Source organism: Homarus americanus, unplaced genomic scaffold, assembly GCF_018991925.1.
Source record: "Homarus americanus isolate GMGI-L3 unplaced genomic scaffold, GMGI_Hamer_2.0 scaffold37556, whole genome shotgun sequence".
Lineage (NCBI taxonomy): Eukaryota > Metazoa > Arthropoda > Malacostraca > Decapoda > Nephropidae > Homarus > Homarus americanus.
The window spans coordinates 1-72,089 of NW_024724844.1; the positions used below are offsets into that span (position 1 = coordinate 1).

At 41.6% G+C, this 72,089-nt stretch overlaps 1 protein-coding gene and 1 pseudogene across 1 annotated transcript; one reads left to right on the forward strand and one right to left on the reverse strand.

The window, feature by feature from the left end:
* The first annotated feature begins 7,627 nt into the window (after positions 1-7,627).
* Positions 7,628-19,429, forward strand: LOC121864580 (annotated as a pseudogene).
* Positions 19,430-34,836: 15,407 nt separating this feature from the next.
* LOC121864581 lies at positions 34,837-38,849 on the reverse strand. Its single transcript, XM_042363648.1, has 5 exons — positions 38,782-38,849; positions 37,857-38,028; positions 37,269-37,424; positions 35,940-36,137; positions 34,837-35,691 (listed from the first exon to the last, which is right to left on the reverse strand). Exons 2-5 carry the CDS (start codon positions 38,017-38,019, stop codon positions 35,498-35,500), a joined length of 711 nt encoding a protein of 236 aa, XP_042219582.1. The 5' UTR covers positions 38,020-38,028; positions 38,782-38,849; the 3' UTR covers positions 34,837-35,497.
* Between the last annotated feature and the right edge of the window lie 33,240 nt (positions 38,850-72,089).

Consider the following 72,089-nt stretch of genomic DNA (forward strand, 5'->3'; position numbering starts at 1 on the left):
AGATCTGTTGTGATGCCAAGTGGTGGTAACGTGTGATGTCAAGAGATCTGTTGTGATGCCAGAGTGGTGGTAACGTGTGATGTCAAGAGATCTGTTGTGATGCCAGAGTGGTGGTAATGTGTGATGTCAAGAGATCTGTTGTGATGCCTCATGATATTACTTAGTCATGCTACACTGTTAGGTAATGTAATAAATCTATCACCCAATCATATTTTGTAGTCTAAATACAGTACACCTAATCTACACTAAACACTATACTGTACAATATCAAACTAACCTTTTTACTACTTCTTAAAAACCCTCATAGTTCAAGAATCAAAAGGTCCTCTTTCAGATACCTCGACAGCACTAACCCTACCTGAGAACCAATACATCTAACTACAATACAATCCTGACAAGAGATTCTCCTCCAGAACAACACTGAAGCGATGGCCCTTTCTTACATTATGTGCTCGAGCAATGTGAAACTCGAGAGGTTTACCATGGAATTATTATTATTATTGTCATTATTATCATCATCGTTTTCATTATTCTTGTGTGATCAGCCGTTATTACTTAATGGCTGCCATGGTTCTCAGGCAGCTTCTCTTGTCAGGTTCTTATTGCGGTGTTCATTTCTCACCTTTCATGTTGTTTACCTCCTCGGCTCTTCTTCTTCCCATATCAAATATATACTGTATCTCTTATTGATTGCCCCTCCCTCCTCCCCCTCTATTCTCACCACACACCTAAATCATCTCAGTCTATCTCTATGTAATACCTCATCATTAAAATCTTTGTTATGTGAGATACTGGAAGCAACCTATAAATAATTGCCACTGTTCTCCATTTTTTTGGGGGGGCTTATAGACCTACTCTTTCTCCCATAAGTTGTACTGAACTTTGAAGAATTGTGAATAAAATACCCAATACAACTTTTAATTTTTCTATTGCATCAGTTCCTCGACACACTGATCAATCTTCACGCATTTGTACAGACCACGAGTAAGTCTAATTGCATTGTTCTTCCCATAAGCTACAGTATACTGAACTTGAAAGAATCAGAAATAAAATATATATACTGTACTGCACTACAACCTCAATTTTTTTCTTTTCATCAGTTCCTCGACAAATATATTTTTATTACATGTTACAAGCTTTTACATTCTTCTTCTTGAGTAAATCACACAATGTTTCCCTCCAGATGATATATAACTGAGGTAAATCACTCGCCTATTGACTGGGGGTCCTACACCTACCTCCCACTACCAAGATGCCGGAGTCAGTTTACATCAAAGGGTCAGCTATTATCCTAGGCCTGATGTGTTAATTATATATGTACAGTACAGTGGTGGCAGACATACTTGGAAACCATCATATAACACAGTCAACACCCTCCCTTCTGGTGTCGACTTTAAACAAGAAAACTGTAATACTATACAGGTACAGTACTGTACTTTACTGGTAATTAATCAAACATCACGTCACCAAAAAAAATTATCATAATACAGTACTGTAAGTCCTTGTTTAAAGTTGCCCCCGACAACGTTGTTTTGTTATACTCGCTACTCTTTAGATACCCATGATTCTGATAAGTCCCGCCGATTCGTTATAACATCATCACGGACTACTTTGTATGGCGTGTCATCCTCTCTCATCTTGGCGCATTACGCTCTCCCACCGTCTGGCGTCAGTCTTTGTTAGGCTTCACAGCGTCAGTGAGTGCTTAGGTTTTTGTTATAAATACTGTACTGTAACCGTTCAAAATGGCTCCCAAGCGCTCATCTAGTGTTAATTGAAGCTAGTGTTGTGAAGAAGCAACACAAGACCATTAGCCTTGCTACGAAAATGGAGGTTTTAAACTCACCACACACTGATTTAGTTTATCTTATTGGATGTATAATACAGTATACATTTTTTTATAAAAATTCCATTGAATTTATGTATATGTAATGTATTTTATGGGGCAATGGGAGGCTCAGGAAAGTAACTAGTGTATTTTATCTATTTCTTATTGGTAAAATTAATTCTGTTAACGTTTTTCGTTAACTTTGTGTTTTTCAAGAATATAACCCAGCGTTAATGGGGTTTACTGTACGCTTGATACTTTCATTACCTAAGCTACTCTAAAATAATTATAAAAACACTGCTTTTTTTTCTAAATTTTCTGTATTTTAAAAAGTTTGTTGACAGACAGATATACTGTATAGATATTCAGTAAAATCATCAAAGAAGATCACACCGAGTCAGGATGTACAAAGAGCACATATACTGTACATTAACAAGACAGGTAAGGTAAATCAACAATGTACAGTCATATAAAAAGTATACAAATACAGTAGTACCCTGATTTACGCGGTCAATTGAACCCACAGGGTACCGCGGAAAGTGAAAACCGCGTAAAGTGAACAACAGAACATATGGGATTAATTCCAATAGAGACTGGCCCGACCCCCAAACTCCATTTTCTACACAATACTGATGTTGTAATAAAAATAACATCTAAATTTTATGATGGTATGCTCACACAATTAATATTTAGAAATACAGGCGCCAAGTTAATGTCCATTCAAATAATGGACTCAAATCTCCCACTCTTCCCAGCTCACTAGCTCCTACCTCTCTGAGAAATGATTGGGTGAAAACACTAGATTTTAATTTAGCAAATATACCTCAGACTAAGTTAGGATAATATAATTGACATTTCTGGATTCTTGCAGGTCAGGAATATTTGAATGTAAACTTCATATATTTTGCACTAAAGATAAAATATTTGCGTAAAACAAACCAAATTATTACATTAGATCTAAAATTTGTATGTCTAATGCAAAATCCATGATGTTTATATTCAAAATGATCATCATATGAAATTCAGCAATGTAAATTATATTCTGGCGGGTAATTTGTCTGAATTTTATGAGCTAAATAAAAAAATAAAATAAAATTATACTTCACGTGTATGAGTAGATGCACCATGAAAGTAAATCGGTTGTGGCAAGTACCATGTAACTGAGAAATCGCGGAAAGTGAAACCGTAATAAAGCGGGATAATACTGTAATGGTAAACAGTTTTATCAGCTTCTCCAACGATACCCTACAGAACACATCATTTGCTCACGGTATTACCACGTTCAGAAACATTTACCGTACATAATGGTTGTCACACACACACATATAAACTGTATTAACATTTACAATATTAAAAATATCCAAAAAGACGCAACTGACTCGGTCCCAATTACTTAGAATTTGGGTGGGAAATTTCATGGTAAATTCTTATTAAACCTTAAAGTATGCAGTGTCGCCCTCCCCAGACACGCACAAAAAGAATTTCTTAATTTGGTGTTATGTATTTGTAGGCAATAGTTTTTGAAGTGTGGAAATGCAAGATAAAGTCCTATATGGGTAACTAACGTGGCACCTTCTGGCAACCCCACAAATGAAAAAAAGTAAAATAAAGCAAAATTTAGGGTAATTTCTGGACTTACAGTACATAATACAGTACTGTAATTTCTTGAGTGTAAATATAATGGAAGTACCTGAACATGGCAGTAGTGAGCCTGTTCACTCCAGTACTGTACCATCCCAGTGATTAAAAAAAAAAAAAAGTGTACTGCAAAATGCTGGAGAATAAGCAAATGAAATGGAGAGTAGTGAGGAGGGGTCAAGGTAGAGAGGGAGAGATGAGCAGAGGTGGAGCAGCATCTACACAGCATCACAGTCAAGGAGTTGCGTCAGGAGGATGATGGGTAGGCCCACAGTTACCACAAATCATTTTTCCCCAATTTAGTAGCCCCAAGGTGCGGAATTTGAAAGCAAATCCAAGACCCCTCCCACATCGATCAATGAGGTAAGTACAACACCCTACTAGGAACACATCGATCAATGGGATAAGTACAACACCCTACTAGGAACACATCGATCAATGGGATAAGCATTAGGAACACATCGATCAATGAAGTACAACACCCTACTAGGAACACATCGATCAATGGATAAGTACAGTACCCTACTAGAACACATCGATCAATGGGATAAGTACAACACCCTACTAGGAACACATTGATCAATGGGATAAGTATACCCTACTAGGAACACATCGATGAATGGATAAGTACAGTACCCTACTAGGAACACATCGATGAATGGGATAAGTACAATCCTACTAGGAACACATCGATCAATGGGCTTTACCCCTTAAAACATTAAGTAGACTGTGGCCTCTGTTCTCTCAGTACTTTGGTCGACTGACAAACATTACTGATATGTTTTAGAGCAATTTTTCATGCCTGAACATGGAGGTGTAAGATAACTGTGAATAGTGCATTCCTTTTCAGACATTATTAAATAAAGTATCTATAAGTTGAACAATACAATAACCCCCATATTAATAATTATATAAAAATAAGGTTAAGGCAATGTAAAATTAGGTTGGAATTTGTCAAGTTAGGTTAACTTTTTGTCATGATATGTTAAGTTTTTGTCAGCTTAGGTTAGGTTTATGTGAACCTTTAAAATAAAACAAGTCATTATGTTTTTCTGGCGTATTTTTACCTTCATCTGAAATTGCCCCGTCTTTTTAGTTATCGGGTATTTTTGGGTGGGCGTTTTCCAACAAAAATCATGGCCAAGCAAATACAAAATACACCAAAAAACACTAGAAAAACATAAACCAAACCTAACCTAACCTTCACCATAAGATGGAATCACATATTTCTTACCCTATTGGCCTTGTTCATGCCAATTATGTTGGTCTTGACGATATTTACACTCGTTCTTACACTTAGGACACTTTACACCAGGCATTCTAAAAAATAATATAGCTTGTTCGTTTCTTTTTCCCAAAACGCACCATCAGCTCCATATAATTGAAGTGACACCCATCGCAGACTTCCTCGGTCGGAAATGAATTTGAATTTCGGAATATGAGAGACCCAAAATCACAATCGAATCTCATTGGTCAAAAAATACCACGAATTAAAGAATTATTGCCCCCCAAAAACCGCTTTTGATTGGCGCGGACATGTATGGAAACATGCTGAGTGGAGGCATTAGGTATAATGGCAGAAGATTAATGGAAGAAAATAAGAAATATTTGGCATGCAATATCCCTCTATTATGCTTCTGACAGTAATGTAATAGAAGAAAGTTATCTTAAAATTAGACGTTTTTTTCTAATATAATAATAGAATTGTGTGGACTAACTCAAAATACCCAATATCTCATGAAAAGTCATGACCTACATTTTGCAAACTCTATAACTTTTCCCTCACAACAATACCCCATATAAAAACCAATGGTATTTTATGCATTAACACCAGCACATTCCTACCACTAATCTATTATCATATTCAATAAGACGTCTAATTATAAGATAATTTTAATCTATTACATTACCATGAAATGTGTAATAACGAGAAAGCGATCCAAAATTGTCTCTATTTTTTTCCATTAATCTTGCGCCATTATTGCCTACCTCACCTCCCAGACTGCGCTGCTTCTTCATAAATCATCACGCGCATGAGTTCCGCACACGCCACGCCGCCAATCAAAAGGGTTTTTGTTTTGCAACCAATTAAAATGATTTTGGTTTAATTCAGGTATATTTGGCCCAATCAAATTTGAGTTTTATTTTGGGTCTCATATTTTGAAATTCAAGTTCAGTTCCGACCATGGAAGTCTATGTGGATGTCACTAAAGTATATGAGCTGATTATGAGTTTTGGAAAAAAACGAAACTATAGCATTTTTTCGATCGCGTGGTGTACTTCCAACCTCAGTAAAGTGTACTAAGAGCAAGACTGAATGTAAATATCGCAAAAGACCAACATGTGTGACGTTGGGTAAGAATCCCAGAATGCAACGACGAACAAGAACCAGGCCAATAAGGTAAGAAATAGGTCAGGTCAGGTTAGGTGTGGTTAGGTGTGGTTAGGTTAGGTTAGGTTTTTGTTTTTCTAGTGTTTTTTGGTGTATTTTGCCATGATTTTTTTGTTTTCGGAAAGCGTCCAATGAAAGAAATTCGATAAAAAACCCGGCAATTTTGACTTTCTATCACAGTGTGGTGTGACATTGCAAATTTACCGAACCTATACACGACACATAACAAACAATCTTAAATAAATAAATCTAAAATAAGTTATTAATTAAAGTAAATAATTAAAGATACATATGAACTCTTCAGGTGTTAATACTGTGACCCATCAGTAAAATAAACAAATCAGCATTTATAAACACCTCCACCTTCTCTAACCTCACCACCACATCTACAGTATAAATTAAATCATCAATAAATTAAGTAAGAATATAATCAAATAAAAGTAAGTAACAGATAAATACGCCCCTTCAGGTACCAGCATCATGTCCCACAGATAACACAAAACCATTCCCATTAACCACCTATATCTCCTCTCATAATCTACACCTCATATAACACTTACCTTTCCACCAATGATGACTAATAACCCCGTTAAATGGTCGTAATGGGAGAGGTCATTAAGTAGTTGGCTGGTCATTAACTGTCCTCCTCCAACATAAACAACACCTTCAGGCGTCTATAATAACAACTGACTATCGTTAACTACCAATATAAAATCACTTATTTCTATCATTAATATACACTTTATTTTAGTATTATATGTTTATAAATAATGTAAATTTTATATAAGAGTAGTTTTATTTAAGGTTTTTTTATTTTTAATGGGTATTTTTAGTAAATTAGAGTAAAATAAGGTGTGTGTGGCGCCCTCTATACCGCCATGGCCACTGTCTTCATCACCTTATACCACTATTTTGTTCGAATCCCTTAACCAAACTCAAATAAAAATAAACTCAATAATATCAATAAATATAACCCTTAGAGTCTTAAACTTAATTTTTATATATATTTTTACAAACGAGTAATTTTTAATAGGTGTTTTATACAGATAGATATATTTAAATAAGGTTAAATATCTCCTGGTTGGTGTTGACGATCCGAACACATTTAGTAAACATGTGAAAATGGCTACAGAGACCAATACTTGACACCAACTCTAAAACACCCAGTAGGTGGTCATTAACCCTCTTATATTACTACATTAGGGTAATAAACAGTCTAGTATGAACGAAAGGTTATATAGGCGGTGTAATAATGACTGTAATGGTGATGGAGGAGGAGTTATAGGAGGGTGATGTTTAGGCCTGGGATTTAACCATGATTATCAGCTGTTTTTTAATAATTACTTTTATATATGTGACTTTTATATTATATTTAGTTAATGAGTTTTAATTATAGCTTAGATCCTCTTAAGATGAACTTTTTAATGGTGATATCGAGGTTTAGAATGGAAGGAGAGTAAAGGGATACAACAGTTAACAGTTTTCTTATTTTATGTTTTAAGAAATGTCTAAAGAAATGATGTGTTTATAATAATATATAAAGTGAGGAATGTTTAACTTTGTGAAGTATATATTTTAATACATAATTTAACTATACGTTTAGTACATATTGTTCAAGTTTGTGTTTTGGAAGGGAAAGTAAGGATTAACCCAACCTGACTTAATCTAACCCCTGTAGATATCATAAAGAGGGTTTAATCTTCAGATGGTCCCTACAATTTGTGGCTTTGATGTACAATTATTAAGAATTTTTTTTTTTATATAAACAGGTGATGAGGTGGGGACAGAAGTACCACAACATCTCCTACCACAGTTACAACATACCATCACCACCACAGCCACTAGTACAGCATGGCAGATGGAGGTGCTTATGGAACGTCTACGAAACAAAGCTGGTGGATTTCGTTCACTTATTGAGTCGGCAAAAAACGTAAAGCAGGGCATAATGGTGAGCTGGAGTGATGTATTGTGGTTTTACCCAACTGATCACACACAAATAAAAGATGCTGCCTTTATTTTTGAAATGTGAAAATTATGTAAAAAATAATTTTACCCAAAGTTCCTTGTGGAAGATAATTGAAGATTCATGTCTTGTGTGATGTTTGAATTATAGTTTCAACCTTAAGTTACTTTTATGGGCAACTTGAGGTTAATACAGCAGCTGGTGATGTTAGTATCAGTTTATTAAGAATATTTTGCACTACAGAACAAGCACCACATGTTGGATCCAGGGGAACGGGCAGCTCTAGGCATGTGTCTCGACTCTCTCCAGAAAAATATCAAAGTCACCACTTTAAGCGCCATGGTCGAGAGATTAGAGGCTACTGCAAGACAGCTCGGGTGTGTATGATTGATATTTTTTCCACACCTGAGGCAGTTATAAGTGTTTAATGCATGTCAAGTGTTGGCTAAGTAACTTGCATTGTTTTTTCTTACTCTATGAACCCATATCTAGGTATTTAGCCTCTAATGCCACTGTGATGTTCACTCATGCTCTCACACTGTTGCTTCCTGGTTGTACATCACCTCTTCTGTAGCACCTCCTTCACTTCCATCCAAGACAACCAGGTTCCTTTCATTCTGTGTAATTTTAAGTCATTTTCATCACTGATTTGCACCCATGTGTATCAAATGACCCCAGCCTTCTCACATAAATACCAAGTTTAATTATTTGTTCCCATGGTAGTGATAGTGTCATTATTTTGTAATAGTATACAGTAGAATGTTGTCAATATATTACTCACCATCTGTTACTCCACCTCACACTATCAATAATATACTCCCTCAATCACACTAACAATCACCGATGTCTTTTTCTTGAGATCATGTTCCCCTCTAAGAGAAGATCTATCTGTGTACTATTATCTTCACTCTTCTTTCAGTTTTGGGAGAGTGATGCAAGACAAGTGTAGAATGAGACAGCAATGTTCCAAGACAGTGACTAGGAATACAATACTCCTCATGGATCAGACCAGAGTATATGCTTTATCAATTGGTGTTCCTATCAGTTAAAATTGGCAGATTAGTTAGTCTTGGTGAAGGTAATTAAATGGAAATTGGAATGTAATCTGTGGTATTTTGTCTGTTAGAAGGGTAAATAGTTGCTTTCCTAGCCATACTTGATCAAACTCTTCACCCTCTGGGAGCTTTGACCATCGTGTACCAGTGGCCTTGTCTCCAGATTCCACAGGGGTGCCTAATTTACCTCTCATTGATTGTAAGAAAAATAGTAAATAAGAAAAGTGTGTTAGAGTGTCTCATCGCCACACACAAATAGTATTTCTCTCGTAAGTGACATCACCTTGTTGTTGCAGGTTGAAGTTCACGGCAGGAACGTCCGGCTCAGAAGTATTTGTATCGCAAGCATAGTGTTTTACGTGGAAGTACTTCTCTCGATGGTCGAGTACGAGATGTCAAGGTGGAACTCTAGGACCAGAATGCTCATGAGGGATTGGTAAATATACATTAGTTCTGTGAAACCTCAATGATTTGAACTATGTTAGGGTATGGATGGATTAAATTACCAGTGTTATGACTCTTGGAATAATTTAATTGTGTTTACCAAACCTAATTACTCATCTGTGGTTGGTTTACGCTGGTTTCCTGTTATGTTGAATGTACTAAAGTAGGTCAACACAAAATTTACCAAGAGAAAAAATGTTTTTTTAGCCTTGCAAATCTGCCCATTACTAGTCTATATAAACAACTCTGTACTGTATTTAGAGGTCAAAAGAGATTCTCACTCATGTAATTAACAGTATAGTAATTCTTATGGTATGATTCTCTAAGCTACATAGGAGGCCAATACAGTATAAATTTTTGTGTTGCAGTCATCACCTGAGCTCATGGAATGCCTCAGCCGGGGAGATTTTGCCGACTTTACAGCTCATCTGGAGGGATTTACTTCCATATATCAATTAAATGCAGATAAGAAGCTAAAGAGTAAAGCCTTTCAAGCATTACAGGTAAATCAATCTAACAAAAAAAAATCTTAAGTTATTTAGGTGTAAATTTAAGTATCAAAGTGAATTAATATGAAGCATTATGGATTGTGTGGATGATAAGGATTCACTTTGTATACCAAGAACACAAGTTCAGGATATGAGCAAATATTTGTAGATATATCTGCTTGTTATTCTCGTCCTTTCCTGTTGCTCTTTGTACTGTACTTGTTGTTGTGTCTCTCTCTCCTAATTATTTCTCAACTTTTGTGGAGGCTTCTGTACCCCCTTGATCCACCCCACAGACAAGTGGGAGAGATAGAGATACTAGGGATAGCACTCAAGGTAAGCTTTAACATAGTTTTCTGGAGTTGTAAAACCATCACTGTTTGTAGCAAGAAACAGAAATACTGTTGATCAATATTTCAAGTCTGGTTTGAAGTTTTATCCAAAATTTAAACTTTCTAGTCACTTCTTTAATGTGTTTTGATGTAAATATATCATCTTTTGACATTAATATGAAGCTGACTGATTGAATAGATTCCAGTCCTAATTGGTCCCAAGTTAACCATATGTCACCATGATCCGGTATGGTCCATATTCCTAATGGTAAGTTTGGGACCTATCAGAGCTTGGACCCATTTGTCCTCCAACCAGTATGAGCATCATTATAAATGAATATATATTATAGTGTCTGAATTAAATTAAATGGCTTTATATATGAGGTTTGGGCAAGAACTAGTTAAGTGAGAAAACTATGAGAAAATCCCTGCCAGAAATTGCAGTTGAAATTCAGAAGGAAGTTTTAATTTTAATTGGTAAAATAAACACATCTTAATCTTTTGTCATTTGTCTTGTTCTCATTCAGAGCTCATCAAACAGTCCAGCTGATGAAATAACAATGAATTGTGGGTTTAATGGTAAAAGTAGGAGGCTTTATCTTGGTGTTAAGGCACCACACCTGACAGTCCCCAGAAGAACATCCACAAAGCTTCACTCTTATACCACAAGACCCACAGTGTTCCTATAAACCTGCTAACCTAATTGATAATATTGATGACATCTTTTTCAGGCCTTAGAAACTGACCTGACCAAACTATTCGAGCTTGCCCAAGAGACGATCACTGACCCGTATAAACTAGTTCTCAAATCACCAGTTGGTCTGTTACAACGGGGGAGGGGAGGTAGGGCTTGTGTGAGCGTTGTTTACTCTTCGAGAATCATATAATGTGATGAATTTATTCTGTGTTGCGGCTTCATTTGTTGTGTCAATGCTTCATCTTTAACACCAAACTTAGGAAATGTTATCAAGTATTGTACCTAAGTCCACATATATTACTGATCCAAACTCTTCCTTTTTCATCAAGTGGCACAACTCTCCTATGTTACCTTTCCAAACTCTTCTTATTATCAGTACAATTTCTCACACTCAGCCCATCAAACTTACATCTAAATGTGTATCACTTGTGCCTACGAGGCCTCTTAGTATGATGCATTATATCCAGAGACAAGAGCAACACAGACTACATTTGATGTCATAAATTTGCTCTATCTGCCTAGCTGGAGGTGTTCAACTATGGTGTTACTCAAATGTACTTTTAGGAAATTAGACCTCAACTTCATCCTCTATCCTTCTGGTTTATCCCCGTCGCTACACACAACTCGGCATCACCCAACAATAGGCTATTTTATTTTATGCATATGTTCAGCGAGTAGTTTTTGTATCTTTCTCCGTTTATTCAAGTTTCTTTAATAACTGGTTCTTTTTCAGGTCACGCCATGAGACTTGTGTACTTTGTGTCGCCGTACGAGTTGTTAGATGTCGCAGCTGGCCGTTCGGTTACTCTGACGGCCGAGACACCGGCGTCCCGCATGCCTCTCTCATTACGTCACTGTTAATATTGACGCGTCCAACTCTCATAAACTGCAGACGAACGCTAATGATAATCTCCCAAACAAGCTAACGGCAAAAAGTAAGTCCCAGACAACTTGTTTTTTCTTCTGTTTTATATTTTTATTCTTTATTGTATTATTTTGCCTTTAATAATTTAGGCAGTAGGCCAGTTAGTCTTGTTTAGTTAGGTTAGGTTAAGTTCCTTTAGACTTGGACAATAAGACAGTAAAGATATAGATTAATATACAGTACGGTCGGGATATATTTAAGATAGGGTCCAACGATTTCGCTATATACTAAATCACGATCTATAATTACATGTAATTAATGGGGAAAATAGGGTTAGGTTCTGGAGGCCAAAAAAAAGTGACTAAACTTGACTTAACGAGTTCATTTTCTTACTAACTATAGCACCAATGAACACTAGACTCGGGAACAACAGGTTACTTCAATATCAATATCAAGGAACACCAGACTCGGCAGCAGACGCCACACTGCCACCCTCACTTGACAATCCCACACCTACATAAACGAACACCAAAAATATTACTTACAGTATTAAATCTTTTCCATTAAGCTTTCCATTATCTTCACTTCGCTTTTCACTTCACCAGCAACCCATTTACACTCACCTTAGAAGTAGTAATCTGCAGCAGTCGCTGTTTCTCGCCACTACCAGAAAGACTGAGCGGTGAGCGTGAGTAGCAGCCATGGGGCCTGATGAGCAAATAATGCATTTGTTTGCCATGGATGTACATTTGAAATATTTCCTGCCCGATTTCTCATATAAATAAATATTTATATTGATATATATATATATATATATATATATATATATATATATATATATATATGAAAATTTAGATAATTTTGGGTAGCCACAATATAAATTTTTTTTATATAAAGTAACTATATATCCTACCCTACTGTACCTTATTTTGTTTGTGTACCTGTCAATCTACCCTTTATTCTCTGCCTAATTATTGAGTGCACTAAAACCCATCTTATAGCTTCTGTTATATTCTGCCCATTATATCCCCATTACAATCCCTGTACAGTACTCTACCATAGATAAGTCACATAAGGACCCCCGGTTTGGAATAGATTATTTTTACCGCTACTAATATAATATTGTATTTCCAGCAGGTTACCATCATTCTCAGGACTTACAAATGACAATAGCATGACTTTGCCCGCATGCTCTTCAAACTGCATCGCCCCATGCCAGTGTCCTCCTTGATCCAGCGCATCAATGAAGTCACCAGCCTGGACTGTGCTGACCCCTCTAACCAGCAGTCCCTCATCTCGCTCATTATACAGCAGGCTACCGATGGGCAGTCAGAGTGCAATAGCAACCGTGGCCTTTTGTGGTGTAAGTGTGTGTTCATTCATAAGTTTTTCACCATCATTAGTTGTATTTGAATTTGCTAAAGAGAGGTACAGTCACCCACAAAGTTCCTGTCACCTCACCTCTCCTCCTGAACCACAAACCCTGATATTCAAACTCGTGAATCCTAAGCATTTATGGACAGAATGATGCATCGGTGCCTGCTGCTTTGGGTTCATGAGTCTGAATATTCGGGGTTCGTGGAACAGCAAAGAGTACAAAAACTTGTTAGTTTGTATTTATGGAAAGAGGAGTAAGATTGACTAGAAGAAATAGTTTTATTATCTTTCCAACAAATTTGACCATAAAGATTTTTTAATAGAAAAATAAAACATAAGTATTTTTTAATTGATCATCAAGTAAAATTTGAAGTACAGTATTACAATAGCAATCATAGTTAAGTTAATATAGGGCCAGAGTGGCAAATACTTAGTTACAGCTTAAAGTTTAAAATTATTCCCATGTTCCAGACATTGCCAGATCAGCAACACTGTTACTTCATGACGAGTTCCGGAGAACTACCGGGCGAGTCAGTTCAGTGCCGTTCACACATCCCACCAACATAACGAGTATTCTCATGTGTCTTCGAAATTGCTGCCTTTAATGCCCTCATCGCGTCTTGTGTCCGGCCAGCCAGTAAACAAGGTAACTCCCTCATAGATTTATAATAACTTTTCCTGTTTGTAAATTTTTAGTTTAATTGATTTAAATAGAAATAATTAGTTAGGCTCCAGAGGCCAAAAAATACAGAGATTTTAAGAACGTGAATTAGTTTTCACGAATTATCACGATCCAACTGTATTATTTAGGACTGCATTATTTTTTCCATGTAGAATTAATGAATTTCACGAGACACGTAACATTTTCGTTTTCTAATATTCTTACATTTTAAACCAACTTAATGCACTAACATACTTTGTGTTTTTAACTTTCAGATCTCGATTCAGCGTACATGTTTGAAGTGACGGCAGCTAGCCACCAGTACATCTTCGTTACGTTCGAACACCCGCAGGAAGAGAGTACGGCAACAGCGGAGATTGACCTGACCGATCTATGCAATGCTCGGTGTCGCCTACACACACTCATCCCAGACCCTGGCTTCTGTTCGGAGGAATATGTTACAAAGGTCTTACAAAGGTAAATTTTATATATTGTTAACATTTTTTAAATAAACCAAACCCGTGATAAGTAAAGTACGGATCACCTGGATATTAGACACCCCAGCTTATTTCACCTGAAGATTACACATCCTCAGTACATAGTGACAGGAAAGGGTTCAATCATCAAGTAGAAATACCCACCTGTGCTTGTTAGTAAGTTACAACAACAGTTTTTATATTAGTTATGAATGATAAACCTCTATAATGATACCATAATTAAGGTGTGTTGTTATTTTCCAGATGTATGTCAATCCCAGTCACCATGCGAGCCGTGATGCGAAAAGTAGCAAAGGAGGAACGTAAAGACTCCGTTATGCTGATAAGGCGGTCATAATAGGTGGCAGTAAACTGAACTCGGACCTCAACCAGAATACTACCAAGTTCCTCCTCACCGAGTACGATAAGCTGGGTATGCCGTATCAACTGATGGCTCCACACATACCCAACCTCAATAACGTGGTGGCCAATACAGCTCCCGGTCATGGGTATTATAATGGTCCGTACCCAGCTAACCATCACACGAATAGTGGGGATGTTGGCACCAATCCCTTAGCTGCTCTTGGGAATGCTGTACAGGAGGCTGGTACCCCTCTTGGTTATGGAGCTTTAATAGGTGCAGTGAACCATAAACCTGCCCTCAATCAGCCTTTTTTAGGTGATGCTCGATCATCAAAAGTGCAGAAGAAAAAAATGGGGATAGACTTAGACAGAAAAAGCCCAAAGTAATGAGACGATGTCATCGATCTGGACGACCGGAGCTCGGACTCTTATTTAGGAGACAGCGTCGCAAGTCTTGTGGATATGAAAAGGAGAGATGTGAAAGTTGAGAAAATACCAAATATTTTAAACAAGAGAAGATCGTCTAATGATAACAATGCAACTGATATAGGAACCAGTGATCTTGCAGCTCTCAGGGAACAGGTATATGGTGCTGCCAATGCTGCTAACTATGCAAAAATTAACTCAGATACTCACAAGGAAAGCAAAGATATTAAAAAGGTTAAGAAGCCAAGGCCAGATGGCCACGACTCTCGTAAATCCCCCATTGTGCTCGACCTCACTGAAGCTGAAGGCTCGAGCAGCAAAAGTCTGGCAGCAGTAGTAGCAGCCACAGTTCCTCTGCGTCCCTGAGTGCTGCACTGTTAAAGAGGCCAGGTATAGAAATCATTCCTATTCCAGGTAGTAACACTCCCATCTCCATCCCCTCTTCTATTACCGTCCATGCCTGTCCTCAAGTCCGGAGATGACAAAAACAAGGACAGGAAAGAGCGTCGAGACAAGAAAGATCTGGATCGAAAAGCAAAAGAAAGCGTGATGATTCCCCCAGCAGCCATAACAGTTCCAGCAGCAGCAGCAAACCTTCCAAGGTACAGATCATCAGCAGCAGCCTTAAGCACTCGTCAATCTCCTCTCAGAGTGGCAGTAAGTTATCCGGCATCACGGTGAAACCCAGCACTCCGCCCTACCAGTCTCCCTCCAAGAAACCGTCATTATCGTCGAGCATTTCAAAGTCTTTGCTCCCTAGTAAGGTGTCTGTCAGCCCTACACACAAGCCCAACAAAGTCATATACAGCCCTACTCAGAGCAGCAGTCAGACTTCCTCCCCAAAAGGAAGGAGCAGCCCTAAACCATCTTCAGGCAGCCCAAAACACCCAAACATGTCCCCAAAACACACAAGTCTGGGGAAGCCGAGCATGACGCAGTTAAAGTCCGGCGCCCACATTCTCTAAGCCATCACTCTCCTAAGTTGAATAAAAATAAAGAAAAAGAGAGAAATTCTAGTTCAAGCCCATCACGCCCAGTAGGCTCATCTCCAGCCATGACCTCATCCTCCTCATCCTCCTCATCATCCACTTCATCCTCGAGCACGTCATCGTTGTCCAAACCAAAGGTGTCATCTAGTTCATCAATAGTGAGTGATAAATTAAAAAATAGTATAAGTGATGCTCTGACAATCACCAAAGTGTCTACTGGAGAATCCTCGTCCTCATCATCTTTAGCTACTTCATTCCTCGCCAATTCTCAGCCTCACACGGCTTCTTCGTCCCTCGATGATAAACCGACCATCTTCCCTGTTGATAAAGCGAAGACCTCCCCACCTAAAAATCGAAAGGGTAGTTTATCTGATATTGTTGACAATTTAAAAATGAGAGCTGGTGTCGGAGGCAGTACGGACTCTGTTACAATAATTGAGAAAAATGACAAAAGCCAAAAAGAGTCCTCAAAATCAGATACAGGTGAGACTAAGAAAGATGCAGATAAGAAACTGGAATTCACAATTAAACCTTCGACTGGCGGCCTGAAGCTAACAATAAACAAAGCCAAAATGAAAGACGGAAGCATTTCAAAGACTTCATCGCCTCGCCAGTTCGTCATCGCCCGGCTCTAAAGCGCCAGTAACAAAATCACCTTCTGGGCTGAAGCCCGGTGTGGTTAGCGGCCCGGCTTCCAAAAAGATGACGTCGGTGTCCAGTCTGCCCGACGATACCAAAACTGCCAGGGTCATCAGTATCCAATGTGACTGCCACGGCGGTTTCTCCTCTTGGCTTAACTCTGCCTGGCGTTCACTCGAGTCCGTTACAGTACCAGCGCGAGAGAAGTAAAGAGAAAGAGAAAGACCGATCTAGCTCTATTGAACGGATCAAACCAAAAGAAAGTTCACCGGCCAAGTCTTTCAGTACCACCTCCTCTGAAATTAAGAAAGAAAATGCCTCTTTAAAGACTCCTCTCCCCAAACAGCTATCTAAAGATGATCATACCCTCAGTCAAGGTCTGAGTCACAGAAAACTGGAATCATCAGACAGCATAGACAAAATCAGCAAGTCGATATTTCATTCTGATTCGAGGGCAGACAAACAGGAGAAGTCTGCTGGGCCCACCAAAGCAGAGGCAGATTCTACACTTGGTTCAGCTGCCGACTCCTCTTCCTCTAGTAAGAGTTCCGAAAGCTTTATTGATAAGGGAAGTAGTAGCCATCTCAATGACTCATCGGCATCAAATAAACTGTCTTCAGCAGCGTCCAGTATATCGGCAGCTGTTCCAGTTACTCCTTCGTCGACCAGCGACATGATTCGGCCACAGGAGACGTATCAACAATCACAGTACAAAGCCAATAAAGATATTAAAGAGGAGGTGAAGCCCAAGTCTGACCTGACCCTGCCTTCACCTCGCCCTCCCGTGACCTCCAGTAATAATGCGACTAATGTTACGTCGGTTGACCGCCTCCTGACTGACGCCACGCCGCCACCGCCACCTCCCACCTCGTCTACAACCAGTGTAAACTCCAGTGCAGTTACACCTATGCGTCCTTGCATCCACCCACCACAAAGTTATTGGAAAACAAAGACCTCAGTAACAGTGTTAATCTTGAACTTGGGGAGAAGTCAAAATTAGCAGAAAGTATTTCCTCCAGTATGGCAGGTCCCCAGACAACTAATTTGCCTATGAGTCAACCACCTCCAAAGCCTCCTACTCCTAATATGGGCTATCCTTCATCACCATCAGTGTCGATTAAGATCGTCAAGTCCCCAGCACCTGTGGCATCGCCCCTCAACATGATCTCTCCGCACTCTGTTGCCTCACAGCCGTCCCCCTGCATAATTGATGATGAACTGATGGATGAAGCTCTCATGGGGACACGCAAGTAGTAACTTAATTATTTCTTGTTATTGTTTTCGGAGATACAGGCAGTCCCTGGTTTATGATCTTACTGTGTTCCTGAAAATGTGTTTGTAAATCAGATCATCAAATGTGATTGAAACAATGATATGAATATTGATTGATACAGTATGAACAATTGATTGGTCCCGCAGAGTCAGGTGAAACCACGTTATTAAATATAAACAATAATAATACAGTGGAGTCTCGATAAATCACAATATACAATTCACTTTTTAAATACTCGGGCAACTCTATTATTACCTCTGTTTTTAAACTTTGTGTTCAAATATCCATAATTTATAGCCGAGCGCTGACTACCACCCTCATTAATACAACAAATGCATTTTCACCATAATTCCTATATTATTTAGGTTCATTTGGTACTGGGTTAAATTATTATTGTAACGTAATAAATTTTCTACCAAAAAAATTGCAAACTGAATGCCAAATGAGTTTTTGTGTGGTATTAAATTTCTGGTTCTTAGTTGACATAATGTGGTCACAGCCAGCCCAACACCTTCCTGTCTCCAGTATTAACATAACTCACAAGAGTATAAACAAAGGAGCTGTTTATATAATATGAATCTACTTTTGTACAATATCTTTGTTATTGTTTGTTTTTTAAATATTATGGAGATATTTAGTGTTTTTTAAAGCAGTTTTGGAACAGTTTATGGATACAGTATTTGTTAGCCTCTGGAATCAAACCAATTATTTCCATTTAAATCAGTTAAACTATATTTTGCCATTTGATAAGTCACGATGTCTTCAGATTCCTAACCTGCTAATTATCATGACTCCACTGTACACAGCTGTCAAAATGTCCTAAACCGGGTCACGAAATACAGTACTGTACAGTACCGGTATAATGTTACGAGCGGATATTTGTACAGTAGCCTGGATGTTTGACGAGGATTGCCTGTATACGGAGTGTCTTGCTCAGTACAGTATTTTATTTATTATGAGTGAGTGAGGTGGTGTTTGTACAAAAATGCAGCATAATGACTGTGCACAAATAAGGTGATGGCTGGAAACATTCAGAAACTGTATTGCCCGATCTATTGAGGAATATTTTTGTTCATTATGAAAGGATAATCAAGAATATTGTTATACTAAATACCCCTGAGCTTCATAAAACAGTAAAATAAAGCAACATAAAAGAGTAATATTAAAGCAAAAAAAGAGTATAATATAAAAACACATAAGAGTAATATAAAAGCACGTGTAATATTAAAGTGCAAATAAGAGTATAATATAAAAGCACAGAGGAGTAATATTGAAGTGCAAAGAGGACTTGTATAGGGACGCTACTCCAGAGATTATGTAATAGATAGATTTGACTTTCTTTTTCTTTATGTTTAATTGTGATGACTTTCCGTGTTGTCTTGATTCTCATTTTGTTTTTCCTTTCTTTTTTACCATTTTTTTTATGACGACATTCCCCGGCTAAATTTGTGTTTTCTATTGTACAGACATTCATCATGTGTGTAAATTAAGATGGACTCAATGTTATTAAATATTTAATATAATATTTTGTTTGTTTACACCTTAGACGTAAAAAAATATCATGATGTAGGTCTGATCTAACCTAACTGATAGCTTCAAAACAATGTGGGGGACCAGAAGCTTTTAAATCCCACTTGAGAGAAAGGAATAGCTACAGACAGTCTTGAATTCCATGAGGTTACAGGTATTGATAGCATCCAAGCCAGGTTTTTGATGGACGGAGCCACTATAATCAACACACTAGTACAGTAACACATCAAATTAATCTCTCCATCACAGGAATATAATCTACAGGAAAACACCAATCTATAAGAAAGGTGCCAGGTTCGATGTAGGTAATTTTGGGCCAGTTAGTTTGTATCCTGTTCACTGTTTCCAAAATTTCTAGAGAGCGGTGTATGTTCAGGTGAAAAGATATCTTTGTACAGCTACCAATCTGGTTTTAGGGTCTCTTACTCAACTGACACGTGTCCGATCCACCTCACTGACCTTAACATGACCCACGTAAGTCGAGGAAATTACACAGATATGGTAACGTTTGACCTACAAAAAGCCATCGACACAGTTGATGATGATATATTATTTAAAGAACTCTTGGCATTGGGTCTGTTAAATGCAAAAAATACTGTATATAGGCAGGAACTATTACCGAGGGTGTCAGACTGGCTGGGAACATATCCCATTGAACCCATGTTATAATGATCCCAATTTATAATATTTCAACATGTGATGAGTTATTGAGGAACATAACCCCATCGTAAATAAGGGGGTACCTGTCGATGCCTTGGAGTATGTTGCACTAAATATAAATGGAACTGATCTGACCGAGTCCTCAGCTGTTCGTTTACATCTGGGAAGAAGACCCACGTTCAACCTGTCAAATATATAAAAATAGTTCCCAAGATAAGTGCCAAGACTGTATGTGGGGAAAGTTTAATCGTTTTCCCAAAGATAAAAAAGGAAAGTTAGTACCCGGTATGTACAAAAACTGCTGGATTAATATCTCTTTTTAGCAACATGTCCTTAAAATTAAGATTTGAATCCCACAAAACACAGTGAAGTATACAGGAAAAACCAGCTGTCTTGACAAAGTTGAGGTCATATTCTAATTACCCAGTACTGTACTTAGGTAGGTATTCAAAACTACTCTCAGATTGTACTATAACTTAATCTAATCTAACCTAACTTTACATATCCTGAACAAACCTAACCTAACCAATATATACTAAGGTTCCTAACAATCCTGAAATCCATTTATTCTTATAAATTTACGAATAATCTGTAACAAAATTAATTTACTAAAAATTTACTAAATTTCCATTATTATTAACAACTGAATCTCGATAATTTTATCTTTATAATCAATAGTTCAGACAATTCTAAGACACTTTTCTTCTATGAGGTTTCCTTCACAAATGACCTGTAATATTACTATTATTATTGTTGTTATTGTTGGTCTCTTTAATACTAGACAACACCATTAAACTCAAAGTCATTTAACAACAGCATTTAATATCACTCAAAGTTATCTAAGTCACTCATTTAAATTACATATTTACATACATTTTCTGTGGTACGATAGAAGAAAATGGAACTTTTACACGGAGGACGTCTTCAAATTGTATTATTGTTGTACGATTTAGCAATTATTTTTTCTTAGAGTATAATTTATTTTATTTTATCATCTTCGCCACTGATCGGCCTGTTAGCTGCTTGGGAGGTCGCCACGTCTCTGTTAGGCACTGTTGGCACCGTGGGCATGTACTGGCTCTCTGTTAGGCACTGTTGGCACCGGGCATGTACTGGCTCTCTGTTAGGCACTGTTGGCGCCATGGGCATGTACTGGCTCTGTTAGCACTGTTGGCACCGTGGGCATGTACTGGCTCTCTGTTAGGCATTGTTGGCGCCGTGGGCATGTACTGGCTCTCTGTTAGGCACTGTTGGCGCCATGGGCATGTACTGGCTCCTGTTAGGCACTGTTGGCACCGTGGGCATGTACTGGCTCTCTGTTAGGCATTGTTGGCGCCGTGGGCATGTACTGGCTCTCTGTTAGGCACTGTTGGCGCCATGGGCATGTACTGGCTCCCTGTTAGGCACTGTTGGCACCGTGGGCATGTACTGGCTCCTGTTAGGCACTGTTGCACCGTGGGCATGTGCTGGCTCTCTGTTAGGCACTGTTGGCGCCGTGGGCATGTACTGGCTCTCTGTTAGGCACTGTTGGCGCCATGGGCATGTACTGGCTCCCTGTTAGGCACTGTTGGCACCGTGGGCATGTACTGGCTCTCTGTTAGGCATTGTTGGCACCGTGGGCATGTACTGGCTCTCTGTTAGCACTGTTGGCACCGTGGGCATGTACTGGCTCTGTTAGCACTGTTGGCACCGTGGGCATGTACTGGCTCTGTTAGGCACTGTTGGCACCGTGGGCATGTACTGGCTCTCTGTTAGGCACTGTTGGCGCCATGGGCATGTACTGCTCCCTGTTAGGCACTGTTGGCACCGTGGGCAGTACTGGCTCCCTGTTAGCACTGTTGGCACCGTGGGCATGTGCTGGCTCCCTGTTAGGCACTGTTGCGCTGCACGTGCTGGCTCCTGTTAGGCACTGTTGGCACCGTGGCATGTACTGGCTCTCTGTTAGGCACTGTTGGCGCCGTGGGCATGTACTGGCTCTGTTAGGCACTGTTGGCACCGTGGGCATGTACTGGCTCCTGTTAGGCACTGTTGGCACCGTGGGCATGTACTGGTCTCTGTTAGGCACTGTTGGCACCGTGGGCATGTACTGGCTTCTGTTAGGCACTGTTGGCGCTGTGGGCATGTGCTGGCTCCCTGTTACTTGCTTTTATCCTCTTCACCACTGATCAACTCGATACTTCACTCCTTTCCAGTCTCACCTTGTTACTACAGTATGCTGAAATTCCTTGTTAAATGACCCTCTTCCCCCTTTGTCATTATATATTATATTTGCTCCACATGTGACACTGGCATAATATTTGCGAATCAAGTGACCCATTCGCAATTATTTAACTTCAAGTCGGCGCCAATAATAATGTACTGACAACTGAGGTGACAAAAATTCACAAAATATTCCTAAACGGCTTGGATTCTGAAAGGTTCCTTATGGTGAATATTCCATAGCATCACACAGCGGCTGTCTTTTACTTTATCTTCGCCACTGATCGGCTCGTTAGCCGCTTCAGCGGTCGGTCACGTCTCTATTACGCATTGTTGGCAAGTACTGTCCATTGCACTGACTCCTCAATATATCTGCACCTGCTTCAGTGTTGGTCAAGTCTTGTCTTGAAAGAGCTCACACTCGGTGCCGTCACAACACTCTCTGGTAGATTGTTCCAAGAGTTTACAACCCTCACTCTGAAAAAGTTTGCCCTCACAGTTTTCTGGACTTGTGACTTCTTCAACCTTGAGCTGTGACCCCTTGAGGCAGACGTCCGCCAGCTCCATGAAGGTATGTACAATGAAAGACAAAAGTCGTGTCGTGAAATTTGGTGAAAACATATGCCGAAGAACTAAACTTTTGGTGCTCTCTGCCTTGTGGTAGGGGGCTCTCATAATGTTTCACGAGTTATATTTAATCTTCGGACAAAACCGCGACACGACTCTTGTCTTTGAGTGTACATTCGACCAAGTAGTGCCCGGAGATGTTTATAAAATTCAATAAAGTTGCCCCTCGCCCGTATGTAGTATAAGTGCAACACAGCCTCTAACAGCACCACACAGCCTCTAACAGCACCACACAGCCTCTAGCAGCACCACACAGCCTCTAGCAGCACCACACAGCCTAACAGCACCACACAGCCTCTAACAGCACAACACAGCCAACAGCACCACACAGCCTCTAACAGCACCACACAGCCTCTAACAGCACCACACAGCTTCTAACAGCACCACACAGCCTCTAACAGCACTAAAATCTCTCTGGGCTGCTTCAGTTCTGCCTGGATTATTTAAATACTGTGTAGAATGCTTGGTCTTCTTGAATTACCAAAATACAGCCAGGATTACCTAAGTACTGCCATGGATTACTTAACAAATGCCTAACTTGCTTAAATACTGTCTGCGTTACTTCAATTCTTCCTGGGTTATTAAGGTTAGGAATTGGATAATATGTAATAAACTAACATTTAACCTTGAAAATCCCAGTACATAATATCCTACATGAGGTAAAACTTAGGTATTATTTTCTTGTAGCTCCGTTCATTCCTACCACTAATCTATTATCATATTCGAATAAGACGTCTAATTATAAGATAATTTTCATCTATTACATTACCGGCGGAAATGTATGATAACTGAGATAGCTTTCCCAAATAAATATATATTTTCTTCCATTATTTCCCGCCATTGTCGTCTGCCTCAAACACTTTCTCGCGTCTCCTTCATAAATGACGCACATGCGTACCCGTACACGTCACGCGGCCAATCAAAAGCGTTTTTGCTAATTCAGAGTATATTTGGCCCAATCAAAATCGAGTTTTATTTTGGGTGTTCTTCCAACCTCAGTAAAGTGTACTAAGAGCAAGACTGAATGTAAATATGGCAAAAGACCAACATATGTGACGTTGTGTAAGAATCCCAGAATGGAACGACGAACAAGAACCAGGCCAATAAGGTAAGAAGTCAGGTCAGGTCAGGTCAGGTTAGCATAGGTCAGGTTAGTTTTGGTTATTGTTTCGTGTTTTATTGTGTATTTGTTAGTCAGGCACTTTTTTTTCTCAAAACGTCAAACGAAAAAAAATCGCAAAAACCCCCCCTGCTAATTTCCGCCAAAAAGGAAGGTCATATTCGGTCTCAGCACACACAAATACACTAGAAAAATATATTTTTAACTTGCTACAAGTGAACAAAGAAAAAATTTACACCTTTAATGTCATATACAACCTTGGGTCACTGCCGAGAAGAGAGTTGTGCGGATAACCTTTGAAAAAAAATGACCACAGAAACGAACATATTATTAAATTAGAGATTTTAAAATTTAAGGGTAACAACATTACTCACTTCAATGCTATATAGTACATGTTTCCCTCGTTTAGTGAGTAACCTTTAGGTAATTAAGGTGTGATCACTAGAATACAGGATGTGGTCAATGGTCATCAGCCACACAGTTGTCTATCACAAAACCTAACTACAGTATAAACTAAGTAAACTATCACTCACCTGTTGGTTCATTGCACAGTAAGTAATAAGTAAGCAAGCAATTAAGTAAGTCTTAATTATTTTAATTATATAAACATAATTCATTTCCTATATTTACGTTAGTTCATTAATTTAAATTAATTCACTTTAGTCGGGTATTTACATTAATATCGAATCCCCTCATTTAAAGTCACTTAATTACTATAAATACTACTATGTTTACTTTGACATTTAATTAACCCGTTTAAAGACAGCCATTTAATTACTACAAATACTAGTGTTTACTATGACATTTAATTCTATACTTAGATATATAAAGAATAAGCAGTTAAATTAATAGGTTTTACTCAAGGGGCCGCTACTCTTACACAGTTATAAAAGAAAACTAATTTACTGGTTAACTCAGCCATTATAGATAATAACCGACATGTTACTTTATATTAGACATAGTTACTTTATATTAGACATAGTTACTTTATATTAGACATCTTTACTTTATATTAGACATAGTTACTTTATATTAGACATCTTTACTTTATATTAGACATCTTTACAACCTGATTTGTTTACAGTAGTCCGCCCTTCCTGGACGATTTATGTTGAAAGTTTACAACGAACAACATCCTCTAATCTACAGCGTATTTATTTTATCAGTCGACACAAACCTAATGTATTATATAATCGAACTGAAATGAAATTATAGAATTTTTTTATTTTTTTGACGTTAGATGTTGTAACTTATGAGTCATATGTTTAAAAATACAAATAAACCAGTTAGGGGTGATGTTCGTGGTATATCCTAACATAAGCTATGGTGTGGGAGGCAGAGGTCCTCCTTGGCTTAGTGTTAACTTGGGTGATTTAAATACGATCAGAAGAACCATAATATAAACATATTGTGTAATACAGTTAAGAGATATCAAAGGTAATTATAAAAGTAAAAAGTTGACAAGTGTTATAAGAGTTCAATTATGTTGTTAGAATCAATCAGACACAAATGAAAGTTCCAATTATAGGGTAATGATTAGGCGTGTCATAATGTAGTGTAGAAGTGAGTATTTATTGCCTTACTGCACTGGATAATGTTCAGTAACCCTTTCGGTAATGATTAGGAAAGGTTAAACACGTTTTTGTCCGAAATTTTTATTTTTTTCTTTTTAATTTTACTTAACAATGCAGTTTTGATCACACACAACGGTAGGGCTTTAAATTAAGGGTCATTTCGGGGTAAAAACGCAAAGAAAAACACCAAGCAAAAGCTAACCTAACCTAAAATAAACTATTAAAAAACAACAACTTTGTGGTGTAATAATTAAGATCAAGTGTCTGGGTTTAAGAGCCTAATTGGGAAATTTTTCCATAGAAGAAAGTTCTTCAGTTTATCAAGAACATCCCAAAAATAGCAGAGGAAATAATTTTTTGCCAAACAAAACGATGAAGAACCTAACCTAACCTAACCGGAGGGACCAGACCTAACTTCTGCTCTCCCCCTCCTTGGAGCCCAATGTGTGTAAACCTAACCTAATTCAACAAGACAAAAGAAAAACGATAGTACCTAAAAACCAATCTTGAAATCAAAGTCAATAAAACTCAAAAAATATAAATTTCCAACGAAAACACTGAAAATAATTTTTTTTTTGCCCCTTTGACCTTTTCTGAATCCTAACCATCCTTTTTCTCATTAATTCTTCACTTTGTTTTCACTCACAGAAGCCGTGGAGCAGGTTTTGCAACGTACTGGCCATTGTTACAGTTAAACTTCATTTTTTCTTTCAAGGCAATATAATTCAACAAATTTATTTATATTAAGTCGATTTATTGTCATTGCAGTCACCTGAACCTTATATAAAGACTTAAAGGAAGTGATATTTTATACATTGTGTGGTAATACTTTAGCCATATAACTCAGAAGATGGAACCACTTATGGAAAAAATTTTAAGTAAAAGAAAACTTGTTTCTAACACCTGAGCATCCCAAGACAGGAAGAGGCATTGTAACTTTTGGCTCTCCTCTTTTTCTTTATTTAAATATGCCGCTTGGATGAGGATGCCATGTTTTCCTTCCTCCTGTTGACAATAAATATACTAAGAAAATACAACTCACATCACCAGCCAGTAAAAGGGTGAGATTTAACAAACTCTCAATAATACAAAAGGGTTAATGCAAGTACTTTTCTTACTATATATAAGAATTCTTGATTATTCCCCCATTGCTCTGGCTGACCATATTATATATTTTACTAACTCACGTGTTCCCTTTTATTTCAGGTTTACAAGATGTCTGGAGATAATGAAGTCCATGCAACAATCACTATACGCCTCATACGTTCGTTTCAACATCGTAATATAAGAAGCTTAGTCCTTCACAATATAAATACTGAGCAGCTAGTTGAGGACTTTATAGAATATATCTCAGAGAAGTTGACGTCAGCACCTAACCTTCCCCCCTTCCACAACCATGCCTTTGATACTCTGAAGATCGAGACACAGGCACATGGATACAAGACCAACGATCCTGTAATCAATCAACAAGACGACCTTAAATTGATCTTAAAACCTAAACATCGATTAATGGACTGTGGGGTGAAACATGAAACGGAGATCAATTTTTTCAAGATGGAAGACTATCTGAAATATAAAGAGAACCCGGAACTTGTGTGGTAAATCCTCTCAATACATGTAAACATTGTCATAAATTCCCTCAAAATATGTAAACATTATCATAAATTCCCTCAATATATGTAAACATTATCATAAATTCCCTCAAAATATGTAGACATTATTGTAAATTCTCTCAAAATGTGTAAACATTATCATAAATTCCCTCAATATATGTAAACATTATCATAAATTCTAATATATAACAATCTAACTCAATATAGTATTATCATAAATCTCAATATTAACATTATCATAAATTCCCTCAATATATAACTATCATAAATTCTCGAAATACTTATAAACAATATCATACTGTTAGGCTCAGTATATTAATAGAGTTACAGCTTTCATTAGGAAATAAGAGTAATAATATAGTAAATAAAAAGGGGTTTGTAGGACAAGTTGTGTTTTTGGTGAGCAAGGCAACACGACCATGAGTTAAAAGATCATTGGTTACCTTAATGTGCAATTCTTGATAACATTGAAGCAAGTACAGTGATGTAGTATTCTGGTAACCTGTTGTTGAGAATATGCAAACTTGTGTAGATGTTGAAGAGCTCTTAACCAAGTTGTCAGATGTAACATTACAAGTTGTGTGCTAGGAAGTACTCGAGCATGCTTTTTTTTTTGTATTTTCTTGATAACGTTTTGCCACAAGTAAAATTCAATATTGGCCTTTAACATGTCATGTACTAGTGGTCACATTTGTACACTAAGTACCTCATGTGTATCAGAAGTAACAGTTACCACACACTAATCAATTAAAAATAAAATACAGTATTGATGTATTTTTATAGGACAAGTTCAAGAGTTGTGTAAAATATGGAAACATTTGCTTTCTACATCACCATTATTTAGTTACATAAAGTGATATGTTTAAGGAAAGTGCTTATTATGTAGTGTTATATGAGAATCTATGTCAGGCAGCCTTGTTATATGCTTGGTCGGATTCATGAACGGCAAATTGGATTAAAATTAGAGTTTAAAAGTTTTGTTTATTTTAGAATTGTGTAAATGTTATAAGGATCAAGTAGAGATGCAGTGCACTGAGGAGTTGATGCCCCGCCTTACATCACAGAACCAATACATTGCCTTATCACCACACTACCACCACCACCACCACCCAACTACTACCAGCACCACCACCTCATCACGACCACCACACTACCACCTCATCATCATCATCACCACCAACACTTACCACTACCACACTACCACCACCACCAACCAAACACTTACCACTACACAATTACTTACCACCACACAACCACCATCGCCTTATCACCAAGCAGTATAATTGTAGAGGCAAGCACCACACAACACCTCTCTGACACAGCTACCAAGTACCATGATCGCACCACATACTACAGAGGTTGTGGCAGAGTACATTATGTAGTGTAGAATAATTTCTCTTATTATAAATCTAAATGTTTAAAAATCTCAACATGCAGAGAAAATTCATATTTTTGTAGCTTAACTAAATTTGAGTGTTTACTAATCTTGAAGTGAGTAGAATTTTTTTGAGTTGGTACTGTACTTATTTACACTGTCTAGGACCTGATTCCCTCTACTCCACCAGAAATTAAATTAGTTAATTGTTGAGATATTTTGGTTGTAAATCATGAACATTGGTATATACTGTATATTTATTGTGTGTATATACAGTACTATATTATATATATTCTACTCTTTATAGTTTTTTATTGTTTCATTCATTTTTTTTTCACTATGGACTGAACAAGGGGAGGCAACACCTGGGTGGGCTGTGACAGTATCAGTCTACACATACAGGCAGTTCTCATTATAAATGGTTAAGAGGGACCAGAAAGAAGCCACTGATAATGAAACTACTCATAAAAGGGAATTAATTCCAGTTAGAATTAATAGGAATACAGTCTAATTGGGACCATCACATTTTAAGTGACACTCAAAGTTTAATTTGGTATCTTTTGTCATTTATACTATACTGCTGCATATACCTTGGAAACATTTGTTAAGCATTTGATTAAACATTATTTTATGACATTCTTTAACTTTATAACTTATTTAAGGTACAGTACTTTAAGTTGTCTGGGGTTGATGCAGTGTAAGCTACCTAACCACACACTTGCACACTCATTTCAGTGAAAGTGATTCATTGAGACATGCTCACCACTTTTCTTATGACATGTAACTAATAATTTCACATCTTTCCCATAGCTACTACGCTTCCTTTTAGCCACTACACCACCTTGCTTCAGTTTGGAACTGATGGCTACAAAAATAGTCCACCAATGTCACCAAAGGCACAACAAAGTTGACAATTACAATTCTTGGAGCACTTCAAAATAATGCCCGTGGACACAGGTGACTGGTACTGAGCATGTATAGTGCGGGTGAGAAGGATGACCTTTAAGGGAATGGGAGGCTGGTGGGAATTTCAATCGCTCAATCACTTGTGCTCCCAAAGATTGGCGGATTTCTGCCTTAAAATCCTCTTAACTGCGGAAACTTTTTACGTGTACTGTAGGTCCACATTTATTTGACCACTTAAGTGTGAAACCACTTATAAGGAAGACACCCATCTTTGGTCATCCTCTTGGGGATTATGGGGAAACTTTCGTTGTGGCCCTCGACATCTCCACTTTGTTCTCTAATTTCCAGTTTCCTTGAGAACCGATCCATGGCAGTTGTTGTCGAGGGATCAATCTCTCGCTCTTTCTCTACCAATAGCGCTGTTCCACAGTGCTCATTTCCTTCACCTACTCTTTAACTACTTTTTATCAATGATTTATTTCACACTACAACTAATTCTATCCATTCTTATGCTGATGATTCTACTCTTCATCTTCACATTTTCCCCTTCCTCCTAATTCTCACACTAGATCTGTTTCTAGAGCTGATATCATTACATCTATCAATTCGGATCTGTGCAGCATCTCCGAATGGGGAGGTAGAAATAGTAATAAAACTCAGTATTTACCAATCACAACTTAACAAATTGCTGTAGATGATATCCCACCAATCACATTTCAGGACACAATCATTCTGCCAAATTCTAAAATAGATACTGTATAGTACTAGGCCTCACCATTTCCTCTAATATGTCATGGAAACCATGGGAATGCTGTACAGATGCCGTAGCTACTTCACTCCTGAGCTGTTACTTAAAGTATATAAGGGATTCATTCGTCCTAGCTTGGAGTACTGCTCTCATATCTGGGGTGGCTCTTCTTCTGTCCAACTGTTAGATAGAGTGAAATCAAAGGCATTTCGTCTTATTAACTCTCCTTCTTTAGTTGACAATCTTTCTTCACTTTCTCTTTGCCGCAGTGTTGCTTCACTCTCTCTCCTTTACAGGTACTTTAACAGGCAATGTTTGGTGGATTTGGCATCCTGTGTACCGCCGGCAAGGCCGTTGGCTCGTAACACTCGTCTTGCCCACGGTGCCATTTCTCTGGATGTTGGTCACACTAGAATAACCCGTTATAGTACCTCCTTCTTTCCTCACACAGCCAAACTGTGGAATGCTCTGCCTTCTTCTGTGTTTCCATACTCATACAATCTGTCTCACTTCAAAAAGATGGTTTTCCAGCATCTTCGTGGTGTAGATTAATATATTATTTTCTTTTCTATTTTTAATTTCTGTTTACTCTTATTTTTTCGCCCCCCAGGCCCTGTTGTGGATCGATGACCTGTGCCCGGGTGGGCTATTCTATATAAAAAAAAAAATATATGATAAGGACACCCTGCCCCGTTTAGCTAGACACACCGAACACAGTAGATAACAGTACTTCTGAGGGTCATTTAGCCATGTGTCTAGCATCACTTTATATCACACAGGTTGGGAGAGGTGTTGATATACAGCAATATCTCAGTTAGCGGAACCTCAAACCGGAACTCTCTGATAGCAGATTGAATTTTTCGAGGGCACATTTTCTGGAAAATGCGAAAATTGTCCAGGAATGGGGCTTTTTCGGGGTTTGAGGGATAATCGGATACTTTCCGGAAAATCAGAGAAAATTTTTCCGTTACCCATAAATTACGGGATGGGGGTCTTTTTTCTGGCTTGAGAGTCGTCTTATTACCCGGAAAGTTTTCATTCCCAGAAGTGCTCTCATTCAATTGTCCTGCCTAACGGAGATATCACTTGTACGGTGATATCACTCAGGTAGTGAAGTTATTTGCGAGTCAGTTGGATTTTCACAACAAGTCAACTGGGACCTGGATATACTGTGCTGTACTGCCTTACACAATGTAGCCTTAATGGGATTTAAAACTACAACCAGACACCATCAAACCAGTACTGTAATAAAACCTTACTACTGCTGCTGCTACGAATAAAAAACAATACACGTTGAGATTCTGTTTACATTATACATATGTGAAGATGAAACAGAATTGCCATCTTAGATTAGAATGTATAATATTATGTCACCAAGCCATTGATGCCATTAGCCAAGCATGTCAATACCTCACACTATATTGATACACTTGACAATACAGTATTTCATTAGAGAGTACAATACAATACAGTATTTCATTAGAGAGTACAATACAATACATATATCATTGTCATATTGTCATGTGGATTATGTACAGTCATGGTCACCTCTCCTGCTGCTAAACGAACCCCGAAATTCAGACTCATGAACGCGAAGTGTAATGATTGCTTCAGACCATAGCTTACAGCCCAGAGAAGAACAACATATAGCAGTGACCGGAAGCGCAGGTGTGTACACCCTCGTAAGTTGACCCACCCTTCGTAATTAAAGTGAGATTAAGACCTGACCCAAGAGAGGTCACGGTCACAATAAACAAGAATTCTCACCGCCTCATCAGTAGCTAACCCGGTGACATGACCGTGTTACTCAAGAAGCTACCCACCAGCCAGCACACCTGTCACCTGGCCACACACCCAGATTAGTGATGACATCTTCCAGCTGGAGATCTTCAATATAAGGGCCCTGCAGCTCCTTCCATAAGGCATTAGCATTATTATTACAACAGGGAGGGGCCAGCTCCTTCCCAGAGACAGAATAGAGGAGGACGGAGTCTCGCTCATCACTAGTTGAGGTCGGAGAAACTTCCCTCCCCAGCACCGAGACTCCAGCTAGCAGTTTCTCCCACAGGAGGACTCCAGCAACACCTGCAGACCTTCCCAGCCGCTGGGCCTCCCACAGGTCACACGTGAGTCACTGTCAGAGCAATCCAAGGGTGAGTTACTTACTGTAGGAAGTGTATCCATTTCATGTTTGTGTCCAAGAGTCTTTGTCTAGTTACATAAATATATTGATTTAGTAATGTTCCATACCAAAGAGTTAATTAATAATTCGTTTCAGAGCTGGCATTTAGAGAAAATTCCCCCTAAGAATATATATTAACAGTTAAATAACTAATCGGCCACGCTACCAAACTTTACCACCCTACTATAATTCTTACTGTTATTTCTACTTAGTTCACCCTCATTATACTTGAAGCTCTAAAATTGCAATATAAAATTACACGAACCATCAATTTCAAAGCTTAGCTTATGGGAACAAAACAGACTGAGAATAAGTAAGGTCACGGGTCAGAATGGGGCGAGACCCGCAGGAGGGCAGACGCGCTGGGTGGAGTGAGGCGGGTGGAGTGCAATTAGGACAGGGAGGAGGATATAGCTTAAGACATGTTAGGTTAATATACTGTAGGCACAGCTTCCATCACTAAAACACAGTGGGTACATGTAGTACTGACTGACAGTTAAAATGCAGACCGTTACAAATTGCGGAGGACACTGACAAATTATATACACTGAACATATTCTGGGAAGTGTTATGCTAGTAACAATTCACACATACCACGATGAGAAACATTTACTTGAGCTGTAAAGATGACACACTAGGGCAGTTTTCACTCTGTACTACTCGGGATTCCTTACCGCACAGGTGTAATGGCTAAGTGAGGGAAGGAGGTTTACGTTAAGTACGCTGCCACCAGTATAATGAGGGTGAACTAAGTAGAAATAACAGTAAGAATTATAGTAGGGGTGGTAAAGTTTGGTAGCGTGGCCGATTAGTTATTTAACTGTTAATATATATTCTTAGGGGGAATTTTCTCTAAATGCCAGCTCTAAGAACAGCAAATTATTAATTAACTCTTTGGTATGGACACATTACTAAATCAATATATTTATGTAACTAGACAAAGACTCTTGGACACAAACATGAAATGGATACACTTCCTACAGTAAGTAACTCACCCTTGGATTGCTCTGACAGTGACTCACGTGTGACCTGTGGGAGGCCCAGCGGCTGGGGAAGGTCTGCAGGTGTTGCTGGAGTCTGTCTCCTGTGGGAGACACTGCTAGCTGGAGTCTCGGTGCTGGGGAGGGAAGTTTCCCTCCCGACCTCAACTAGTGATGAGCAGACTCCGTCCTCCTCTATTCTGTCTCGGGAAGGGCGGCCTCCTGTTGTAATAATAATGCTAATGCCTTATGGAAGGAGCTGCAGGGCCCATATTGAAGATCTCCAGCCGGAAGATGTCATCACTAATCTGGGTGTGTGTGGCCAGGTGACAGGTGTGCTGGCTGGTGGGTAGCTTCTGAGTAACACGGTCATGTCACCGGTTAGCTAATGATAGGCGGTGAGAATTCTTGTTCATTGTGACCGTGACCTCTCTTGGGTCAGGTCTTAATCTCACTTTAATTACGAAGGTGGGTCAACTTACGGTGTACACACCTGCGCTTCCAGTCACTGCTATATGTTTTGTTCTTCTCTGGGCTGTAGCTATGGTCTGATAAACAATCATTACACTTCCGCCAAGACCAAAGCTTCCATACCGGAAACATGACACACATAGACAGTGATCATAGTAATATCATGTGCAGTATCTAGAATAGCCCCTGAGGCGATAATACCTCTTCACATTTTACAAGCAATAACCTCATAGATACTGGCATGTGTTTTATACTGGCTTGGTTTGATCTGACAAAACTCACTATAGAAGCATCCGGGTTCATGACAGAATCTCGGTTTGTGGAGCAACAAGAGAAGCAACAGGACTTTCGATAGTGCCTATACATGTAAGTGACCAAAACAAATCTCTTACATTAGAAAATATTAGAAATAAGGAGATTATAATTAGGATGCCATATTTAGGAGTCTTTGAATGGCCAGATTAGAGTCATTTTATAGTTGACAAATGATCTAACCTATTGGTAAAATCTACATACCCTGTTCTACTGTTATTGGTCACTCACAGCTTAAATTATGACAATATAATATTACTGACTAGTGAGTACAGGAGCATTATTTTAACCAGCTATATACCTTATTTACCTAATGGCCTACTAGAGTTGGTTATATTGAGGGACCAGTTTTCCTCCTCTCTAACCCTTAACAATAAACAGTACTGGTAATAAAACATCAAAGACCATAACAGATAATAAACTGGTCACCACTACACTTGTCCTCCACAAATTCTCTCCATGCACGCCACCCCTCCACACACTTTGCCAATAGTTACCTTGATAAAATTAACTAGTAAACCTAAAACAAAACAACACCTAACCTAACCCAAACCTAACCTAACCTAACCTAACCTAACCTAACCTAACCCAAACCTTAAAAATCACCCAATATACTTGAGCCAATTACTGGGGTCCCTGTACCCACTAAACAGCATATTGCAGATTAAGCAATGACTAACTTTAGGTTAATATTGCAACACTGAACATATTGCAGATTATATGAAAATAAACACTAGGTCAGTATTGCAACATCCAACATATTGAAAGATTATACAAACAACACATGGAGTTTAGTGTTGCATCAAGAGACAAGGAAGGTGTTGCGTCATTTCATATAAGGGTAACACACTTTTATATAAATTTTACTTTAGGTCATTGAAGGTCTTGTTTACTTCCATAATATAACCAAACTTTACCCAAAATAGGTTAGGTTAGGGTAGAGAAAACTTGGTAAGGGTAGGTTAAGATAAATCAGGTCAGATTAAGTTAGGTTGGTAAGGGTAGGTTAAGATAAATCAGGTCAGATTAAGTTAGGTTGGTAAGGGTTAGGGAGGTTCAGTTAGTTTAGTAAAATTGTTTAGTTACAATTTGTATTATTACAGAAGGTACATGAATACCTTTTTAAAATTACACTACAGTATCCCTATTCAGTATACATATGTGCAGAGTACAGTCTATGGTGCAGTACTGTTTAAATTATGTCTTGAGCAACACAATTCAAGATATTTGTTCTTACTTCTGACTGACTTACCATGTTTCATTCTCTCTCTCCTACACCACCAGGTACCCTTGATTAACACTGACACAGAAAGTGATTGTTACCATCGTTCTTGGCGTGGTATTCGTTCCCCTTGATCCTGAAATACGGTTCATCTGTTTTGGTCAAGTCGTGGATCATGTTATTGAATTTTACGTTGAAAGGTGTTCCATCACTCCATGTGCGTTTAAATGCGCCATCGGGGGTGTTACGTAGGTCGACGAGCAGCTCTGTAAAGTGGTAGGAATTTTTTTTTTAATATGAACTATCAATAAAAGTTTGGGAAGAGCTGATTGGTTTGCTGGAGGCTAAGGGGTGAGAAATAATTCTCCTAACAGCCAATCAGCCATTTTACAAACCTTATGATATGAATTAATTAGTCTTAACTTTAACCGATTCAAAAAATATAATACTATTGGAGACTTGGTGAACATTAATTCTTGTTGCCGTAAGAATAGCAGAGAGAGATCCTTCTTACCGGATGTGTCGAACCTATCAGACATTTTCAAGCCAATATTAAGCTGTTGCCGAGAGTGGAGGATAGCAGGCCTAAACCCGGGAATTTTCTCACAGAATTCTTTGGCTTCAGCGTATGATAGAGTAGCATCGGGTACAAAGTAATGGTGGTTGTCCTCTTCCAACGTCACCCCAAGGTCCTCCTTTCCCACAAAGGAGTCTGTAGGAGTTGAAAAAAAAAATAGTCACAGCTCACACCCGGTGCCGTCACAACACTCTCTGTCAGGTTGTTCCAAGAGATCATAATTAATCACTCCGAAAAAGTTTGTGAGAACCGGAGTGTGAGTTGTGAACTCTTGGAACAATCTGCCAGAGTGTTGTGACGGCACCGAGTGTGAGCTCTTTCAAGACCAGACTTGACCAAAACTGGTGCAGGTTTAGATACATTCAGGAGCCGGTGCATGCCCAGTACTTGCCAACAGTGCCTAACAGAGACGTGACCGATCGCCCAAGTGACTAACGAGCCGATCAGTGGTGAAGAGGATAAAAGAAAAAGTAAAAATATCTAAGGTAACCTCATGAAACCTGTCCTAACTTAAACTAAGCTAACCTAACATAACATAACTTTACTTAATGTACAGTAAGCTATTCATAATTAGGACATAATTTCTGTGACTGTCTTCCCAAACTAAAATTGAAACAGGACTAGGAATCAGACATCCATATATCAGCCAGAGGCGTAGCCCCCCCATCAGGGCCTGGTTAGAGCGATCTTCCTCACCAAGAGGCAGGAGGATTAAGAGCTGTATGAGGTCACGCTTCTCAGACACTAAGTTAAACAACCTCTGTATTCTCTCAACTGTTTTACCTCATACGATCATTAAATTTCAAGGATGTTGTGATTATCTTTGCAACAATGAAGTCAAGGAAGAAAACTTCGGTGTCAATGTCTGAGTTCTATACTGTTAATATTATTCTAACTAATAATTTATTTCCATAAAATATTTGTTATAAATAAAGCCATTATAATACTGTGCTCACGTTAAGTTTATTAATTTTATCATCTTGTGCTGAATTATAAATAAACAAATGCTTCGTAAATAAATTCAAATCATATTTTAATTTACTTAGACATAAAAAAATATAAATTTGCTAATGAATACATGACTCCCCCCTTAGAGCTCTTGGTGTAGGACCCAGCTAACTCCTGATACAACTCCCCACTCCTGTTGTCTCAGTAGCGTTGTCAAAATCCTTCGTCCATTGTGTCACATTGTCTCACACCCAAAATCGTAAGGATATTTTATAGGATGAATACATAATGAATCAACATGAACCTATTTATGAATACCTTCCATGAATCCGTAGAAATATGCAGGGTTGTCAACGAGGGTAGTGTCAATAGGGCTCTGGGTGGACAAGTGGCAACGCATCAACTGAGCCGATACTTTCCCCGCCGTCCAGGACATACACAAGGAATTGATGAAACACAATGATTTACAAACACCTAGAGACAGACCAGAGACAACACGATCAACACTGGTGATAAATATTATAATAAATATATATCAACATACTTATTTAAGCTATGTTAATGTATACAATATATATTTTTTTAACTTTATTATTTAGTTCGATCACGTGAGGATTAAGCACCCCAACTTATTTCATGGGTCAAGTTAGGTTAAACTGGGTTAAGTTAGGATAGATTAGGTTAGGTTAGGTTAGATTATATTAGGTTTGGTTAAGTTAGGTAAGGTTAGGTTACATTAGGTTAAACAAGGCTAAATTAGGTTAGGTTAGGTTAGGTTGGTGTTTAATCATCAGGTGAAAGAAGCTTAGGGTGTCTAATCTTAACGTAATCCTGTGAAAATAAGTAAATAAATAACTAAATAATTAGTGATATGAGAAAAAACGCTGTCACAGGCGGATGACACTCACGTTGAGCTGACGTTATGGGATTTGATGACGCCGCTGGTACCTGTACCCACGTTAAAGGTCTTGCCACGCACTGCAAAGAACTCCCAGCGCCTTATTCCCATCACTGAGATGACCAAACACCCCAGCACCATCACCCACCACCATCTAGCCATCACCCGCATCCTCAAACCCTGCAACAACGATCAGTGCCGGATTTAGACCTGTGGAGGCCCATGGGCAGCCTCTTTGTAGGCCCCCTCATATAACTACCCAAGAGGGTGGGGTGGCGAGTGAAGCGAGCCTAAACATCTGGGAGTTCCGGGGGCGCTGTAAGACCCCGGAAAATTGGAATCTGAACACTTCTTTGGAGAATTTTGAAGCCATATGCAGTTATATTGAAAATATTAAAAATATATGGTTCATAGGAAAACCAGGTATTCATGAATTTCAAGGAGTAGCTAGCCTAATTTCTATCACGCTTCTTGCTGAACATAGTTTTACGTGATGGAATAGATAAACATGAATTTTAAAGAATGACAATAAAAATAATCCAAATTTTTTAAACAAATAAATAAAATATTGTAATATGTGGAGGCCCCCAGATTGTGGAGGCCCCTGGGTAGCTGCCCACTTTGCCCACTATTGAATCCGGCCCTGACAACGATGATCAAACAAACGTAGAGTGAGAGAGAGAGAGAGATGGGGGCGGGGGGGACGCGTATTATATGCGGTTAGAAGTCATACAACCATTAATAAATAGTCTCTCTCTACAGTATATATTTATCACCATTTAGTCAACCAATTTCATATACAGTAGAGTGAGTAGATATTTCTCACTGTCTCTTATTTCTTTCATTTCTTCAGTGTCTCTCAACAAATACCTCTCGTTATCTCTATCTCCCTTCATCCCGTCACTATCTCCTCCTCTCCCTATCACCACTTACTACAACAGATTGCTTCACCTTGACACCAACACAGCAGGATAGTTCTTGTCCGGGGTCCGACTCTGAACGCGTCTTCAAGAACACTACCGTTCGATTCGCTATTCCCTGTTCACTCACACCCAAACAGGCGTCATTAATTATTCACAAACTAAATTCCTACCATGGACATTCACCACAATTGTATCGCTTTATTTACTATGAACATTTTCGTGTTCCTGATATTTTGAGTGTTTGTTGATTTACAGTATACTGTATTAGAGTATTTTCTCCCAATACACACTAGGCTAGGCTTAGTTGTGGAAGGGATTGGTGTAGTCTGCTATAGAAATGTGACGTCGAAGAGAGAGAGAGAGAGAGAGAGAGAGAGAGAGAGAGAGAGTGTAATAATAATACCAATAATAATAATTAACGGTTTATTGAAAGGGTTATGCAGCCCGAAGGCTGAAAATATACATTAGACAAAAATGACTTATTACATACAAAGACTTGGGGTAGTTGGGTCGTTTAACAAAAGCTTTCATTACTGAAAGGAGAAGGAACATGAATTGAACCTACAAATAAGAAAAGTGGAGGCTCATGGCATTAAAGGAGATATTCTAAAATGGATCAGGGCGTGGTTACAGGACAGAAAACAGCGAGTGAGCATTAACGGCACTAAATCCCATTGAAGAAACGTCACTAGTGGAGTTCCCCAAGGTTCACTACTTTGACCATTATATGCATAAACGACATAGATATCGGCGTAGATAGCAACATACCGTAAGTCAATTTGCTGATGACACTAAAATAGGGCGTGTAATTAAATCTGACGAGGACTCCGCAAAACTACAGGAAGATCTAAGCAAATTTCGAATGGTCTGAAAAATGGCAGATGAAATTCAATGTGGACAAATATAAAGTACTCAGTATAGGAGATGTAAACAGGGAAACTAGATACCAGATGAACAACGATGTTATTGAGAAATCCGACTGCGAGAAAAATTTAGGAGTAATGATAAGTAGGAATCCTAAACCAAGTAAACAATGTGTTTTTGCTCGTAACAAGGCTACTAGAGTACCTGGGTTCATACAAAGCAGTGTTAGTTACAAGACTAGCGAGGTCATCCTAAAACTATATCTTGCACTTGTGAGACCTCACTTGGATTACGCAGTTTAATTCTGGTCACCGTATTACAGAATGGATATAAAATCCTTGGAAAGAATTCAGATGAGAATGACAAGAATAATCCTGGACATTAAGAACCTTGAGTACAGAGACAGGTTAAAGCATCTTAATTTGCACTCCCTCGAGAGCAGTAGAGTGAGGGGCGAAATGATGGAGGTGTATAAATGGAAGTCAGGGCTGACCAAACGGGACATTACAAAGGTACTCAAAACTATCCAACCAGGAGCGAAATGGTAACAATGGTTTTAAATTAGACAAATTTAGATTTAGGCTCGAAATAGGTAAACATTGGTTTGGAAATAGAGTAGTGGATGAGTGGAACAAGTTACCAAATATCATCATTAATTCGAATACGCTGGATAGCTTCAAACATAGGTTGGATGGATATATAAGCAATAGGGGTTGGGTGTAAATGAGACTGCCCAGTATGGGTCAATGAGCCCGCTGCAGTTTCCTCCATTCTTATGTTCTTATAGTTTGCAGGTAATGGCCCGGGCTGGTCTCTTGCCATATTGTGTGAGGTCACGCAGGTCGCGTGGTTCAGTAACTCGTCCTTGGTGTTGATATGAAGGACCTCACGTGGTCATGGAGACGGTGAACGGTAATAAAGTCACAGGAAAAAAGTCACAATTTTGGCGAGGAAAAAAATCACAGGAAAAAAGTCACATTTTATTTAATAAAACTAAAAATATTTTAAAACAGTTATTAACTGACAATACGTGACTTTTACATATTGACAACACAATTTATACATGATGCACGTAGGTTAGGTTAGGTTAGGTTAGGTTAGGTTTTTTTTGTGCCTTTTCTTCTGTGACTTTTTCTGTGACTTTTTTCTGTGACTTTTTTTCCTGTGACTTTTTTACCTGGATTAATGGAGACACCAGGTGGTGAGGTGTTGACGTGGTGCAGTAACTCGTCCTCGGGTGTTGATATGAAGGACCTCACCTACAGCTGTGAGCTGGAACACCCCTAACCCCAGCCAGGGTTCTACTCCATCCTGCCTACACTTCAAAAACTGGGACACCTGCCATACACCTGACCATAAACTGGGACACCTGCCGTACACTTCACCATAAACTGGACACCTGCCATACACTTCACATAAACGGACACCTGCCACACTTGACCATAAACTGGGACACCTGCCGTACACTTGACCATAAACTGGGACACCCCATACACTTCACCATAAACTGGGACACCTGCCATACACTTGACCATAAACTGGGACACCTGCCGTACACTTCATCATAAACTGGGACACCTGCCATACACTTCACCATAAATGAACACCTGCCGTACACTTCACCATAAACTGGGACACCTGCCGTACACTTCACCATAAACTGGGACACCTGCCATACACTTCACCATAAACTGGGACACCTGCCATACACCTGACCATAAACTGGGACACCTGCCGTACACTTGACCATAAACTGGCACCTGCCGTACACTTGACCATAAACTGGGACACCTGCTACACTTCACCATAAACTGGACACCTGCCATACACTTCACCATAAACTGGGACACCTGCTACACCTGACCATAAACTGGACACCTGCTGTACACTTCACCATAAACTGGGACACCTGCCAATTCATAACGGACACCTCCATACACTTCACCATAAACTGGGACACCTGCCATACACTTCACCATAAACTGGGACACCTGCCATACACCTCACCATAAACTGGGACACCTGCCGTACACTTCACCATAAACTGGGACACCTGCCGTACACTTCACCATAAACTGGGACACCTGCTTACACTTCACCATAAACTGGGACACCTACACTTCACCATAAACTGGGACACCGCCATACACCTCACCATAAACTGGGACACCTGCCGTACACTTCACCATAAACTGACACCTGCTGTACACTTCACCATAAACTGGGACACCTGCCATACTTCACCATAAACTGGGACACCTGCCATACACTTCACCATAAACTGGGACACCTGCCATACACCTGACCATAAACTGGGACACCTGCCATACACTTCACCATAAACTGGGACACCTGCCATACACTTCACCATAAACTGGGACACCTGCCGTACACTTCACCATAAACTGGGACACCTGCCATACACTTCACCATAAACTGGGACACCTGCCATACACTTCACCATAAACTGGGACACCTGCCATACACTTCATAAACTGGGACACCTGCCGTACACTTCACCATAAACTGGGACACCTGCCGTACACTTGATCATAAACTGGAACACCTGCCGCACACTTCACCATAAACTGGGACACCTGCCGTACACTTCACCATAAACTGGGACACCTGCCGTACACTTCACAATAAACTGGGACACCTGCCGTACACTTCACCATAAACTGGGACACCTGTACACTTCACCATAAACTGGGACACCTGCCGTACACTTGACCATAAACCGGGATACCTGCCTACACTTGACCATAAACTGGGACACCTGCCACACTTGACCATAAACTGGGACACCTGCCGTACACTTCACCATAAACTGGGACACCTGCCGTACACTTCACCATAACTGGGACACCTGACGTACACTTCACCATAAACTGGGACACCTGCCATACACTTGACCATAAACTGGGACACCTGCCGCACACTTCACCATAAACTGGGACACCTGCCGCACACTTCACCATAAACTGGGACACCTGCCATACACTTGACCATAAACTGGGGACACCTGCCATACACTTGACCATAAACTGGGACACCTGCCGTACACTTGACCATAAACTGGAACACCTGCCGTACACTTACCATAACGACACCGCACACTTCACCATAAACTGGGACACCTGCCACACTTCAATAAACTGGGACACCTGCCATACACTTCACCATAAACTGGGACACCTGCCGTACACTTCACCATAACTGGGACACCTGCCGTACACTTCACCATAAACTGGGACACCTGCCGTACACTTCACCCATAAACTGGGACACCTGCCGTACACGACAATAAACTGGGACACCTGCCGTACACTTCACCATAAACTGGGACACCTGCCGTACACTTCACCATAAACTGGGACACCTGCCGTACACTTGACCATAAACTGGGATACCTGCCAACACTTGACCATAAACTGGGACACCTGCCGTACACTTGACCATAAACTGGGACACCTGCCGTACACTTGACCATAAACGACACCTGCCGTACACCACCATAACGGGACACCTGCCACACTCACATAAACGGGACACCTGCCGTACACTTGACCATAAACTGGGACACCTGCCGTACACTTCACCATAAACTGGGACACCTGCCGTACACTTCACCATAAACTGGGACACCTGCCGTACACTCACCATAAACTGGGACACCTGCCGTACACTTCACCATAACCGACACCTGCCGTACACTTCACCATAAACTGGGACACCTGCCGTACACTTCACCATAAACTGGGACACCTGCCACACACTTCACCATAACCGGAACACCTGCCGTACACTTCACCATAAACTGGGACACCTGCCGTACACTTCACCATAAACTGGGACACCTGCCGTACACTTGACCATAAACTGGGACACCTGCCGTACACTTCACCATAAACTGGGACACCTGCCGTACACTGAGGTACCAATATTTATTTACCCAATACAAACTACTGCCGGGTCTCAGTAGGTGAAATACGTATGAGGATAAATAAATAAATAATGGTAGATATATTTTTGCTTTTAGAATTCTTTAATGATTCATGTAGCCACGTTCTTTGGTCTTGAGTGGTACCATTAGAGCCACGTGTGTCAGGTGTGTCAGATGTGTCAGGTGTGTCAGATGTGTCAGGTGTGCTAGATGTGTCAGGTGTGTCAGGTGTGCTAGACGTGTCATGTCAAGTGTATCATGTGTATCATGAGTATCAGGTGTATCATGTGTGTCATGATTGTCAAGTGTCATGTGTGTCAAGTGTGTCATGTGTATCAGGTGTGTCACATGTGTCATATGTGTCAATTATGTATCAGGTGTGTCATGTCATGTGTGTCAGGTGTGTCATGTGTATCCAGGTGTGTCATGTGTATCAGGTGTCAGGTGTATCAGGTGTGTGTGTCAGGTATTGTCATGTGCATCAGGTGTGTCAGGTGTATGAGGTGTGTCAGGCGTGTCAGGTGTGCCATGTGTGTCATGTGTATCAGTTGTGTCATGTGTCATGTGTGTCAGGTGTATCAGGTGTGTCATGTGTGTCATGTGTGTCAGGTGTGTCATGTGTATCAGGTGTGTCATGTATCAGGTGTGTTAGGTGCATCATGTGTGGGTGTGTCAGGTGTGTCATGTGCGTCAGGTGTGTCATGATTGTCAGGTGTCATATGTGTCAGTATTGTCATGTGTATCAGGTGTGTTAGGTGCATCATGTGTAGGTGTGTCAGGTGTGTCATGTGCGTCAGGTGTGTCATGTGTATCAGGTGTGTCAGGTGTGTCATATGTGTCAGGTGTCATGTGTTTCAAGTGTGTCAGGTGTGTCAGGTGTGTCATATGTGTCAGGTGTCATGTGTTTCAAGTGTGTCAGGTGTCTGTGCTCAAATCATCTGTTTACATTGGTTCTTTATATTGTGTATCCTGTTTTGTTTGCTTATATATATTTTATTCTCTGGTAGCGTAACCTAACCTAACTAACTAACTAAACTAAATAACTAACCTAACTAACCTAACGAAATAAAGAAACGTGTTCAAGCTATTAGTTTAGGAAATATATTCAGAATTAGGTTAAGCTTTGCTAGGGTTAAGTTAGGTTAGGTCAGGTTGAGTTAGGTTAGGTTAGGTTAGAGTTAGGTTAGAGTTAGGTCTGGTTAGGTTGGGTTTGGTACGGTAGACACTGAGGACAAGTGAATTTAAAACTATCTTATAGTTTTGTTGGTTGATAAGGCACGCAGCCTCACGAGGCCTCAGTAAACGACTTGTGGTCACGCTACTGTAATTATTCACAGAGGGATTGTAAGAAGATGAATTAAAATTAACGGTGTTTTACAAGGGGTGAGAGAGGGTGTGGAGCAGTAAAGGTGTGGGTGGTGGGTGTGGGGAGTGTGGTACAAGAGGTGTGGTGGTGGGTGTGGTACAATATGGGTGTAGTGTTGGGTGTGGTATAAGATGGAGAGGGTGTGGTGGTGGTGGGTGTGGTACAATATGGGTGTAGTGGTGGTGTGGTACAATATGGGTGTAGTGGTGGGTGTAGTACAAGAAGGTGTGGTGGTGGTGAGGTACAATATGGGTGTAGTGGTGGGTGTAGTACAAGAGGGTGTGGTGGTGGATGGTGTGGTGCAATAGGAGTGTGTTGGAAGATCTGGCACAAGAGGGAGAGGATGTGGTGTTGGAAGGTGTGACACGAGAGAGGATATGATTAAAGGTGTGGTCTTGCGTGTGGAGTTTTATTGATCATAGTCAAAACAATAGTAAACACAAGGGCTAATATGTCATTCCACGACCCAGCTGTCTGAAAGGTAAATTTGCCTCTCTCTCGTTTTTCAGCAACCCAACAAGGTAAAATCATATCGTTTTGTTTGTCACACATTATTATTATTATCATTATTATTATTATTATTAACACATACCCACAGAACCAGTAAATACAATGAAAATAATGTTGTTTTTATACGCACTATTAGATTTAGAACGAATAAACACACACACGGACCATTACATTAAATTTGTTCGTTTTATCTTCACACGCAAGTAACCTCATGTGTTATGTATGAGTGTTGAGAACTGGATCTAACTCGCTTATATATATTCAGTACATATGCATAAATATATACATACACACGCACGATCATACACATACATAAAAACACACTCAGACACAGACACAGACACACGGCCATGTACAAAGTAATATACACAGAAATATACGAGGATGGCCGGACCGCAGGCCACCTGGGCGTGAATTTATTGAAGGTGAAGACGCCAACACAACAACCACACCCTGAGTTAACGAGCTGCATGACCCAGTGTTTAAGGTGTGGCTGTCGCCAACACAACCTTTTACCTGAGTTAACAGGCTGCTTATTTAGTGTTTGGTGTGGCTGTCGCCAACACAACAACCACACCCTGAGTTAACGAGCTGCATGACCCAGTGTTTAGGGTGTAGAAGCTGTCGCCAACACAACAACCACACCCTGAGTTAACGAGCTGCATGACCCAGTGTTTAAGGTGTAGAAGCTGTCGCCAACACAACAACCACACCCTGAGTTAACGAGCTACATGACCTAGTGTTTAAGGTGTAGAAGCTGTCGCTAACACAACAACCACACCCTGAGTTAACGAGCTGCATTACCCAGTGTTTAAGGTGTAGAAGCTGTCGCTAACACAACAACCATACCCTGAGTTAACGAGCTGCATGACCCAGTTTAAGGTAGAAGCTGTCGCCAACACAACAACCATACCCTGAGCAATGAGCTGCATGACCTGTGCGTTTATGTGGTAGCTGTCGCCAACACAACAACCACAATCTCTGAGTTAACGAGCTGCATGACCCAGTGTTTAAGGTGTAGAAGCTGTCACCAATACAACAATCATACTCTGAGTTAACGAGCTGTATGGCCCAGTGTTTAAGGTGTAGAAGCTGTCACCAACACAACAACCATACCCTGAGTTAACGAGCTGTATGGCCCAGTGTTTAAGGTGTAGAAGCTGTCACCAACACAACAACCATACCCTGAGTTAACGAGCTGTATGACCCAGTGTTTAAGGTGTAGAAGCTGTCACCAACACAACAACCACACCCTGAGTTAACGAGCTGCATGACCCAGTGTTTAAGGTGTAGAAGCTGTCGCCAACACAACAACCACACCCTGAGTTAACGAGCTGCATGACCCAGTGTTTAAGGTGTAGAAGCTGTCGCCAACACACAACCACTATACCCCGAGCTTGTATGACCCAGTGTTTAAGGTGTAGAAGCTGTCGCCAACACAACAACCACACCCTGAGTTAACGAGCTGCATGACCCAGTGTTTAAGGTGTAGAAGCTGTCGCCAACACAACAACCACACCCTGAGTTAACAAGCTGCATGACCCAGTGTTTAAGGTGTAGAAGCTGTCGCCAACACAACAACCACACCCTCAGTTAACGAGCTGCATGACCCAGTGTTTAAGGTGTAGAAGCTGTCGCCAACACAACAACCACACCCTAAGTTAACGAGCTGCATGACACAATGTCAAGGAATAGTCCGAGAAGACCGGACAACTCGCCAACTGCACTGGCTAACCATCAACCCGGAACACGATCCGCAAATCGATTAACATCCAGGTCCCCAATTACTGTTGGGTAGACAGAGGCAAATGGCGTAAAGAAACTTGCCCATAGTTTCACCCTGCCCAGGGATCGAACCCGGGACCACTCACTTGGGAGACGAGCATGCTGACCTTTACACCACATGTTGACATCTTACATACATACATACATACATACATACATACATACATACATACATACTGTACATGCTAGTATAGGAAACTGACAACGCTGTTTCCCAGAACTTGTGTGTACCAGTATTTGTATACATGTATTAATATTATGAACAATAATCTTCCACAAAAATAACACAGTTTGGTTTCTGTAATATGATATGATGTACACTACAGCACCTCAGTTACCTCGAGAGATAAGAACTCCTGCAATCGCCTGGCAAAGGTTGAGTTATTAGAAATCTATAAACACTTCAGAGGACATTACCAAGCCGCGGGTACATAATTATCTGGAACTGATGAACGCTCGCCCCACAAGGGGTCATAGCTTAAGGTTGAAGAAGCCACAAGTCCTGAAAACTGTGAGAGGTAACTTTTTCGGAGTGAGAATTGTGAACTCTTGGAACAATCTGCCAGAGAGTGTTGTGACGGCACCGAGTGTGAGCTCTTTCAAGACCAGACTTGACAAACACTGGAGCAGGTTCAGGTACATTCAGGAGCCGGTGCATGCCCATTACTTGCCAACAGTGAGTAACAGAACCAGTAACTGCCCAGTACCTGCCAACAGTGCGTAACAGAACCAATACATGCCCATTACTTGCCAACAGTGTGTAACAGAGACGTAATCGACCCTCCCCCCCCAAGTGTATTGTGTACGTGTCAATTCGGTTTACTCTACTTACGTTTGTGTATATAAGTAATAGCAAGAGTAAAGAGTTTCCATATGTATTAAGCTGGGCAGAAGGTGAAGTGTGTGTGTGTGTGTGTGTGTGTGTGTGTGTGCTGCTTTAACTGACTGTAGAACAACCCTCAGTCTCGGACCAAGCCGATACCTCCCGTAAGAAGAAAGCGTCAGCCCAGCGGGAACTTTGTAATCTAAAGAACGACTGGTTTAAAAATAAAGCATGTGAGACACAAAAATTTGCAGATCAGCACAAGATGAGCGAATTTTTCAATTCCAGTAAAACATTTTATGGTGCAGCCCCCTCCGCTCATCTGACGGCAACTGCATAATTAAAGACGATGAAGGCCTCCTTCAGCGCTGGAAAGAGCAATACCATTCATTGCTCAACCGAAACACTGATGTGGATGTCATGACTACCCAGCAGATCCCTCAGCATCCAGAGCTGACCCACCTCAGCTATCCTCTATCCCTGGATGAGGTGGCTACTGCCATCAAACAGATGAAAAATAACAAAGCCTCATACAAGGCCTGATAGAATCCCAGCCGAGGTATATAAAGCAGGAGGACCTCTACTTACCAGCCGTCTCCACTCTCTCCTGGAGAATATATGGGAAAAGGAGGAAATCCTCCAAGCTCTTAAAGACGCCTCCATTGTCAATATTTATAAGAACAAGGAAAACCAATCAGACTGTGGCAACTACCGTAGGATCTCGCTGCTGTCCGTAGCTGGCAAAATTATCGCCCAAGTCCTGCAAAACAGACTCCTTCCTGAGGCGGAAAACTTCCTCCCAGAATCTCAATGTGGCTTTAGACCATCACGTGCCACCACTGACATGATCTTTGCTGCCAGCCAGATACAGGAAAAGTGCAGAGAACAGCGTTGTGGCCTGTACATGGCTTTCATTGACCAAACCAGCCTTCGACTCAATCAACAGGGAAACCCTCTGGTGGACCCACAGCCGTTTTGGCTGCCCACCAAAATTCATCGCCATTGTGAGGCAACACCACGATGGCATGAACTGCAGTGTCCTGCACAATGGCACCCAGTCTGAGTTCTTCCCCATCCAAATGAGGGTAAAGCAAGGATGTGTACTGGCACCAACTCTCTTTTCCATTTTCTTGGCTGCCTTCCTTACTCGTGCTAGTGCCAATTTAGCTGGGAGGTGGACATCAAGTACCGGGTGGGGGGTCTTTTCAACATAAGACGACTCCAGGAAGAAACAAAGGCGTCGGCATGCGCTTCCATTACTGAACTTCAGTATGCAAACGACCTCACCCTTGTTACTCACACTGAACACGACCTACAAGAGATCCTGAACACCTACGCATATGCATATGCACACTTGGGCCTTGGAGTGAATGTACTTAAGACTCGGATTCTCTTTCAGCCTGTCCCTGGTTCAGTCACACCTCCACCAGCCATCTAGCTTAACGGTACTACCCTCTCTAATGTTACCCACTTTCAGTATCTCGGCCCCCACCTGTCCACCACCGCCGACATCGATGAAGAGATTCAGCATCAGATCAGATGTGCATCTCTCAAGCCTTTGGCAGACTCTGAAACCGTCTTCAGCTGTAGAACATAAATTATCTATAAAGTTACATGTATATCGAGCAGTGGTCCTCCCCACCCTGCTATATGGCAGGGAGACATGGGTCACATACAGGAGGCACCTCAAGGCACTTGAAAACCTTCACCAACGTAGTCTACATTCCATCCTCCGAGTTCGCTGGGAAGACAAGAGAACAAATGCCAGTATTCTCACTAACACCAACTGTAGGAGCATCGAGGCTACCATTATCCATGAACAACTACGCTGGACTGGCCATGTTACCCGCATGGACGACAGCTACTTTACAGTCACCTAACAAATAGTAAACGTAACGCTGGCGGGCAACTAAAAAGTGCCAAATCGACCCCCTCACCTGGGAGTCGATTACTCCACACTGTAACGCTTGGAGGAGCACCACACGAGAAGGTGTCAATACTTTCGAGTTAGCCCGACTGCATACCGAGGCAGACAAGCGCCAATGCCCGAAAGACGCTGCCGCCACCCCTCCCGCACTAGATGTAGCCCCCCACATGTGCAACATCTGTGATCGATCCCGCCGGTCCCGTATCGGGGTCTTTAGTCACCTCAGAGCTCACCAACGCACGTAGCATCCTTAACAACTCATATCATTGCATCATAGCTGGATGATCGTCATACTCGATTCCGAGTGACAGCAAAGTAGTAGTAGTAGTAGTAGTAGTAGTAGTAGTAGTAGTAGTAGTAGTAGTAGTAGTAGTGTGTGAGTGTGTGTGTGTCAGACACCTAGCCCACTACCACAAATACTTTTATTGAAGTTATAGATAAATCCTTTTTCATTTTCTCTAACACTCGTTTTCTATGGTTATTTAGGGGGACACCATTCTACTCTGCATAAAAACATATGACTATTACACACCAAGATAATATAATGATAGTAATGTGTGATATACTCAGGAGTGAAGAGAAAGTGTAATTAAGTGTAATATTTAAGGAGTTGTGTGAGGTGACTGGGTACTTGTGTGGTGACTGGGTACTTGTGTGGTGACTGGGTACTTGTGTGGTGACTGGGTACTTGTGTGGTGACTGGGTACTTGTGTGGTGACTGGGTACTTGTGTGGTGACTGGGTACTTGTGGGTGACTGGGTACTTGTGTGGTGACTGGGTACTTATTGGTGACTGGGTACTTGTGTGGTGACTGGGCCTTGTGTGGTGACTGGGTACTTGTGTGGTGACTGGGTACTTGTGTGGTGACTGGGTACTTGCGTGGTGACTGGAGTGCCCAGAGTGACTGTGATTGTGGGGTGACTGGTGCTTGTGTGGTGACTGGTGCGATGTGTGGTGACTGGTGCTTGTGTGTGGTGGCTGGTGCGTGTGGTGACTAGGTGCTTATTATTGGTGACTAGATGTGTGGTGACTGGGTGCCCGTGTGTGGTGACTGGGTACTTGTGTGGTGACTGGGTGCGTGGTGACTGGGTACTTGTGAGGTGACTGGGTGCTGTGTGGTGACTGGGTACTTGTGTGGTGACTGGGTGCTTGTGTGGTGACTGGGTGCCCGGTGACTGGTACTTGCGTGGTGACTAATTGCTTGCGTGGTGACTAGATTACTTATTGGGGTGACTAGATTGCTTGCGTGGTGACTAGTGCTTGCGTGGTGACTAGATAGCAATGTGGTGACTAGATTGCTTATTATTGGTGACTGGTGCTGTGTGGAGGTGACTAGATTTACTTGCGTGGTGACTAGATTGCTTGTGTGGTGACTGGATACTTGTGGGGTGACTGGGTACTTGTGTGGTGACTGGAGTGCTGTGTGGTGACTGGAGTACTTGCGTGGTGACTAGGTACTTGTGTGGTGACTGACTGGGTACTTGTGTGGTGACTGGGTACTTGTGTGGTGACTGGGTACTTGTGTGGTGACTGGGTACTTGTGTGGTGACTGGGTACTTGTGTGGTGACTGGGTACTTGTGTGGTGACTGGGTACTTGCGTGGTGACTGGGTACTTGTGAGGTGAAATTAATTATATTCAAGTATTATATTGGGATTTTTTTGAAAGGTTGCAGCTGCTACTACTACTACTACTACCGTTACTATTACAGGTACCACCACCACCGCTACCACAACGCCTACATGGCCTCCAGCCTCCCTCAATAGCCACACCTTCGCCACCATTTTATTACCTTAATATTAAATATCCTAATACATAAGTAACTATCCTAGCTGTGTTGAATTAGTTGAGCCTCAGATCTATGCGGCATTCAGTGACTGTTGCCTCATAGTCAATATCTGCAGCAGTTGTCGGCTTTGGGGCCGATGCTCTCGTTCCCCTGAGGCAGAGCAAAGCCGACTGAAGGAGAGAGAAGGACAGTCGACATCTCATCCAGGCTGTAACATAACTTCTGGGCTGCTGCTTCTGTTCGGAGATCAACTCCGCGAGTCTGGCGTAGAAACATCTTGCACTTGATCCCATCCCACCTACTGCAACTACTAATACTGTACCATCATCACTACCTCAACCAGTATAAAGACCATTACTTCAACCACCACTGATACCACTACAACTACCACCATAACTACCACCACAATTACCACCTCCACCACCACATCTACCAGTATCACCACCACTACTTCCACCACCACCACCCAGAGGCCCATGAATCACTCCCCCGTGAACGTGTCCTCGCCAAACAAGGGATTTCCGACAAACCCTCAATTGATTCCGTACAACAAAAGACCTAACTCAAGAGGTCCTCAACCCCCAAAGGAAGTAAGGGCCGATATATGACCCTTATACCCACGGTGATGAAGGTCGATTATACTAAGGGTGGGATAATTGTTGGTATATATTTTATTGTGATTATAGGAATTATCGGGGGTTCATTTGATGCATATGGCTACGTAATAGAGGGAGGGAGAGGGAGATAGTCTTCCCTCTAAGTGCCAGCATCTACTGACGAGTTGGCGGGAACATCGCTCTATTATAGTGCCCGTCACTATAGGGATCACAGAGCTAAACCACATTGGTGTATGGAGGTCACCCAACCGTTCTTATCTCATACGATTATCGACCCAGTCAACCGTTATACCATGAGATGCTTCTCCCTAGAGAGAGAGATAAAGAGAGTACAGGGGGAGAATATTTTGATAACAGTAATCAGAAGTCAGAGACAGCGGGTACAGAGAGTCAATAACCCCCGGCCATTACAGTAGGAGGGGATACGAGCCTATACTACTGATATCAATTCCCACGCTGAACTGTATAACATATATTTAGCTCTGTCACAATTTCTGTCTGTTCTCTCTCACACACCACTGTCTAAATATAACATTCGCTCTCTCCGTCTGTCTCTGTGCAGCTCTCTCTCTCTCTCTCTCTCTCTCTCTCTCTCTCTCTCTCTCTCTCTCTCTGTTATTGTTCGTATTATTGTTGTTGTTGAAATTGTTGTTATTGATGTAGTGGTTGTTGTTGAAATTGTTATTAGTGTTGTTGAAATTGTTGTTATTGTTGTTCGTGTGTTTATTGGTTTGTGTTATTGTTGTTATTTGTTGTTGTTATTTTTGTTGTTATTGCCTGTATACTTGTTGTTATTGTTATTTGGTTGTTATAAGCTGTTATAGAACGGGACCATTGACTCAATTATTACAGTAACTAACGAAAATATAAATAATTAAGCCATCAATAAACAAGAAAACTAAAACTATTAATCATTGGGTCAATATAATGTTAAGTGTTAGAGTAATAGACCTTAATAACAAGGTAGGAAGGGTGACGTCTTTATACCCGCGCTCTCTCACCACAACAACAACACTGTGCGTTCGTTATTAACAGAAAATAAATAAAAATAGTTAGAGGCAATGAATTTTGGTCTTATTTGTCTGTAATAATTATAAGAAATTGTATAATAGTCCTGGAAACATATATATTATGATACAATATATGAATTTTATTGATAACAAAATGTACGGTGTAAAGTATCTGGGGGTAATTTTTTTTTTATATAAATTATAAAGAATAATATTTCAAATTCACTATATAAGATTATTATTGAAAATCACTAGGAAATATTATATATATCCCAACAAACAATCTTAAAAGTTTTATAACAGCAGCAACGACATATCTAATCTAAAATTTACGTTATTTCACCAAGTTGTGGAAGCTGTGCCCGACTAAGTTAACCCAAGGCGCCTCCTGCACCCACTAAGTTAACAATTATTCAACCTTTAGCAACAAATCCACTTAATTCAACGGCCACAAATGAGTTTACTGTTTGTTGGGGGGGTGATGGAGTATGTGCGGGCGCAGGAGTGTCCTACCGGGCCATTGGTCGATCATTCACAGAGGGTGGAGTCTGCCTCACATCCACCCCACTGTTTGGTCCAACTCGTCGACCCTCCAGCCAGGGGACGAGCCCAACGACCCCATTGGCTAAGAGCTCGGTGGGAGATGATACAATTGGCTGGCGATCTTTACCATGTGGTGGATAATGAATTGGGTGATGATGGTAAGAATGTGAAGGTGTCAGGTGGTGTAACACAAAGGTGCAGTATGGTGGGGTCCAGGCCCATGATTTATGAGTGTGCTGGGGGGCTTCTACTCTTATTATCTTCTTCTTCTTCTTCTTCTTTGATGGTAGACATTATGATGTGTTGAAGTGCCTCTCTCTCTCTCTCTCTCTCTCTCTCTCTCTCTACCTCTTCTCCCACTTCTATCTTCCTTGCTTCCTTCCTCTTCCCTCACATCTCCTTCTCTCCATTTCCTCTCTTCCTTCCCTTCCTTCCCCTACTCAACACACCAAACCTAACCTAACCTAACCTAACCTAACCTAACCTAACCTAACCTAACCTAACCAAACCTAACCTAACCAAACCTAACCTAACCTAACCTAACCAAGACTCAATGACCCGGACAAGACCCAGATGCTATCATTTGATTGGTGGAGGTCACGGGGTTTGACCTAAGTTGACCTCATTACCATAAAATACCTATTACAAGATCTAATAGGTACAGTTCCTTCTTTATCGAGTGTGTGTGTGTGTGGGAAGGGGGCGTGGGTAGTGGGTCGTGGGTAGTGGGTCGTGGGTAGTGGGTCGTGGTAGAGGAGCATGGGTAGGCAGGTCGTGGAGTAGAGGGCGTGGGTAGAGGGGGCATGGGTAGTGGGTCGTGGAGTAGTGGGTCGTGGTTGAGGGTGTGGAGTAGTGGGTCGTGGGTGAGGGTGTGGGTAGTGGATCGTGGGTCGTGGTAGTGGGTCGTGGGTGAGGGTGGGTGAGGGGGGGTGTGGGTGAAAGTTATGGGTGAGAACGTGGGTTAGGGGCGTGGGTGAGGGGCAGGCAGCTCAGTAGGGGGCAATACAACCCCTGCTGACTCAATGGTCATTCATGGGTCCTACCCTGGCATCTTGGGGGAACAGGAGGAGGAGGAGGAGGAGGGAGGAGGAGGAGGAGGAGGAGAAGAAGAATGAAGAAGAAAGAAGAAAGAAGAAAGAAGAAGAAGAAAAGAAAGAGAACAAGAAGAAGAAAGAGAAAGAAGACAAGAAGAAGAAGAAGAAGAAGACAAGAAGAAGAAGAAGAAAGAAGAAGACAAGAAGAAAGAAGAAGAAAGAAGAAGACAAAGAAGAAGAAGAAAGAAGACAAGAAGAAGAAGAAGAAAGAAGAAGACAAAGAAGAAGAAGAAGATAGAGAGCTACACATCGCACACACAACAGGTAAATACCAATCTGAAACAACTCACCTGGAATCTTCCTGTGAATTACCAATGACGTCTCCAATTTTCCGAGAGAGAGAGAGAGAGAGAGAGAGAGAGAATTCAAAGCATCGCCCTAAGATATTATTCACGAGAGTAAAACAAAAACAAATAAACAATGACAACAAACAAACACAATTAAAGTTTACGTTAATTCAGGTTAAGGTTAGGTTAGGTTAGGTTAAGGTTAGGTTAGGTTAAGGTTAGGTTAAGGTTAGGTTAGGTTAGGTTAAGGTTAGGTTAGGTTAGGTTAGGTTAAGGTTAGGTTAGGTTAGGGTTAGGTTAGGTTAGGTTAGGGGGGTTTTAATCTTCAGGTGCTCCGTAAGAGAATGTGGTCAAAGGTTTGGACAGGACAAGTGAACACGACAGATAAATGTAGCTAAAGTGTTGTGAGTCTTTGTACAGGAGATGGGATAATGTGAGGCTGGAAATTGGAAGTGTCAGTGTGAAGACGACAACCAATAAATATTTTGTTTGTTCGTGTGACCCTAGAACAGCGGGTCAGGGAGTGAGGGAGGGTGAGGGAGAGAAGGGGGTGGAGAGAGAGAGAGAGAGAGAGAGGCGGAGAACTGACCATTTGGGCAACACAGGTAAAATTTATGTGAGGTCGGGCCACCTGTAATGAATGGAGATTTTAATGTCGACTCAAGAACAAATCTGTGTTAGGAAGGATCTGGCCACCACCCTACCCCCCACCTGGCCACCACCCTACTCTCCCCCCACCTGGCCACTCTCTCCCCCACCTGCCCTCTCTCCTCCACCTGGCCACCACCCCTACTCCCCCACCTGGCCACTCTCTCCTTCCACCTGGCCACTCTCCCCCCACCTGGCCACTCTCTCCCTCCACTTGGCCACCCTACCCCCCTCCTGGCCACTCTCACCCCCACCTGGCCACCCCATCCACCACCCAACACTGATTTATAACATTCTTTTTTATTCGACTTATGAGATTTTTTCCCATATTTTGACCCCATAAATTCCTTAAATTCTAACCTAACCTAACCTAACCTAGCCTAGCCTAACCTAACCTAGCCTAACATAAGAACACAAGAACATAAGGAGTCTGCAATAGGCCGGTTGGCCTGTGCATGGCAGCTCCTGTCGAGAGTTACTACCACTCTCTATCATCCATGAATCTATCCAGCCTCCTTTTGAAACTTTCCAGAGTTCCCGCACTTACTACAAATTTGCTAAGCTTGTTCCACTCATCTACCACCCTATTTGTGAACCAGTTTCTTCCTATCTCCCTCCTAAACCTAAACTTATCCAACTTGAATCCGTTGTTCCGAGTCCTATCCTGCTCGGATATTATAAGAACTTTATCTATATCCCCTTTATTGCTTCCTTTCACCCACTTAAATACTTCTATCATATCTCCCCGCACTCTTCGTCTTTCTAGGGAATGCAAGTTAAGTTTCTTTAACCTATCCTGATATGGAAGGTTTCTAAGTCCCGGAATCATTTTCGTCATTCTTCGCTGCACCGACTCTAGTGAATTTATATCCATTCTATAATAAGGGCACCAGAACTGAACCGCATAATCGAGGTGCGGCCTAACTAGCGCAAGATATAGTTGCAATAAGACCTCTGCACTCTTATTACTTACACTTCTAGATATAAAACCCAATACTCTGTTTGCCTTATTTCGAACATTAACGCACTGTTTTCTAGGCCGTAGGTCCGGGCTTACAAGTACCCCGAGGTCTCTTTCACAAGTCGACCCCAGTATAAAGACGATGGTTGACTTAGATAAGGATATTCTCGACACCTGGTTAGGTTAGGTTAGGTTAGGTTAGGTTAGGTTAGGTTAGGTTAGGTTAGGTTAGGTTAGTGTTAGGTTAGGTTAGGTTAGTGTTAGGTTAGGGTTAGGTTAGGTTGGGTTGGGTTTTGATTAATATTTTGGATTTGAATTAATATATGAAGGAGTTATGGGGTGATGGAGGTGATGATGGAGGCTAATGGAGGGGTGGTGGAGGGGTGGTGGAGGGGTGGTGGAGGGTGGTGGAGGAGGCTCAGACCAGTACACAAACAAGGATTACAGCGAGGTTATTAACGATTATCGGTAGAGATCACGACGCCCGATTATAGGTCTTATGGATTATAGAAGCGATTATATCCCTTTGGAGACCACACACACACACACACACACACACAAACACACACACACACACACACACACACACACACCACAAACACAGGTTAGAGTTAAGTAGGTTAGGTTAGGTTAGGTTAGGATGGGATCTTTTAGGAGAGGAACTCAATTTAACCTGAAGACACTCCCGGGTCCTAGGAGTACAGGTGAACGTAGGATCCCCTGAGTAAGGTCCTATAGGGTTGAGGGACATCCTTGAGTCAGGTCTTTAGGGAGTCCTTCTAGAGTCCTATTAACTACCACTATCTCTACCACAATCTCCACCATAACTACCACCACTACCACTATCTCCACCATAACTACCACCATCTTGATCATCACCACCACTACCACAATCTCCACCATAACTACCACCATCTTATCACCACCACCACTACCACTATCTCCACCATAACTACCACCATCTTGATCATCACCACCACTACCACTATCTCCACCATAACTATACCACCATCTTGACCATCACCACCACTACCACTATCTCCACCATAACTACCATCATCTTGATCATCACCACCACTACCACAATCTCCACCATAACTACCACCACTACCACTATCTCCACCATAACTACCACCATCTTGATCATCACCACCACTACCACAATCACCACAATTACCACAATCATCAACACTACCATTAAAAACACCTTCCTTTACCACCACCACCACCACCACCACCACTACCCTTTCCCATCCCAGGTCAGGTCAAAGACGTGTGTGACCTGGGACATACAGTCATCAGGTCAGGTCAGGTCAGGTCAGGTCATGAGAACGTGTTACTTTAAAAGCTGAACTAGATGATAGATTCAATTATAGGGATGCTGTTGTTATCTGTCTATAATAAGAAGAAGTTTACTAGGGATTATAGGAGAGGAAGAGAGGAGGAGGAGGAGGAAGAGGAGTTAGAGGAGGAGGAGGACGAGGAGGAGGGGCAGGAGGAAGAGGAAGGAGGAGATAGAGGAGGAGAAGATGGAAGAAGAGGGGAGGAGGAGGAGAAGAAGAAGATGAAGAGAGGAGGAGGAGAAGGTGGAAGAAGAAGAGGAGGAGGAGGAGGAGGAAGATAGAAGGAGGCAAGGTGTTAATTCGACTTTCTCCGGATAAAGAGAGAGAGAGAGAGAGAGAGAAGAGAGAGAGAGAGAGAGAGAGAGAGAGACCCGTGCTGGTGTGGGTCGTAACACAGCGGCAACAACACACCAAAGACGACCACCAGCAAGATAAGACACACACACACACACACACACACACACACACACACACACACACACACACACACACACACACACACACACACACACACACACTACCTGTCAATGTATACTCTCTTCTTCTCTAAAGGGTCTTGGTGGGTGAGAGAGAGTTAAGGGGTAAGATCCCAGGGAGGGCTAAGGGCAGGTGGGGGGTCTCAGGGGCTGTAACAAGTGGGGGGTATCCTCCTTCAGGTAGTGGAGAGAGAGGGGAAATAGCTTTATTTCAGTTTCTTATTTATTTTAGAAAAGTCCGTTACTCAAAAGTCCGTTAATAAAAAAGTCCGTTACTCAAATGTTCGTTACTCAAAAATTCCGTTATTCAAAAGTTCGTTACTCAAAAATTCCGTTACTCAAAAGTCCGCCACACAAAATGTTCGTTATTAAAAAATTCCGTTACTCAAAAAGTCCGCTACTCAAAAAGTCCGCTACTCAAAAAGTCTGTTACTCAAAAATCCGTTAAAAGAAAAACAGACTCCGAAAATAAAACCAATTAAAAATAAAATTATCAGAGACATTCTTAACCAGTTGTAGACGACGTAGATAAGGTGTAGACGACGTAGATAAGGTGTAGACGACGTAGATAAGGTGTAGATGACGTAGATAAGGTGTAGACGACGTAGATAAGGTGTAGATGACGAAGATAAGGTGTAGACGACGTAGATAAGGTGTAGATGACGTAGATAAGGTGTAGACGACGTAGATAAGGTGTAGACGACGTAGATAAGGTGTAGATGACGTAGATAAGGTGTAGACGACGTAGATAAGGTGTAGACGACATACAGATAAGGTAGACGACGTAGATAAGGTAGACGACGTAGATAAGGTGTAGACGACATAATAGATAAGGTGTAGACGACGAGATAAGGTAGACGACGTAGTTAAGGTGTAGACGACGTAGATAAGGTGTAGACGACGTAGATAAGGTGTAGATGACGTAGATAAGGTGTAGACGACGTAGATAAGGTGTAGACGACGTAGATAAGGTGTAGATGACGTAGATAAGGTGTAGATGACGTAGATAAGGTGTATGACGTAGATAAGGTGTAGATGACGTAGATAAGGTGTAGATGACGTAGATAAGGTGTAGATGACGTAGATAAGGTAGACGACATAGATAAGGTGTAGACGACGTAGATAAGGGTAGATGACGAGATAAGTGGATAACGTAGATAAGGTGTAGACGACGTAGTTAAGGTGTAGACGACGTAGTTAAGGTGTAGATGACGTAGATAAGGTGTAGATGACGTAGATAAGGTGTAGACGACGTAGATAAGGTTATGACGTAGAAAATTTGTTCATGCTGTTGTTCTTTTTTCTTGTTCTTGTTATTATTGTTCTTCCTCTTATTCTTGTTCTTCCTGCTTTTCATTTTGTTTTGTTCTTATTCTTACTCTTATTATTATTTTTCTTATTTTCTTCTTCTTCGTTTTTGTTCTTCCTGTGCTTGTTCTTTTTCTTCTTGTTCTTCCTCTTTGTTCTTCCTCCTGTTCTTGCTCTTCATTATTCATTCTTGTTTTTCCTCCAGTTCTTGTTCTTAATTTTCTTATTGTTCTTGCTCTTGTTCCTCTTCTTCCTGCTTTTCATTTTTTCTTATTCTTTCTCTTATTATTGTTCTTGTTTTTCCTCTTTTCTGTCTCTTCCTCCTGTTCTTGCTCTTCATTTTCTTATTCTTTCTCTTATTATTGTTCATGTTCTTCCTCCTGTTCTTGTTCTAGTTCCCTCAAGGGCCGCCATAAATCTCTTTCTGAAGGCTATGTTGTTCACTACCACCAGCGAGTCTGTTTACGCCCGCGATGAATGAATTACTGGAACCACGGGATGTCAGGTCCAGAGTGGGAGTGATCTGTTTATTGCTGGAGGGCCCGGAAGGTGTGTTGGAGTGTGTTGGGGGAGTGTTGGAGTGTTGGGGGAGTGTTGGAGGGTGTTGGGGTGTGTTGGAGTGATCTGTTTATTGCTGGAGGGCCCGGAAGGTGTGTTGGAGTGTGTTGGGGGAGGTTGGAGTGTTGGGGTGTTGGGTGATCTGTTTATTGCTGGAGGGCCCGGAAGGTGTGTTGGAGTGTGTTGGGGAGGTTGGGGGAGTGTTGGGGAGTGTTGGAGTGTTGGGGAGTGTTGGAGTGATCTGTTTATTGCTGGAGGGCCCGGAAGGTGTGTTGGGGAGTGTTGGAGTGATCTGTTTATTGTTGGAGGGCCCGGAAGGAGGTTGGAGTGTGTTGGGAGTGTTGGAGTGTTGGGGAGTGTTGGAGGGTGTTGGGGGTGTGTTGGGGAGTGATGGGGATGTCAGGTCGAGATGATGGTGGTGGGAGTGAGCTATTTGGTGTTGAGGGGCCGGATGGTGTGTTGGAGTGTGTTGGTGGACGAAGTAATTACCTGAGTGTGTTGGAAGTGAATGGTAGATGAAGTCAAAGGTAGATGAAGTCAAAGGTAGATGAAGTCAAAGGTAGATGAGGTCAACGGTAGATGAAGTCAAAGGTAGATGAAGTCGCGTAGATGAAGTCAAAGGTAGATGAGGTCAACGGTACATGAAAACAACAGAGGGTAGAGACAAGATGGCCGCCTGTAAGGAAGCCCTGGGTCGATTCGATTAATGAAGGAGGAACCGACAGTCCTCCTCCTCCTCCTCCTTCTTCCTGACAGACTCCTTCCCCCTTCCCCGACAACTAAGCGATCTCTCTCTCTCTCTGTCCTCACCCCGCGCCTGATGTTATCACGCTCACAATGACAACTTGGAATATTTTTTGACCGGAGTCTTTTCTTTTCTGGCCAGGCGTTCCTCCTCCTACATCCCCCCTCCTTCTACATCTCCTCTCCTTTCCGGCTCCCTCCTTCGGTATTAACACCACAGCGACGCTCTTTGTTTTTCGTTTTTCTTCAGGGGTGTTCGTCAGCTGATCCGGATGAGGCTTTCGCGCCATAATTTGTAAACAATATTTTTGGCGCGCATCTCAAATCAAGATCTTTAGTCTTCGTATCTTAATTATACCACAAAATAACGATAAATAAATACAATACGTCCATAAAATTAGATATAAAGATGAATTACAGGAAATGGATGTATGAAATAAGAGGAAAAAGTTCGCTAGAAAGAAAAAAAAATACGTTTCACTGTTGGTGTTGACTGTTGGGGTGACAGCCCACCCCCCTCCATGGACAGACTGGCTTCTTCCTTATCTCCTATCTTTCAATTAACTCCTTGGAGGGGCGTGGCAGGGCCTGGTCTATAGGATGGTGAGGTGAGGTGGAGCACGACTCAAAAAATACCAACCATCTCTAACTATCTTCCTATCTATGTATCTATCTAATCCATACCATTCATCTATTAACACCTTAATTCATGAAGAATTCAGTTAGGAGACGAAATTAACTCTGTGCTAAGTGAACGTATCTAGTTAAGGTGGAGTCTCAGTGTTAATTTTGTCTCCTAACTGGTGCTAAGTGAACGTATCTAGTTAAGGTAGAGTCTCAGTGTTAATTTTGTTCCTAACTGGTGCTAAGTGAACGCATCTAGTTAAGGTAGAGTCTCAGTGTTAATTTTGTCTCCTAACTGGTGCTAAGTGAACGTATCTAGTTGAGGTAGAGTCTCGGTGTTAATTTTGTCTCCTAACTGGTGCTAAGTGAACGTATCTAGTTAAGGTAGAGTCTCAGTGTTAATTTTGTCTCCTAACTGGTGCTAAGAACGCATCTAGTTAAGGTAGAGTCTCAGTGTTAATTTTGTTCCTAACTGGTGCTAAGAACGTATCTAGTTAAGGTAGAGTCTCAGTGTTAATTTTGTCTCCTAACTGGTGCTAAGTGAACGTATCTAGTTAAGGTAGAGTCTCAGTGTTAATTTTGTCTCCTAACTGGTGCTAAGTGAACGCATCTAATTAAGGTAGAGCTCAGTGTTAATTTTGTCTCCTAACTGGTGCTAAGTGAACGATCTAGTTAAGGTAGAGTCTCAGTGTTAATTTTGTCTCCTAACTGGTGCTAAGAACGTATCTAGTTAAGGTAGAGTCTCAGTGTTAATTTTGTCTCCTAACTGGTGCAAGTGAAGGCATCTAGTTAAGGTAGAGTCTCAGTGTTAATTTTGTCTCCTAACTGGTGCTAAGTGAACGTATCTAGTTGGTAGAGTCTCAGTGTTAATTTTGTCTCCTAACTGGTGCTAAGTGAACGTATTAGTTAGGTAGAGTCTCAGTGTTAATTTTGTTCCCTAACTGGTGCTAAGTGAACGTATCTAGTTAAGGTAGAGTCTCAGTGTTAATTTTGTCTCCAACGGTGTTAGTGAACGTATCTAGTTAGGTAGAGTCTCAGTGTTAATTTTGTCTCCTAACTGGTGCTAAGTGAACGTATCTAGTTAAGGTAGTCTCGGTGTTAATTTTTCCCTAACTGGTGCTAGTGAACGTATCTAGTTAAGAGTCTCAGTGTTAATTTTCCTAACTGGTGCTAAGTGAACGTATCTAGTTAAGGTAGAGTCTCAGTTTTTTGTTCTAACTGGTGCTAAGTGAACGCATCTAGTTAAGGTAGAGTCTCGGTGTTAATTTTGTTCTAACTGGTTTAGAACGTATCTAGTTAAGGTAGAGTCTCAGTGTTAATTTTGTCTCCTAACTGGTGCTATGAACGTATCTAGTTAGGTAGAGTCTCAGTGTTAATTTTGTTCCTAACTGGTGCTATGAACGTATCTAGTTAAGGTAGAGTCTCAGTGTTAATTTTGTCTCAACTGGTGTTAAGGAACGTATCTAGTTAAGGTAGAGTCTCAGTGTTAATTTTGTCTCCTAACTGGTGCTAAGTGAACGTATCTAGTTAAGGTAGTCTCTCGGTGTTAATTTTGTCTCCTAACTGGTGCTTAGTGAACGTATCTAGTTAAGGTAGAGTCTCAGTGTTAATTTTGTCTCCTAACTGGTGCTAAGTGAACGTATCTAGTTAAGGTAGAGTCTCGGTGTTAATTTTGTCTCCTAACTGGTGCTTAGTGAACGTATCTAGTTAAGGTAGAGTCTCGGTGTTAATTGTAATAGTATATTTTTCGTTATTTTAGGTCAAACAGTGCAGTAAACATACGAGAAATATTGACCTTACGAACCTTTTGTGAATCTGAACACTGTACACTTGCAGACAAAGTTTACACTCCTCCCTGAACCACCTGAGACACTGGGTTAACCATAAAACACGACGGTAAACAAAACAACCTAATGAATGCTAACTGGGATCTTGTCTATGCCTCCGACAGCCCTAACGTGAACAGCTGCAGCTATATATGCATCTTCAATGCTTGCTTTGATAAATGCTTCCCCCCTCAAGACTAAGTCAATTGAAGGGCTGTATCATTTCCAAACCCTATATCTAAGCGAAATCAAGAGCAATGATAAAAGAAAAAACACAAACTCCAAAGGGAAATTTGCAAAAGACCCATAACTTTCGGTGATGCTTACGGAAGGTATCAGAAATAGAGTAACTCAAGCAGTTAGTATCCTGGCATGCTATTATACAATAAACTCCAGTCAGCATCAGGCGACAGTAAGAAATCCTGGAATATCACCAAATTCTATTCAGAACAGGAACACTCCAGCCTTCGGCCCCACTCAGCTTTTTATGATAAATGATTCCCGGTTGTAGGACCCTCCACTCATTTGCCAACCACTTCAATGAATATTTTATTAAAGTTGTGATATCTTGCAGAGAGCATCCTGAATGCTATGAGGAATTTAGAGCCTACCTACCAAAACCAGACATCCAAAATGAGCTGTTCTTATACCTGTCACAACAGATGAATTGCAGCCATCATAAAAATGTCCAAGTGCAGCAGGCGAAGACAATATACCAATGAGCATCATTAAGAAAGTAGCCCACTTATTACTACCTGTTCTCCTACACATTTGTAACTCCTCCTTCACTGGTGGTGTCTTTCGGATAAGCAAAAATTTGTAGTTCACCCAGCATATAAAAAATCTGGGGACAAAAACTCTTCAAGAACAACCGCATATCGGTCCTCCAGCCTTGAGTAAGATACTGGAAAAGCTTAGCATATAATAGACTAGATTCCTTCTGCAATACCAATAACGTGTTTACAGACTCTCAGTTTGGATATATAGAGGCTAGAAGGTCGACTAGAGAGTGCTCTGCTATCGCTTACTAATGACATCGCGGTGCTGCTGACAGTCCAGTTCACAGTCGGTATATTCTTGGACCTCTCTAAAGCCTTCGATACTGTCGACCATACCATCCCTCCTTTCAGCTTAACATTACGGCGTTAGGGGCCTGTCCCTCAATTGGTTTTGCCTCATATCTGTCAACAAGGCTTAGTATTATGTCTGCTATAATAATCATAATCTGACTCTTCGCCTTGATCTTGTATAAGCGTCCCCAGGTTCCATTCTCGGTCCAGTACTGTTTTGTTGTACATAAGCTTGACATAGTCCACACTCCAGCACACTCATAAAATACAATTATTTTGCAGACGATAGTAATCTCTACCAGCAACTCGAACCTCCCATTCCTTGGTAGAGAACTATGAACACTGGTGAAGCTAAGAGATTAGGACCTATAGGTAGCCGTAATAAACTGACCTTAAATCTTGAAAAACCCACTACACGATCTTTCATGAGAAGGAAAAACTTACTCCCCAGACTTGGACCCCCTGTACCTTGGTAGCCACAGTCTTCAAGCAAAGAGACAGAATACTAAATTCCTCAGGTTATTGTTGATGAGAAACTTAACTGGAGAAACCACATACAAGCCATTCACATTAAAGTCAATAAACAGTGCAGTATTATGTATCACACACGACAGTCACCCTCTCCCACAGCAATGAAAGAAATCTTTCATGATCTTGTTTACCAACACCTGATACACTGTCACACGCTATAGAGGACCTCTGGCTCTTCAAACCCAATCTGGTTGCTGCACAAAAAGAAGGTTATACATGGACAATGACCGACTTGAAAAAAGAAAAAGACAGATCCACACAAACGAAAAATTTGCTAAATTGAAAATGTTAAATTCTGAAGATAATGCTTACCTACTGCTGTGCCTCTTTGTTTACAAATCTATCAATCACTTGCTTGACAATAATTATTTTGATTCGGAATAATCAAGAAATACAACTTAGGGCACCCAAGAGCTGCTAGACCACCCCCATGCCGCTCCTCAGTTCCAGACCTCCATAAAATATCATGTGGTGTGAAGGTGTGGAACAACTTACCACCCATCCCAGCAAAGAAGACTACGCTCCCTTCCCTTTAAATCATCTCTTAAAAATATCTATTGTCTAAGTATTAATATTTCTTGTAACACCTACTATATTTACAGTACCTGCTTTATTGTACCATCAAAGAGCATTTTATCAGAGTATCATGTAAATAAATAAGTAATTACCATTACAATAAACATATTTGCCAACTAGACATAATCTGATGGCTCTGTCCTCTTGTTCAACCATGTGCTGTACAACCCAGGTTGTACTGCTCCCCATGCTACTTATGTTTTCCAATTCCCTGTAATTTATGCTTATATACCCATAATATAAATGTAAAAACAAAAATAAATTAAATTAAAAATAATAAATAAATATTGAGTGATAACCGTGGTAGCATAAGATGTTCTTATTGCCACCATGCTATTAATACTATTCCAGATGATGCTAAATGTTTTTATAATGCTTCGCTTGAGATAAATGTAGTATATCAGGTGTCAACGAGAGCTCAGGTTCTCAACTGGCTCAGCCATGTTAATATTGTTATTATTATCAACACGACGTAAACATTTTATACACAAGACGTAAACAACATTCTATACACAACACGACGTAAACAACATTCTATACACAACACGACATAAACAACATTCTATACACAACACGACGTAAACAACACATGTAAACAAGAAGAGGGAAGACATACCTATTCATAAAGAAACACCAGAGGTAACCGTAGACAGAACAATGGTGTGGGAGATGATCCGATCGACCTGTCTCCCTCACCCTCCCCGATCACCATCAACTTGGTATTAAACGAACACTAAGCTGTGATATAGTGCGCTGCTTACCTGGGTGGCTGTGGTGGTGTGGGTAGTGTTGTGGTGTGGGTAGTGGCTGTGGTGACGTGGGTAGTGTTGTGGTGTGGGTAGTGGCTGTGGTGGTGTGGGTAGTGTTGTGTGTGGGTAGTGGCTGTGGTGGTGTGGGTAGTGTTGTGGTGTGGGTAGTGTTGTGGTGTGGGTAGTGGCTGTGGTGACGTGGGTAGTGTTGTGGGTGTGGTGTGGGTAGTGGCTGTGGTGGTGTGGGTAGTGTTGTGGTGTGGGTAGTGTTGTGGTGTGGGTAGTGTTGTGGTGTGGGTAGTGGCTGTGGTGACGTGGGTAGTGTTGTGGTGTGGGTAGTGGCTGAGGTGATGTGGGTAGTGTTGTGGTGTGGGTAGTGGCTGTGGTGACGTGGGTAGTGGCTGTGGTGACGTGGGTAGTGTTGTGGGTGTGGGTAGTGGCTGTGGTGGTGTGGGTAGTGTTGTGGTGTGGGTAGTGTTGTGGTGTGGGTAGTGGCTGTGGTGGTGTGGGTAGTGTTGTGGTGTGGGTAGTGTTGTGGTGAACGGGGGGTCAACAACAACAGGCTTAACCTACCACACAGCTCATAAGTTTATAGTTATCTTACAAGTTATTTAATGATGTAAATTATATCACAGAGAGATAGATTTAATAATATAAACACATAAATATATTATTAAAATGTTTATCATAGAACCTAAAGCAAATTATTGACAACGAAAACAAATTATTGACAACGAACCTAAAACAAATTATTGACAACGAAAACAAATTATTGACAACGAACCTAAAACAAATACACTCACACACACTCACTTATACCCACACTACCACACACACACACACACACACCTGGGCCGTGGCGTGTAAACAGGTGAATGTTTAGGTGAAGTGAAGGTGTATCAGTCACCTTATCGTCGGCATGATCTACCTTATCGTCTCCACATCGACACAGGTAAACCAGACTTGTGACCATACGGAATGTTTCCAGCCTCCTGCCCCGTGTTAGAGGTCTGTGAGAGGGGGAGAAGAGGGGGGAGGAAAGGGGGGGGGGAGAGGGGGAGAGAGTGGGGGGAGAGGGAGGAGGAGAGGGTGGGGAGAGAGAGAGGGAGTGGTGGGGGGAGAGGGAGGGGAGTGGTGGGGGGGAGAGGGAGGGAGAGGGTGGGGGAGAGTGGTGGGGGAGAGAGGGGAGTGGTGGGGGAGAGAGGGGGGAGGGTGGGGGGAGAGGGAGGGGAGAGTGGGGAGAGAGGGGGAGGGTGGGGAGAGAGAGGGGGGGGAAAAGAGGGAGAAGGTGGGAGAGATAGGAAGAGAATGTAGAAAATAGGGATAGGGGAAGAGGAAGAGCGAGGAAGGTGACGGAAGGAGATAGAGAGAGGGATGAAGAGAGGAAGACGGTGGGGGAATAGAGAGAGAGGAAGGAGGAGGAGGAGGAGGAGGAGGAGGAGGAGGAGGAGGGGAGGAGGAGGAGGGAGGGGAGAGAGAAATGAAAGAGAAGGGAGAGAGAGAGAGAGAGTGTGTGTGTGTGTATGATAACCTCTCACACACACACACACACACACACCGACTTATACTCCTAATTCTTTTAAACCAATCTCTAATCTCCAGGTTCATCAATACTCCCCTAAATAAGTGTCTAGTGTAACCCTGAAATATATACAGCGTGTGTGTGTGTGTGTGTGTGTGTGTGTGTGTGTGTGTGTGTGTGATATCAGGACACATAAACACACCCTTGACAAAATGGCTCAGAAATTACACCGAGACTCGACCATATATGTGTGTGTGTGTGGAGTTGTCAGCGGAAAGCAGGCTGGCTTATGCTGAAATGGCACAGGTACTTATGGCCAGGTACTTATGCACAGGTACTGGTGGCTAGGTACTTTATGGCCAGGTAATTTTATGGTTATGTACATTAGGGCCAGGTACCTATGGTACCTTATGCAGGCGGTGAACCTTAGGGTGGTACCTTAGGGCTAGGTACCTTATGGCCAGGTACTTTAGGGCCAGGTACATTAGGCCAGGTTCTTAGGGCCAGGTACCTTAGGATAGGTACTAGGGTGCAATAATAGGCCAGGTACCTTAGGCCAGGTATTTTAGGATAGGTACTTAGGCCAGGTACTAGGGATAGGTACCTTTAGGGCTAGTACATTAGGGCCAGGTATCTTAGGGCTAGGTACTTATGGGTCAGGTACTTTTATGATAGTACTTAGGGACAGGTACTTAGGGGTAATTTAGGGAGGGGTACTTAGGTCAGGTATTTAGGGCCAGGTACTTTTAGGGCCAGGTACTCTTAGGGATAGGTACCTTAGGGGTGCACATTAGGCTAGGCATAGGGATAGGTACTTTTAGGCCAGGTACATAGCAGGTACCTTAGGGATAGGTACTTTTAGGCTAGGTACTTATGGCCAGGTACTTTAAGGGATAATTTAGGCCAGGTACTATTAGGCCAGGTACCTTAGGGACAGGTATTTAGGCAGGTATTTTAGGGCCAGGTACCTTAGGGCCAGGTACCTTTTAGGATAGGTACTCTTTAGGCCAGGTACCTTAGGGCCAGGATCTTAGGGATAGGTACTTTAGGCCAGGTACATTAGGGCCAGGTACTAGGGGAAGGTACTTTAGGGCTGTGCACCTGGCACAGGTATTTGCGGATAGGTACTTAGGGGTTGTGCACAGGTACCTTAGGGGTGCACAGGTACCTATGGTTAGGTATTCTTATGGCCAGGTAATTTGACTAGGTACTTTAGGGCCAGGTACCTTATGGACAGGTACCTTAGGGCTAGGTATTTTATGGGTAGACACTTAGGGCCAGGTACCTTGTGGCCAGGTACTCTTTAGGGATAGGTACCTTTTAGGGCCAGTACTTTAGAGCTAGGTACATAGGGGCAGGTAACTTTTGCACAGGTACATTAGGGCCAGGTACTAGGATAGGCATTTAGGGCTAGGTAGTACCTTATGCCAGGTCTTAGAAACAGGCACCTTAGGGCAAGCATTAGGGCTAGTGGCTACGGGGCTGGTGGTAATATTAGGGCCAGGCAACTTAGGGGCCAGGTACATAGCCAGGTACCTATGGCCAGGCACATTAGGGCCAGGTACCTTAGGGGCCAGGTACCTTAGGAGCCAGGTACCTTAGGGATAGGTACTTAGGGGCCAGGTACATAGGGCCAGGTACTCTAGGGCCAGGTACTAGGGACAGGTACTTTAGGGCAGGTACATTAGGCTGTGTCTTAGGCCAGGTACTAGGGACAGGTACCTTAGGCGGTGGGTAGTATGGAAGCAGGTACTCTTAGGCCAGGTACTAGGGACAGGGTACTCTTAGGCTGGTGTTAGGACAGGTACTTGGGATAGGTATAGGGCTAGGTACTTTTAGGCCAGGTACTTTTTGCGGGCTAGGTACTTAAGGACAGTACTTAGGGCTGAGGTACTCAGGGCCAGTACTTAGGGATAGTACTTAGGGCTAGGTACTTTAGGCTGCTGGTACTTAGGGCCAGGTACTTTTAGGGATAGGTACCTTAGGCCAGGTACATTAGGGCCAGGTACCTTAGGGATAGGTACTTTTAGGGCCAGGTATATTAGGGCCAGGTAATCTTAGGGATAGGTACTTTAGGGCCAGGTATTTGCGGCCAGGTACCTTAAGGATAGGTACTAGGGCCAGGTACCTTAGGGCCAGGTACCTTAGGGATAGGTACTTTTAGGGCCAGGCTTTTAGGCTACAGGTACTTAGCCAGGTACTAGGGATAGGTACCTTAGGGCCAGGTACATTAGGGCCAGGTACCTTAGGGATAGGTACTTTAAAGGGCCAGGTACATTAGGCTGGTAGGTACCAGGGATAGTATTTTAGGCTAGAATTTTAGGCTAGGTACTTTATGGCCAGGTAATCTTAGGGCCAGGTAAATTATGGACAGGCATGGCATTGGTATCTTATGCCCAGGCAATTTGCACAGGCACTTAGGGCCAGGTACCTTGCATGGTACTAGGGGCTAGGCATTCTGGCGGTTGCAGGCCTTAGGCCAGGTACCTGGCACAGGTACCTTTAGGGATAGGCACTTTAGGGCCAGGTACTTTTAGAGCCAGGTACATTAGGGCAGGTGCCTTATGGGTACATTAGGGGCAGGTACTTAGGGATAGGTATTTTTAGGGCCAGGTACTTGTGCCAGGTACATTTAGAGCCAGGTAACCTTAGGGCCAGGTACATTAGGGCCAGGTGCATTAGGGCCAGGTACATTAGGGCAGGTACCTTAGGGCCAGGTATATTAGGGCCAGGTACCTTATGCAGGTACATTAGGCTGGTACCTAGGGTACCTTAGAGCCAGGTAACTTTAGGGATAGGTACTTTAGGGGCTAGGTACATTAGGGCCAGGTACTCAGGGATAGGTACTTTAGGGCCAGGTACCTTAGGCCAGGTACATAGGGCGTACTATGTACAGGTACATTAGAGAGCTACATTAGGGTCAGGTACTTTGGCTAGGTAATTGTGGCTATGTACATTAGGGCCAGGTACCTTATGGCTATGTACATAGGGCTGGAAATCTTAGGGCTAGGTACATTAGGCCAGGTACTAGGGCCAGGTACTCTTAGGCCAGGTACATTAGGGCCAGGTACCTTAGGGCCAGGTACATTAGGGCTGGTACCTTAGGGCCAGGTACATTAGGTCAGGCACCTAGGGCCAGGTACCTTATGGCTATGTACATAGGGCCAGGTACCTTAGGGCCAGGTACATTAGGTCAGGCATGCCGGGTACCTTGCACAGGTACATAGGGGCCTGGTAAATAGGCTGGTACATAGGGCCAGGTACTAAGGCTGTACCTTGCCAGGCACATAGGCCAGGTACCTAGCTGGACAATAGGGGGGTACTAGGGCCAGGTACCTTTGCGGCCAGGTACATAGGAGCCAGGTATATAGGCCAGGTAATTTACGGCCAGGTACATTAGGCCAGGCACCTTAGGCCAGGTACCTGATAGGTACTTAGACAGGTACTTAGGCCAGGTACTATAGGCCAGGTACTATAGGGCCAGGTACTATAGGCCAGGTGCACTAGGCCAGGTAACAGGGCCAGGCCTTAGGGCCAGGTACTTTAGGGCCAGGTACTATAGGGCCAGGTACCCCCGAGAGTGACAGGAGGTCGGTGGCACCTGACCCCAGAGTTCATTATTATTAAGGTGAAGGCTTCCCTGCCTCCGCTACAGCCCAGGGAAATACCAACGTTTATTACACGTCACGGCGTGGACAGTAAGACGCTGGCCTGAGAGAGAAAACGGCCCTCGCGGTGCTTTTGTTCACCCCGGTAACACTAACATTCCATCACCTCAGCACCCCACTGGATAAATTCATATTTCTTATAATGAAATCACGT

Bases quoted from the DNA above. Each gene is read 5' to 3' on its own strand.
- LOC121864581 (XM_042363648.1), bottom strand. From the start codon at position 38,019: ATGCGGGTGATGGCTAGATGGTGGTGGGTGATGGTGCTGGGGTGTTTG. The intron at 36,138-37,268 runs GTATTCATAAAT...CAACTCCTACAG, and splicing joins TTTCTACGGATTCATGGAAG to ACTCCTTTGTGGGAAAGGAG. The intron at 35,692-35,939 runs GTAAGAAGGATC...ACCACTTTACAG, and splicing joins TGATAGGTTCGACACATCCG to AGCTGCTCGTCGACCTACGT.